Below are 58136 nucleotides of genomic sequence, written 5' to 3' on the forward strand. Positions count from 1 at the left end.
AAACTTTCATTCTTATAAAATAAAATAAAATAAATGTGAAAGTTATTGTAAGGACTGAAATTGGATTGGACCCAATATAGGATTGAGTTTTAGCCCAAGAAGCCCAAACAATAAATTTATAGAACATGGATGAAATAACTAGATCTACTACAGAAGAAAAATGATAAAATTTGCTAATTTAAGGCTATTAAATACAAGTAAGATGAGAAAGTCTATTCTCGGAGTGGCCTAAGGAGCATATATTATATTGTCTTGTTTATCAACAAAGTTACAAGAGTTCACAATTTTATCGTAAAAATTGCTTGATTACTTCTCCGATCCTTTTTTAGTACATCTTTCCATGCTATATACTACAATCTTAGTATCATCCCTACCATAAACGTGTAGGTTAAATTCTAGGAACTCATTCCTGTCTCATTTAACACTTCCCAGAACCATCAACTAGTAGCTGTAAGGCTGTTTGATCACTGTTCAGGCATCACCTTCACATTAATGCGGCCAGAGAGTTGGTTAGGAGGCATTTAATGCGGATGTAGCAGCTTTTTGAAGATATTTGTTACCCTTCTCCTTTCTTACCCCTTGTCCAATGTCCAACTTTTAGTTGTGATGTAATTTCGAAGAAAGTCCATGATGATATGGCACTCTTACTGACCTCGGACCCTTGTTGCCGAGATGGCTTTTCTCCTTGGACATTCGTAGGACTTATCTCATGTTATCTCTACTTTTCTCTTTATTCCGTTCCTTTTATAATCTTATCTGGACATCCTCGGATTAACTAATGTCCTCAGATTGGGCCACAGGCCCAATTAGTACAGCCTTAGTAGTACCTCTTGATTAACTGGCCCCTATCGTTATGTTTGATTTATTTATACTAAATATATAATTAAAAGTATATATTTATAAAAGAGAAATGCTGTTTGAGAGAGAGAGAGAGAGTGATGGTAATAAAAACGTGTACTACAAAAATTACCAAAAAAGCATGGATGCCATACCAATCAATCAATTATGAAACTATATCTTTCAAATTTTTTTATTTTTTGGTAAACAAATCTCTTTCAAATTTCAACTCCAAAACAAGCTAGGGTAAACTTACTACTCTGAATTTGGTGGAGCAATATTTTTCAAATTCAATCAAAAGAGAGAATAAAAAATTGAGTATATAGTTCTATTGATTCTACTTTTCACTAGGTAAAATGAGAAACTCATTATGCATATGACTATTTCCTCTATGTATGATCCAGCTAAAAACAAAGAGACAGAGCACATGGAACTCATTAGCAACAAGAGTTAACAACAACATTTTCTTAAATTATTATATTATACATAAGCACCTTTAAATAGTTGAAGTCAATTATGGTTCTATGTTACTGTTAGAATCCATGCAAAGAACATTGAAGATTATATAGTAATAACTGGTAAGGTGGCAATTTGTGTTCTCGTGTTGGGTTCGTGTCGTGTTGTGTCAATTCATGAATATTCGATTATATGAATAAATACTAACTCGACATGTTTATTAAACGAGTCAAGATTCCTCAATCTTAACACGATTCATTTATTAAACAGGTTTGTTGTGTCAACTTGTTTATCAAATTTTATCAAAATAAAAAAAATAAATATGAAATTACAAACAAATAAATATTTTTAATATAAAATTTAGAACTAACGAGTAACTGTATCATAAATAATCATTTAAAATTAAAGTATATCTCAATATCACAAATAATCAATCACAATATGTCAAAAAAAAAAAAAAAAAACTACAACAACAAATAATTGTATATACCTAGGATTTGAAGGGTATTGGTAAAATGTTATTTAATTAAATGTGTTAGATGGGTTAAAAGGATTCCATGGGTTGAACACTAACTTAACATGTTTATTAAATAAGTTAGTCGTGTCAACCCGAATATGACATGAACCCATTAAACCTCAATTCATAATCTGCTAATTTCGTGTCGTGTTGTATTAGGTTCATGGGTCGTGTCTAATTTTACCACCCCAAATAACAGGACAAAGTTTTCTTTAAACTAAACAATTGTGCAAAAATATTTATGAATTTTTATTAATTAGGAAAGGTGGACTATTGGAGTTTTTTATTTTATTATTATTATTTTTTGTTGGGTTAGTTTCTGAAGTAATTTTCTTTGTATGGCAACTCAAATATTTTAAACGATAATGTTTTTTTTATTATTATTAAAAGTGATAATTTAAGTTAATATTAATAAAATAATTTTTAGTTTCTCAAAAAAAAAGTTAATATTAATAATTCTTCTAATAATTTTTTTTTATTTTTAAAAGTGATCATTTAAGTTAATATTAATAGAATAATTTGTAGTTTCTAAAAAAAAAGTTAATATTTATAATTCTTCTAAAAAAAAGTTAATATTAATAATTTATAATATAGTAATAAAATGCCATACCAATCAATTAATTATGAAACTATATCTTTGAAATTTCAACTCCAAAACAAGCTAGGGTAAACTTACAACTCTAAAAATGGTGGAGCAATATTTTTCAAATTCAATCCAAAGAGAGAATAAAAATTTGATGATATAGTTCTATTGATTTTACTTTTCACAAGGTAAAATGAGAAACACATTATGCATATGACTATTTCCTGTGTGCATGATTGAGCTAAAAACAAAGAGACAGAACACATGGAAGTATGGAACTCGTTAGCAACAAGAGTTAACAACAACATTTTCTTAAATCATTATGTTATACATAAGCACCTTTTAAATAGTTGAAGTTGATTACAGTTCTCTGTTAGATTTCATGCAAAGAACGTTGAAGATTATATAGTAATAACGCGACAAAGTTCTCTTTGAACCAAACAATTGTGCAAAAATATTTATGAATATATATTAATTAGGAGAGGTGGACTATTGAAGTTTTTTTTTTTTTTTTTTGGGTTGGATCCTGGCATACATGTTGAGCTTTTGAAGTAATATTTTTTGAATGACAACTCAAATATTTGAAGCGATAATGTTTTTTTATTAATAATGATCATTTAAGTTAATATTAATAATTTCTTCAAAAAAAAAAGTTAATATTAACAGTATAATTTTTAGTTTCTCAAAAAAAAAAAATCATATTAATAATTATGCTCAAAAAGAGAAGTGAATATTAAAGGCTGTTTGGATGGCTTGTTTTCATAACTCAATTCTCAGTTTCCATAAGTCATAGTTCAAAAATGGTGGGACCCATAGTTAGAAGTCTGTTTGGCTGCACCATAACTCTGTTTCCATCACTCAATTTTCTAATTTTTGAGTTATGAGTTATGGAAGCTGAAAACACATTTTGGTTGTTTTCAGTTTCCATAACTCATAACTCAATGACATTTTTGTAATTAAACACATATGTGACCCATTAGTCATAACTTAGCCGCAACTTTTGACCAATCTACCTTTTTTTTTTTTTTTTTTTTTTTTTCATTGGGTTCGGTCTTCAGTTATGGGTTTCTTCTTCTTTTTTTCTTCTTCTTTCACTGGGTTCGGGTTTCTGGGTTTCCTTTTTTTTTTTTTTTTTTTTTTTTTTCATTGGGTTCAATGAGTTTGGGTACTTGAAAAAAAAAAAAAAAAAACTGCACCAAGTGACAGGTATGGAGCCCACAAATAGTGTGAAAAATATTGAGTGATGGTGCCAAACGGGTAGGCTATTTTAAGTGATGAGTGACAGAAATTGAGTGATGAAAAAAAGTGATCCAAACAGTCTCTTAATAATTTACTAATATAGTAATAAAATGACCTATAAGAAAAGAGTGAATATATAAAAAAATCGTGGACGGTAGGATTCGAACCTACGCGGGGAAACCCCACATGATTTCTAGTCATGCCCAATAACCACTCTGGCACGTCCACTTTGACGGCCTCGAAACTAAAAATACAAGTTAACTAAAATATTAAATGTGTGATATTGTAAAATTAAAATTAGAAAACACTAATTACACCAAAGAGTTGGCTTTTAGCAACAACAAAAAAAAAAAACAGCAAAGCGGTGGCACTAGAAAAGTGAAAGGAATAAAAAAAAAAACAAAGCTGAGAGCAAACGTGCAAGACCATTTTCTGTACGGACTCAAGAGTGAGAGCCCACAGTTATTCCCAGGCAAACAGAAACGAAGCCAAGAAGAGTTAGTTTTTCTTTTCATTACTCTCAACTTGTACTATTTTTTTTTGTTACACTCATAAGTATTTGCATGACATGTTCTTTTGGTACCCAATTCGGTCCCTTAGGTCCTTGATTTTTTTATTTTTATTTTTTTAATTTTATATTATGGGGTACAATCTGATAACATTGCCTATAGCTTTATTTGTTTCTGAACATAGATAGAATCATGGGTATGTTTTATATAAAATAAAAATTGATATTTCATTTTTTTTTTTTTTTTTTGGTTGATAAATTTTTACTTTTCATGCATTGTGCAATATTTTGTTTGGAAAAACTGGAAATTGCCTTTTGATATGGTTCTTGTTGGGCTTTTACAAAAATGATTTGTTAGCAGCTAGTTTTAACTAGAATTGTAACATTTTGTCAGTTATTTGTGCAGGTTGTAAAAACTTTTACTTGCACAGGTTTCTGGTATATTGTGTGAAATTGGGAGTCTGGGTCTGGGTCTGTGCCTGTGTGTTTCTATTGTCATCTTCAGTGTAGTTTTTGATTGGAATAGTTTGAGAGATTTTAGTGGTCTTTGATATGTCTGATACAAAGAAAAGTTTGGGAAGTGGTGGTAATAAGGGTGGGAAGAGAAATCTTCCTTCATGGATGAGTTCAAGAGAGAATGATTGTAAATCTGGTGGAAATGGGGATAGTGAGGCTGAAGAAAGTAATGAAGGTGAGAAGCCTAAGGAAGTGAAAGGGCGCGGTAAAGGAGGTAAGGGCAGTACGCCTTGTAAGGAAAGCGCCAAAAATGATTCTGTGTCGAGTTTGCCCACCACGAACTTCTCCAAACTTTTGGTAATTGATTGATATAAAAATGGGATTTGTCAATTTTTGTGGTTTAGTGTGTGTTGTTTGGTGTGTCAGGATTGAGCCAATGTGAGACCCTTTTGTGTGGGCAGGAAGGGGTAGTGTTTGTGTTGTCGGGATTTATTAATCCTGAGCGCAGCAATTTGCGATCACAAGCACTGGAAATGGGAGCAGAATACCAGCCTGACTGGAACCCAGATTGCACTCTCTTGGTTTGTGCATTTCCCAACACGCCAAAGTTTCGACAAGTTGAGGCAGATTGTGGGACCATTGTTTCCAAGGTGACTCTCTTTCTCTTTTTATAAATTTTTTGAGAATCGTTGAAAGTGAGATGGAACTCCATATAATTATTCGATATTGTCAAAAATTTAGTGCAAGCATTGGTCTGTAGGAGACTCTATGATGCTTCATGCTCTAGTTAATTTATGAATTATCTATTGCTTTATATTTATAAGCACTCTGCGATGGTCTAAACCTCCTTACTTGTTGTTTCCACTTGATGAAGCATTGCAATATGCTTTTGGGATCACTTTTCGAATTTTTGTTACTGTTTGGTTGGTTCATTCCTCTCTTGGGGTTGAGATTTTCAGTTGCTTTCTTAACTCTTTTTTTTTTTTTTATGATTTGTCATCTGGCCCAGGATGGAGTTAATTGGGATTCCATATTTTTTTTCACACCAATCATGATGATGCATTATTATTAGAGCTAGTTCCTCTTGATCTTTTTTATGAGGTTTCTTTGATAATGCTTTTGTATCTTTTGCAGTAAATGTCATTTTTCATATGAGTTTCTTAATTTCTTTGTACTGTCCATTTAAATCATCCCTGTAAATTTTCTCCTATTAAGCTCATCTAGCATTATATGATTGCCTTGTCTTGGATTGTCAACATAATGACATCTAATGCATGTGGCATGCTCGGAAAGAGTAGAAATTATAAGGAGAGTTATTCTTGTGATTATTGTTAAAAAACCTATTGACTCAGCACATCAACTCTTACTCCATTTTATGACTTTATTAAAATGGTATCCCATCTCTTACTTTCCTGTATTCGATGGTCTATTTCTGATGCTATATCATCTTTCTTCAATATGGGAGTTCAAAGTTTTTATGCTCATGGGGTTATCATTGACTGTCTCTAGATTGAATGTGGTTATGTAAAAGTAATGTCCTAGGTTCTTTCAGTTCATTATGTCTATGTAAGCACGAACTAATACAGGAAAGTGTTAAATTGGACTTGGTGGCAAGAGAGTACCAATATAAGTTAAAGTGCAACATTTCTTTCAATGTGGTTAGCAGTAGTCTTAATAAGCTTTTGGTCATTACTATTGGTTTCATATAAAGCTACACACTTGCATTGGTACTGTTTGAGTGGAGAAGAGGGTAAAGGATGATGGGGATTTCATATGTTGGTCTATAAAGGGACATAAGGTCTTACTTTCTGGCCTAGCAGGGTGGTATGGTGTGTTGACAATTTGAAATGTATCTTCCAGTCATCCAATGGTGTGCATTCCCAACTCCTTAATGTGAGATAAATGACACGGCTTGAGATTGATTGTTCTTTTGTGCTTTTTGTTTGCTTCTAGATTGGAAATAGAAGGTGGATCCTTAAGCTTGGGAAATCTTCCTCTTAGGGTTCTTTAGTGGTTCTATTGTCCCGTTTTGGAATCCTTGATTATGATTTTGAGAGCTTGAGATCACTTTTGTTTTTATTTTGGATGGTTTTGTTTGTGTCTATTTTCATTTGGCTCTAAAGGTAACCCTTGTTCTTTCCATGAGAATGTTTTTCCCCATTCCCACTGAAATGTACATCAATTTACAATGAGTAAAAAGTTTCTTCTAGGGTTCTTAAAGAAGTAAATAGTTGAGGAACACACAACAACTTCCTAGGGAAAACAAAAAAACAAAAAACCACCAAACAAGGAAAAGATAAAAGATAAGAATATACAAATGGGGGGGGGGGGAGGGGGGGGGGAATGATTACATATAAGTGATGGATATATATATATATATATATTTTTATGAATTAAGTGATGGATATTTTTGCCATTGACTAGGAGGCTTAGTTATTTGCCTTTCAGGTTGGATATTGCCTTGAGTACAGAGGTCTTTGATTAATAAGCTATATACCATTTAATGACTGGGGTACGCTGTATATGGCCATCTTAGTCTCATTGAATTGGAGCAATCTTTTTATAGTTTTACCGTGCTCAACTTTGTTGCTGCTGCATTTATTAAATCAATTTATGCACTGATAAGCTGATGATACCTAGCTTGTTTGCATAGGAGTGGATATCTGACTGTTATGCTCAGAAGAAGCTCGTTGACATTGAAAGTTTCCTTATGCATGCTGGAAAACCGTGGCGGAGAAGCAATATTTCCAATCAAAGCCAAGGTAATATTATTTGCTTACAATTCATCTGATGGATGTGTGTCTTCTTTTTCCTTCTATCCATTTTCCATTATTTTTTCAACATAATGCTCAAATTTCTTACTCTTGCCTTTTCCCCACTGCCCAGCTCCCAAAAAAAAGGAACTTTCCACTTTTTAGCACACTTGCTTTCATAAATTTTGGAGTTGACAGTTGATTGATCCATGTATACATATTACTGTGTAAGAAGAACTGCAGGAAGATCAGATATTGTTATACACCTAGTTGGATTTACCATAGATGGATCCGTTTTTTGGAAGGTAAATAAGAAACCTTTATTAAAGAATAAGACCCCCAGTACACAAGTAGCATGCTGGAGATGCAGAAAGTTACATATTACGAAGTACAAGAATCTAAAGAGTCTACAAAGTTAGAGCTCAAGTGTCCTGGGGTTTTAGGAAATCCATTCAAGCAAAGAATGCAATACAAGAATCTTAAGCTCCGTCGTTGATTGTTCCAAACCTTCAAAAGCACGGCTGCTCTGCTCACACCCAATGGCCCACGTGAGACACAAAGGAATAGCCTTCCAACTATTACCGCTTTGAAACTTGCCTAACCATCCCATCCAACACACCACCAAGTCCACCACCCACTGAGGCACAACCTAATGCACCCCAAATAAACTCAAAACCAAAGACCATAACTCTCTACTATACTCACTATGCCACAGTAGTTGATCAACAATCTCTGCCACTCTGTTTGCACTAGCCTTCCAACTATTATTGCTTTGAAACTTGCCTAACCATCCCATCCAACACACCACCAAGTCCACCACCCACTGAGGCACAACCTAATGCACCCCAAATAAACTCAAAACCAAAGACCATAACTCTCTACTATACTCACTATGCCACAGTAGTTGATCAGCAGTCTCTGCCACTCTGGTTGCACAAGAAACACCAATTAATTACCACAAGCCTATGCCTACAAAGATTATCTAGAGTAAGGTTTTTGCCTCATAGATGGATCCTTTAAATTGAGAAATTTGAATGTTACTCCGAATTACAGCTAGAGAGCGATATGTAGGTATCAAAAAGATAATGCAGATTGCTTTTCTGGATTTTATTAGCTTCAATTTCTTTGGGGTTACTTAGGTCTGTGATCTATTTATTATCTACATTGAATTGGGTCTAAGTTTTTAATGATTGGATTTTTATTCACGTTTAAATAATTATGTGGTGTTTCATTCAAATAAAAGAGTTGTATCGTTGTTGAAGTAAATATGGTGCTTTATTTCCTGAAGAATAACAAGTATACCAGCTGTTGTAATCTAACACTGAAATGAGATGCCAGTTTAATTCATACATAGCATGTGGTTCTAGGAGATCTTTTGGTCTTTAGATTTTTCATTCTTTAGTCTGCATAGTTAGTTTATGTTCTGAATTTATAAAGCTTTTTTTGCAGATAAAATAGTATCACCACCTGGAAAATCCGAGAAGCAGGTTGAAAGAGGATCACACTCAAAGCCAACTGCCCCCACTTCCTCGGAGGTTAGTTCTTATTCACTGCTCACTTGAGTAACTTGTTGTTGCTTTTGCCTATCATTAATACAGGGGTTATACTGATTCTGTTCACTTTTGCATATATTTTTATATTAACCCAAGTGTTGCTGTGTATTAAGCAGTGTCGAGCTTCTAATACCACCAAAGAGTGCTTTTCCCCTTCTAAAGTGAAAAGGTGGGCTGTTGATGATTTGAGTAAAACCATCACGTGGCTAGAGAGTCAAGATGAGAAGGTACAAGGCCTTTGTTGCTGTTATTGTTATTATTATAAATTTGGACGAAAAAAAAAAAAAAAACCCTACCCATTGACATGTTTATGTTAATATTGCTGTATTTAGAATGCTCTGGTGTTGTAAATGATTAAGCCTGACTTGTTGATTTTCATTCTTGGTTTAACAATCTGAATCCTATTTTTGACTTTTTGACTTAGCTTCCAGTTTTTGTTAAGTGTCTTTTACTTCTTTAACCTCCACTTTTCCCCAATGTTTTAAATATGTTGTAATTATTATATATAACTTTATATTTTATTACCATAGTAACATAGTCAGAATACCTTAAAATGGTGTAGTTCTTAAAATAAATAAAAATTTCCTGAGTTTAAACCAAACATTTGACTTTGTAGCTATTAGCAGTACTTTTTGGATTTGGAAACCATTTCTTCCTATTATCATTTGCATTAGAGGGCTGAAAGGTGTGTGGTCCCATATCTTGCCTACTTAATTGTTTACTTTCTTGCAATATGTTTTCAATAAATTTTAAATTGGTCTTATTTTTGCTTAACAACAGCCAGAGCCTAGCGAGATAAGTAAAATAGCTGCTGAAGGGATCTTAACTTGTCTACAAGACGCCATAGATTCTCTTGAACAAAAGCAGGTAATTGTTCTTATAGAAATGTATTTTGACCTTTAAATAGCATAGGTGGTTTTGTTTGATTTGGATTTAGATATCTTCCTGAAGAAAATACTTGGCACACTTTATTTCCATGTTTACTTGTCAAAAAAATAAAAATAAAAATAAAAAACTTGGCACACAACCAAATAGGGGCTTTTAACCGCAATTAAACCGAATTGATTGATTAGTACCAGTGATCTCACTTTCTCCAAGAAGACGAGGATAAGGATTGATCTTTTAATTTATAGACTCTTTTACTATGGATGAAAATTGTCATTATTAATATATGTGCTCATGACAAGGCATGCAAAGAGAGGTATTCTGCAATTACTTCACATGGTTGGTCTTTTTTCTTTTAAATCGTTTATGTTTAGTAACAGATTTATATATGTTGAGGGTTTTATCTATCAAAATAAACAATGTAGGAAAGAATAAACAAATTTATTACTAAACTAAAGGATAAGACAGTTCAATGTATAAAGCGAACAACCCCTATACTCAGAGAGAAACATCAGCTAAGTGGAAATTAAATTCTCATGGTAGAAAATACTCTTTATGTACATACACAAGTATCCAAGGAGTTCTTCATTACCAATATTTGTGAGCATAATGTCAGGGATGAAACTTTTTTTCTGACCTCTAGTTCATTCTTATTACTTAAGCCATTGGCATCTTCATTCCGTTATATACGTGTGCGAGTGTTTCTCTGACTCCTGATGGTAGACACCATAGTAGTCAAAGCCAGTATCTTACTATTGCCACTATAAATCTGTCCTTTGTCATTAAGAATCCAGGTTCTCTCACTATCCCAAGTCCCCACCATTCTTCTTTTGAAACATTTCTGCAAAACTACTCCCATATTCCATTTGTAAATTGGCAGTCAGAAAAAATAAATTTCTCAGGTTTGCAGTTGGACCCTCATAAAACTCAAAACATCTCACTAGTAATCCTGTATTACTACACTTTTTGTACTCAATCAGCTATTACATCATTGATATTTCATTGATCCTTGGCTTCATTTAGGCTGTCACAACATCTATGGATGGTTTCTCCACAATCCTTTTCAATATTTTCAGAGATTAATTTACTTTTTTTTAAAAAGGAGTATATTTTCAGAGGTTACTTTTAACTATACTAACAGATAATTCATAATCAAGTACCATGAAAAATGCAAGATTCCAGAGTCACTGCTGATTGCTGAAGAATTTTAACTCGAATTTGTACCTAGCAATTCATCCAAAACAAAAGATGTGTAGCTAGCAGTGGTTTACATACCTCCTAGAACACAAATCCCCTAAAGCAAACGGAAAATTAAAAAAAATGAAGAATGCCTTCTTATAATGAATATGTTCTCAGCTCCATTTGTATTCTGGGGACACGGGAAGTTTAACCTTTGTAGTTTGTACCTCTTCTTTGACAATACCTTACCATTTTTGCTAGTGAAAAGATAAGAATATTCTTCCTCTATGTGTTAACATCATTCTTGAACTTCTATTTTGTTATGTCTGATTTTTAGGATATTCAGCAAGCAACCGAGCAGTGGAACTTTGTCCCTCGTGTGGTTGAGGAGCTGGCAAAGCTTGAGGGCACTGGAAATGATTTAGCCTCAAACTCAAAGGAGGATCTTTGCAAACAGGCGAAGGCTTGTAAACGAATATATGAGCAGGAACTTAAAAATTTAGATGATAATCCTTCAACCAAGAAGAAAAAGCCAAAAACTGATGAAAAGAACCTCAGAACCAATGGCAAGAACAAGGATGTAACAGGATACGATAGTGATGAAACAATGGAGATGACAGAAGAGGAAATAGACATTGCCTTCAAAGCCGTGGCATCTAAGATCAGTCAATGATGAGCCTATTTTTGTGTTGATGACAAAGGTGATAATTTTGCTTGGCAGTACCTAACATTGGATAATGACATTTTGTTTTCTTCTTGTGTAAAGTTTCCAAGCAAAGTCAAGGAATCTCTTTCTCGCACTTGTTGTATACACATTAACATATAGAAAACTATATACACATGTATGCTCAGAGAGAAAGTGATGCCCTTAAAGACCACCATCCTAGAAACTCTCCCTTTAATAATCGTTCAACACGTTTAGGAAACTCACCTGTCATTTCAACGTCCACTTTCATAATGGGGTTGGGAAAGTATATGTAACAAGGAGATAGACATGCACAGACGAAATACAGAGATAGCATCTCTCACCACGTGCCATACTCCATGTGATTGTATGTAGTGTATGTAAATGATGCTCTTATATCATAAAGCAATTAGATATAGTGGGTTTCAGTTAAGTCAACTGGTAATAATTTTTGTTGTTAATTAAGAGATTTATAGGATTCGGTCTCCCCTTTCATTTAAAACAAATTGGTTTTAGCAATTATTATGGAAAGAAAGAAGGTCTGGTAATGAGCTATTGCCACTATGGCCAAACCTAAGCCTAGCGCTAGTGTGTTTAACTTGGCATATTTTTATGGTTTATTCGGGTTACATATATGTTTTACATCTTTTAAGGCTTTTTTATTTTATTTTTTTTTTTCAAAAATAAAATAAAACCCATCCGTAGAAATAAAACTCATCCAACAAACACATTCTTGGTAGACTCCCATCTCAGCAATGGCCTTAGCGGTGGGTTATTTTGACATTATGAATAAATTACTCAAATTTACACCAAATTTCACAATTTACTAAAGCGTTTGATTGTTAGTGATGGACGCTTTTTACCTACTACTTTTTATATGGAACCACCGCTTCTTTTTAGCTTTTTTGTTTTTAGTTTTACCACTTACAATCAATCACTTCAATAAGTTTTCAAATTGGGTGTGTTCATGGTACTGTTGTAACGTTATTTTTGTTTAGGATGGAGGGGATTTGGCATTGTAGGAGAAGGAAGCCTGCAATTCAGTACACTATTTTTTGGTGGAGGGAGAGGTTTTTAAAGAGAAAACTATTACTTTTATCTTCATTTTGTGCCTAAATATTCGTTTGAGATAGAGTTTATTTTCACTGATTTTTAAGGTTTAAAAAAATTAAGCTAGGCAAATATACACATCATAGATAATTACAACGAGAAATATCTTGAAGATAACCCCTAGATGTTTTTTTTTTTTGATAAAAAGGTAGTAACTTTATTAAGGCGAAGATAAAAGCAATACATCTTGAACTAGAGCAGACTCAATCATATTAGTTTTTTCCTCCATCCAAGTTACGTAACTAACAATATTATTGGTATATTGAGCCAAGATGTGTGTTGGATGGTTGTCTTACTTTCTGATATGGGAAAATTGTACTTGTCTAAATCCTACGGTTTATGACATATCCCTTCAATAATAGTACTTATCATGGTCGGTGGCTCACTCACACCTTTCAGAGCATCAACCACAATTTGGGAGTCACACTCTAAGATCATCTCTTGTATACCCCACGTCTCATTGTGAGAGACTACGCCCCCAGTCCGTTTTTTGGTGTTAGGCCAAACCCATATGAATGGGTAGAGTCGTGTTATTGCCTCTTAAAATGGGGATTCGACTGGTTATATTTTCTCCTTTAGATTAAGGGTTTTACAATTGAGTCACCACTTACTTAATTATTGGAATAAATAAGAAAACCAAAATTGAAAACATTCCTCATTTTATTGATTTGAGAATAAATGTACATTGATCATAGGAAATTACATGTCTTTGGTCTTTGATACAATCAAAGATGGAGTACATGACTTTGTTTCCTAATTACAATCTAGAAATTGAAAATTACAATGATAAACATTGATCTATCAACCCTTGATCTAAGCTTAGAGGCTATGTTACAAGGTGGGAAGGTGTTAGGCCCCCACCTTGCCCAGTGAAACTGGTTTTCTAGACTATGGTAGCCAACATTCATATCATATCATCCAATATGTTATCAATCAATTTTCATGTTGAATTTAATGTATGTGCATGTGGTAAACCCTAATTCAATTTATTAAGTATTACATTTAGATTGAAAAATAAATTCTAGTGAATGTGTGTGAATGATGATATCCTAGATTCAAGGATTTAAGAGAATTATGAAACAAACATGTTTTTCATATTTTTTTTATATGGATTTAAGATCAAAGCTAGTGTTATGTATGAACATGTGATGAATAATCAAGAACATGTAAAGAACACATATGAACATTAAGAACATTCAAACATATTCAAGGAATTTAGATAAAAACTAGCATGCTCTTATTCTCATCTCATCATAATAATATAAAAAACAAGTTAGGGAAAGATATTATACCTGCATGCAATATCCACACAGTGGAGAAGGAGACTCTTGATGGAGGTCCTAAGGGTGGAGTAGAAAAGAAGAACTAGGAGAGGGAAAGTGAGTCTCACTCAATATCTTGAGTCTCAAAAAGACCAAAATATGACAAGACAACTCTACTTCACTAGAACTCAAAAGAGGAGAATAAATGAGATTTTTTGTGTCTTTGAATGGAGGAGGGGGGGTTTATATAGTTGTAGTGGAAAAAATATGAATGGAATATTATTTAATGGGGGTTGACAAGGGATCAAAATGAATCATGAACCTAGACCCTATTTCAGACTTTGGAGAAAGCTGGTGCATTAAATGTAGAATTGGTGGGAGTGATGAGCAAGTAAAATTCGGTTTTTCCTGTAGCCATTGTATTAGCTTGAAGAACCAAATTCAAAAAATCATATCTTACTCAATTCTGGTAAAAATTGTCTCGTTCTTGTGCTCAAATTGAAGCCTCGAATGTCTAGTTTCTGAAAAAATTAACCTCACTCACAGATTCAAAATATTATGAGAGATATCAATGAAATTATGAGCAGAGGTCATTTGTTAGAAAATAATTTCAGCACAATTAACATTAATATGTCCCAAATTAGTTTCCAATTAACATTAATAGGCTCCAATCACATCCATTTCAGACTTAATTAGTTCTCAATCTACCCTAATTAAAAAAATAATTACATAAATTACTCATTGAATAATTAATGTTTGACTATCTAATTAATTAAGTGTGTGCAACCTTACTATAAGATATAGTCCTAGTCAATTATATTATGACACATCATTAATCTAAAATTAATTATAATTATAACTAATTGGAATCAATTGTTCATAATCACATATAGTCGAACTCAATTTGTGATAGTGCATATCGGCCATTAAAACTTGATTTGATGATAACTTTCAATTTAATAGTCCGATTAGGGCTTATGACCAGTCGATTTGATTGTTACGACATCAAGATCATTTTGATGAAATGAGATTAATGATCTAATGGCTAGAATTAAGATGTTTATTTCCAAGGTGAAATTGCCATTTTACCCTCCATGTGATGTTAAATACGGGTTGCAAAATGAGGTATCAACATCCATGCAAAGAAAACTCCCTCTTCTAGAGCCTTAGCTTTGGCTTCCAGTGGTTCTAAAGGCAGAGGTAAGTGTTCACTCAAAGCAACTGTGACTCTTCCCGCGTCATCCCTTATAACAGCCCCCACACTAGCCGACTAAGAATTAGAGAAGATCACTCCATCCACGTTGAGCTTAGACCAGGGAGACAGTGGAGCTTCCCAGTGAGCATTGTCTTGAGCCATGAATGGAGCCATGCTAAAGTTGGCAGTTTGGAATTCATCTAACAAAAATCTGGCCTTGTTCGGAATTGCCTTTTCCTCCCGTCTCATGTTACCTTGATGAACTTCATTCCAATTGTGCCAAATACCCCACGCCACTATGATCACAAGTTACATAATTTATTCTCACAACCTTTGTCCAAATTTCAGGTGCCACAAGAGATCGATGAATTCGGGAAACACCCTCCCCTTGGCATCAAACAATATCCAGTAAGCTTCCATACGACGAGCTTTTTCACAATCCCATAATGCATACCCACTGCTCTTAGGCTCACAACCACATACCACACACATTGGATCATTAGTAACCTGTCTATGGTATAGATTGGCCTTTGTTGGTAATATATTCTTACTTGCTCTCCCTATAAAGGATTTGACCTTGTTAGGAATATTAAGCCGCCATAAAGTTGTCCAAAAGCCCTTTTGATCTTGCACATTGGATGAACCCCCAGAAGCACTGTTATTCCCTAAGATCATAGCTAATTTATAAGCGCTCTTAACCATGAAGTTCCCTTTTGGTAAGTAAGCCCAATTTATCCGGTTGGCAGGTAGTCTTTCACTTAAAGGGATATTCTGTTAGGGTTTGTGCCCTAAAATCCAATTTATTGGCATGTTATAAATAATTAAATTATTTAATTATATGAGACTATTTATAAATGAACTAAGGAGATATTAGCATTGTCCTTGAGATGCATTGTATGTGATTTAGTTACAGAAGATATAAATCACAAGTTCATTGTAAACTCAAAATATAGTTTGTAGTCGGTGATAAAATTTGGCGTTTCATCTGCGAAGACTATAACACATCAACTAAGATAGTTTGTTTTGATCATGGAAGTGGAGACTTATAGTTGATGTGTTGATATATCTTAAATGTGTTAGACATATTGCATTGAACCGCTGTGAAGTTAATTATTCAATTAATAACTATCACATGAATAATTAATTTTACGACTCCTAATTTCATAGACTCTCAATCCTGAAAGGATAGTGAACTCGATCATGAAATGTAGGTTACTTTAATATATTAGGAGTGAGATCTAGTTTAACAGTCAAAATCTCAGTACGTTGGGTAACTGCACATAGTGTTGAGGGAACGCATATTCTCAAGATGGAATCTATAATCTCTTTCTATAGAAACACGAAATATCCCCTTGAGATAAGTTTAATGGGAACTGGTTATTCAGGGCCGGCCACTTTAGTAAGAGTTACTAAAGTTTATATTCAAGAAATAAAATATGAATAACTAAAAGATTAAACTGGATATTCAAGGAATAAAATAGTTGTTTACAAAGTGACAGTTCATTATGACTTTATTCACTATAGATATTTCTTGGAAGGATCAAATGATATCATATTAGAGTCTTGGGAAATAATTTATTAATAAGGCCTAGAGTGCAATTATATTTCTATAGTAGTACTTGTTATATAACTAATGATAACTTTGGGCTTGTCAAGAGTTGACAGATAAGTCTGAGGCCTATTGGAGCTAGAGCCTTATTAGTCTCTTTGGTCCCATCCCAATCCACATACTTAAACCCAATTGGGCTAGCACAAAAGGCTAACTCAATTAGATAATCAGTTTTTATTTAATAAGAGTTATTAAATAAAGTAATTGTCAAGGCAGTTAAAATGTACATATGATTAAAAGAAGAGAAAATAGTTTTTCTCTACAGAATCTTGGAAATACATTTTTTCAAAGGAAAATCAACGTACACAAGAACTGATTGAGAGACCACTCATCTTGGACACCATGTGAATTTGGGATGAAGATTGAAGATATTCTCAAGTTTTTTTTTTTTTTGAATGTCATTGCATCAAGGTGCGTTTTTTTTTTTTTTTTTTTTTTTTTTTTTTTTTTTTTGTTTGTTTGTTATAGAATTCAAGATTACATGTTATCTCTCATGAATGAAGTAGATTCTTGTATTGCTTCCACTGTAGGTTTTGTATGAGATGCAAAACTAGTTTTTCCAACATACTCAATATCATCTGCCAAAAATATTTCTTTGATCATTGCTGATTTCCAAGACCGTGTATAAGGATCAATAAGAAGAGACACCCTTGCATCTAGAGGTACAATCATGGGTTTGGAGATAACATTGAATGTAGTTGGTTTGTGCAGCCATTTATCCTTCAAGATATTAAGAGAAAGCCCATTACCCACCTGTCACCTATACCCTTGTTGAATATGAGATTGCATTGCCATAATACTTCTCCATGTGTAGGAAGGGTGGCTTCCCAATTTGGCTAACAAGAATTCCCCTTTTGGGAAGTAGCGAGCCTTGAACACCCTATAAACTAGAGAGTCTGTAGCAATTTGCAAGCCCCATCCTTGTTTGGCCAACATAATTAGAATGAAGGCTTTTAAATAGCGAAAACCCAAACTACCTTCCTCCTTGGGCATACACATCTTCTCCTAACTAAGCCATGTCATCTTATTCTTGTCATTAGCTTGACCCCACCAAAACCTACGCACTATGCTAGTCATTTCATCACAAAGGTTTTTTGGAAATAGGAAGTTTAAAGACAGTAATAGTATATGTTGGCACAGCCTAGGCAACTGTCTTGATTAAATTTTCCTTCCTTGCATTGGAGAGCAATTCTTCTTTTTACCTTAATAGTTTATTGTTCAACCTTTCAATTAATTGGTGAGAAGTATTTCGTTTATTTTTCCCCGCCAACGACGGCAAACCAAGGTACTTCTCATGCTCCTTTATGACAAATGAGCCCTAAAAGGAGGGGCATTGAGCAACTCGCAAGAGGTTTCAATACTTACAATCAAAAAGTCAATCAATAAGTCTAGAAACAATGAGTTTCACATATGTTTAAGGTGACAAATTAGTCTAGAGACATAAGAAATTTCACATATGTTTAAGGTGACAAATAATTAATGATAGATAACAAAGTCGAGTCAGTGATAGATCCATATAAGAATCAATAATAACATGGCAACTCAATAATTGTAAAATTTGTTACTACCCTTTGTTATGACATATGTGATTTACTTGTTAGGAACATATGTCACTATTTTATACAATTGGCTAATCCTTTGACAAAACGCACTTTACTTGTATTTGGGTAGATTTAGGATGTGTTTAATACTTTAAGAAACATTATTTCAAGTTCAAGTGTTAAAGGCATGCAAGTCTTTCCAAGATTCAAATGTGAAAAGTGATGTTCATTAAAGCTTGATAGCTAGCTCGACAACTAGCTATCTATCGAGACCTGTAGAGTTGTTAAAGCCCATGGCTCGACAACAGCTCGACAAACAGGGTATCTGTCGAGGTTTATGAAATTCAATTTTTCGGGACTGTTTTTCATTCAATCCGTGATTGCATGTTTGGGTTTTCTTTTCTCACAACCCTAAACGTATAAAATGATTATTTTAAGGGTCGTCAAAGGGGACACAAGTTGCATAAATGTTGAGCAAAGTTTGTTCAAGCAAATTGTGACCGGAGACAAAATTTGCCCCAGTTCATCTTTTTTGTGAAGAAACTGTTGTGTTTGTACACCGTAGGGTTTTGTGACCAAGCATCTTCTCGATTTTCATCGTGTGATGAACTTAAGAACTTTGCAGCTAACAACCTTCTCTAATTGGTAATTGAAGTTGCGTATTGGGATCCTCATAATTGGTTAGTCACGTATTGAGAGTCGTGCATTACAAGGAGAGATTGTCACTACAAAACAAGTCCAATTAGGTATTGGGGTAAGGGTTTAACTGTAGGTTGGTATAAGGTACTGAGATTCTTTTACTTGTAATCGCTTGTTGTGATAATAGTGGATTCTCGGGAGTGGTGACTTTAAAATCACCCGGTGAGGTTTTTGTTGTGTTGGTTTCCCCATTCGTAAACAAATCACCGTGTCAAATTTATTTTTCATTGCATATTTAGTTATTTGGTGATTTATTTGTGATACCACGCGCTTTGCATGTAATTAACTTAATTAATTTACTTTGCTAAATTAATTGGTTAATTTATCATAAGGAGTCAATATGTTTTTTGACTATCACCCTTTAATATGATAAATCTCTTTGTGGCAAAAGAGTAAATAGTCCACTTGTTACATTTTTATCTTTTGGACAAATTATAACTTACTCACCTGTGGTTTGGCTGAAATTTAAGTTGCTTACTTGTGATTTAAAATTTGGCACTTTACCCACTTGAAATTTGACCGAAATTTAAGTTACCTATCTGTGGTTTGAAATCTCATGATGCAAGTGTTTTGCTGGATTATTTTATATCTTGTTTTTTTAATTTTTTTTTTTTTGTGTTTTTAGATGAGAGAAACATAAAATTGAAGCAAAATCACATATTTAGCCACGTTTTTAACAGAAGTGGATTAAAGAAATCTAACAAAACTAACCTTAGGTGGGTAAAATGTCAAATTTCAAATTACGGACAGACAACTTAAATTTCGGCCAAACAACATATGTTTAAGTTGTAATTTACCATTCTTTTCTTTTTGGGATACCATAGGTTTTTTTTTTTTGAGAAACTTTGGATACCATAGTTAAGTACAACAATGGGAGAGTCCACTTGTTATTTAAGTCGTCCAACATTTGCTAGGATTGCCAATTATGTCTTTTACTAGATAGTTTGTACTTTTCTATCACAATGACTATGCAGTAGGTTGGATTTGATTTTTTTTTTTTTTTTTTTCCTTTATGGTGTTAAAAGTTACTTACAAGTTAAAACTTATCACAAAAAGTAGGGCTGTCCACGGGTCAGATTGGATCGGGTTTTAGATTAACCCGTACTCAACCAGATTGGATCGGGTGAACAAAAAGGGACCCGAGACCAACCGAATTTTAGGTTGGACCCGGTGGCTTGGGTCGTCAGTTGATCGGGTCGGAACCGTCGGGTAATTCGGGTCTGAAGTATAGCTAGAATAGAAATTCAAACCCAGACTCAAAGAACAGAAAAATAAAAACCCAGACCCATGAGAAATCAACCAAAGAACAGAGAAATCAAAACCAGCCCAGACCTATGAGAAATCAACCAAAGAATAGAGAAACCAAAACTAACCCATACCCATGAGGAATCAACCCAAAGAACAGAGAAATCAAAACCCAGACCCATCATATATCAACCCAAAGAACATAGAGAAATCAAAACCCAAAACACAAACCACAATCCAAACCTACAGAAATCAAATAGCACAAATAAGTCCACAAACCCCAGATTTATGAGACGAAAAGAGAGAACACTAAACCGGCACCACCACCACTCCATCTCCCACCATCACCATATCCATCACAAGGTCAGTAAGAAATTTAAAAAAAAAGCTTCAGATGGCAGATCATTAAGGGAGAGGGGTTTGGTCGAGAGAGGGACTACTTGAACTGAAGAACGGCAGGTCATTGATGACGGTGACTTAACAACGGCGGCGGTAAGAAGTGGCTAGGGTTAGGGATTTGGGAGAGAGAGATAGCGGAATGTGAAACTAAAAGTCGTGCCTGTGGGAGTGGAGTGTTGAGGCTTGAGAGTTAAGAGTCTTATGATTTGAGACTCTGATGAGAGTGGAGTGGAAGACTGAAACGTCTGAAACTTTGTTTTGATTTGATTTTGCATTTGCGTGTAAGTTTCAATTGTTCAGAACTCAGACTATAGAGTAGAGAGCAGAGGCTATACGGGTCTTATCACTTCAAAGACCCAAAAATATAATATATATTTTTTAAAAATTTGAAACTATCATTCGGGTTGGGTAATACGGGTTTTTAATACCTTAACCCGTTACTCGAACCGATAATTCGGTTTTTGTTAGAGGCAGACCTGAATTCGACCGACCATGAGTTTCGGGTCCACCTGCTGGGCTTCGGGTCGGTCGGTCCCGGTCGATTTGGGTGGGTTACTGAATCGTTGGACAACCTTAACAAAAAGGGAAAAAAGAAAAAAAGAAAAAAGGAAAACAAAACATTTGGAGACTGTTTGGTAATGTTGTTTTAGTAACATTGTTTGTATTTTTTGAAAATTCGTATGAGTAAAAAAATGTATAAAAATACGTGTGATATTATTTAAATACTGAAAACTGTTGCTCAAAATACCCTACCAAACAGCCCCTTACTTACATAGAGTCAGCCATGCCTTTTGAAACAAAACGTCAGCCAGCCAGGCCTGAATGGAAGGGTGATAACTGAATTAATAACTATAATCATAATATTCAAAACAAAAAAAGAAAGTCTTTAATAAAAAAATCAACGTGGCTTAATTTATCTTGTCTCAGTTATATTCAATTTTTATTAAAAAAAAAATTAGGAAGAAATTACTAAACTTTAATAACAATTTTTTAATAATAATGTTTTTTTTTTGGGGTCAAAACATCCCCGGTCCTTATTTGCAACAAGTAAGAATTCTTGGATTAATTCTTAATTCTACTAGTACGTGTACATAACTAGTTTTACATTTATATTTTTTATAATTTATAGTTTGAAAAATTTCCAAGACAAAATGAAAAAGGTTGGAAAAATAAAATTAATACTAATTTACCATATATTTTTGGCCTCTAAGAGTTCTATCACTTATATTTTAATCTTAAAATTTGAAATGTTTTTTGATTTTTTTTTTTAAATTGCAAACATATAATTAGTCATTCGAGCATCCGCAGCAGATGTGCCAAATGTGCCAAATACCAAATATTTGGCACATTTGGCACATCAAACACAAAAACAGAGTTTTATCAGATGTTCCAAATCTCAAAAATTATGCCACACGGCTACAGTACCGTCTCAAATATGAGACGGTACGAACAGAAATGGTATAAATTTTTATAGTTTTTTATTCTCTTTTTTCTCTCCTCACTCTTCACTTTTTCTTTTCTCTTCTCTCTCATCGGTTCCCTCTCTCTTCTCCCTATACCGGTTATTATCTTTGTACTCGTCTTTCAGGATCTTAAACCAGTCCGGGATGTTCACCGGTAGCGACGACGACAGCGCGTTCCGTGGGTGAGGGCTTGGAGGACAGCTTCTTGGAAACGCGTGAACTCGGAGTGGTTTGTTTGCAGAACTCACCGGTTCCCTCTCTCTTACCTCTGTTCCTCTCAATCTCTCTCACCCTCTGAAGTCGCCACTGCCGATCTCGCCCAGTCGCCGTCAATATTGCTCAGCCACACTCGATCTCACCGATTTCACTCATTGTCTCACCTTTTCCAGTCATGGCTGATCTCACCCCGAGGCCGTCGTCGATATTTCCCTCTTCCCTCTCCTTTATGTCCGCCTTTCACTCTGCCTCTCTCTGGTTGTGGGTTTTTTTTTTTTTTTTTTTTTTTTTGCAGCAATTTGGGTTGATCTGATATTGGTGAGTAATCGTGGTGGTTGGTTTGCAGTAGAGGTGGGTTGTAGTGGTGGTGATGGTGGATTCTGATATGATGGGTGAGCTGTGGGTGATGGTGGGCTGTGGGGGTGGTATGGGTTTTGTGTTTGTTTTTTAAATTGTAGGCGGCAGGTGGTTCAGTTGATCTAGGTGGTGGTAGGTTGTAGGGGTGATGGCCGGTGGTGGCTGTCGGTGTTGTTGCAGCAGTGGATATTAATGGCTGGTGGTTGTGTCGTTGATGTTGTTGTTGTTGATGATAATGGTGAGGAGATAATATATTATTTTAATGTGTAGTAAATATTATTTTAATATATAGAATTGAATTATAAAACATCTGATAAATGAGATATTGTAAAATGATGTGGTAAAATAATAAAGTAGGCTTTTGGTATGTCAAAATGACATATTTTTTGCAATATTTGCTACGGATACTCTTATATAATACCACTATTATTCTTGTTGTTTACATGACAAAATTCAACGGAACTTAGTGGTGTTCCCTTATAACGATAAAACTATGAAACAACTATTTTAATATATTTATTATAATTGACTATTTCAATTACAAAATAGAAGAGAAAAATATCATATTTTAAGTCTCTAAGGGCTCGTTTGGTAGTAGATCATCTTAAATACGCGTTTTCAGTTTTTAAATAATATTATACACATTTCCACACATTTTTTCACTCACACGTATTTCAAAAAAATACAAACAACATTACTCAAACTCCTCTATCAAACGGGTCCTAAAATTTTTACCATGCATAATTTAGAGTCTGTTTAGAATCTGCTTATTTTGCTGAAAATGAAAACTTTTTGCCAAAAGTACTATATATAAAAGTTAAAGTTAGCTAGAATAATACAGTGAGACCCATGAATAGTACTAAAAAGTGTAGTGAGGTTCATAAATAATAGTAAAAATAATCTGAATAGTAAAATAAGCTGGCAAAAAATAACTATCCAAACGGACACTTATAGAGTTTGCATCCAGCGTTTTTGTGTTTCACGCCTTTTTTATTTTTTATTGAGAAGTGCATTTCAGTGCTTTTTGGTGGGTCCTATGTACTGTTTATAGGACCCACAAACATTTTTTTTAAACAAAATTTATATTAAAAATAGGTCCCACGATACTATTTACACATTTAAAAATTATTTTATTATAATATTTTCAATAAAATACACTGTAGCTAAATATACTTTTAATTTTAAAATATTATCACCATGTATGTTTTGCAAAATTCAACCAGCGATCACTCATAAGAGTCCAAACGACAAGACTACGAAATGACTAATTCGACACATCTACAATTATTTTTGGAGAACTAAAAACGATTTTAAATTTTACAATTTTAGGACCAATTAAGTATTAAAAAAAGAAGAAAAGAAAATCCCTCAAAGAAAAAAAAAGAAAAAAAAAAGTGAAAAAAGGGCAAGTTGGAACTTGGAAGCAATGGATCTTAGTATTTTTAAATTTTTATTACAGTTTTATTATATATATAAAAAAAAAAATTGTCATAGTATTATTTTGCCAATCCTTTCCTCCTTGGTCGTATAGTAGGGTTGAGGTTGCAGCAGATAGACGCCACCACTCTTTTTCTGTCTCTCTCTCTCTCTCTCAATCTATCTCACACCGCAGCCCTTTACTAAGTTATAACTATTAAACAAGACAAAACCCCTACTCTTCCAATTCTCTCTGTCTCTGTCTCTCTCTGTGGTTCTTGCTCGCTTGCTGTGAGAAACAATGGGTGCTTCGCTGCCTCCAAAAGAGGCAAACCTCTTCAAGCTCATTGTTGTAAGCTTCCGATTCCCTTTACTCTATCTCTTTGTTTCAATCTCTTTCCTTTAATCTCGTTCTGTCTTATTCATCACAACACGATCGAACTTCATTCACTTTCTCTTTCCTTGTTTCCCCCTAAAACCCTAGATTCTCTTTTTTTATTTTTTATTTTTATTTTTGTATTTTAATTTTGTTTAGCTTTATTTATTTTTGCTCTGAATCTGAAAAGGAATACTGGGTTTTTTTTTTTTTTTGTGTTTATGCTTTGTTTTATTTATTTTCGGAGGAAAATGGATGATTTTGTTAACTGGGTTGGATTAAGAAGTTCAGTTTAGTAGTGGAAATACAAGGATGGAAATTTGGGTTTTTTGTTATTCCGCTGATTTTGCTCTTTGCTGGGAAATATGAGTGATTTGGTCAACTGGGTTTTCTGTGATTGTGAAAAAAATGATTTAATTCTGGTGGGATTGGATAGTTTTGAAATGAATACAAATTCTACGTGTTTGAGTTTCATTTTCTTTTCATATGCCATTGGATGTGTGGATAATGGCAATCAGTTTTTGAAGCTGTACAACTATGGCACTGCATACTTTGTAGACATGTATCTATGTAGGGCCATATGTATGTATTACTTAGGCAATTTTTTATTTTTATTTTTATTTTTATTGTCGTACGCATTTTAGAACGTAGATGTTTTGTGATTGTTAATTGAATCTTCATTTTGCTATGCAGAAATCATATGAAACTAAACAATATAAGAAGGGGCTGAAGGCAGCTGATGCCATATTGAAAAGGTTTCCAGAACATGGAGGTACGTCTCATTTAAGAGCACTAAAGCTATTTTTGGGAAAATGAATTGGGCACCTGTTAGCCTCACTGAAAAGAGATTTTGACCCCCATAAAGATGTTTTGTAGTTATTTATAAAAAAAGTTGAAATATTTGGATCTTTTAGGAAAAAAGCTCTACAATTCTTTGTTCATGCTTTATAAATCCAGAATTTTAAAGCACAACTCACTATTATTTGTCACGAACGGTCAAAATTCTGAAGCTCTTTTAAAGTTAAAAGCTCAGTTAAATCTCTTTATTGTGTAACCAAAGCTCTACTTCCTATGGTAATACCAAACGTGCACAAAGTATTTTTGTTGTCTATTTTCTTTATTGTCTGGACATATTCATTAGTTTTAGCCTTACCGTCTGAATTCACATGTCTTCTCTGTGGTGTCTTCTCTGTGGTATTTTCTCTGTGAAAATTCACAAAATGGGACAATCAGGCACAACATAGAAACACATTTCCTCAAGTGCAAATTATTATGAGAATTAAGGGTACTAAGAAAAACATCGAAAGTGAATAATGTATGAAGAGCCTGAAAAGCTATGCAATTTATTTAGTGGCTGTTGAATCAACCTCCTGAGGGAGCAAGCTGAGCATAAAAGAACACTTGACAAGTGCAAGTGAGAAAGGACATTAATTTTCTTTTTTAAAAATAATTTTAGATTTCATGATCTGTGTTGGAGAATGGAAGTGCTGATGAACTGCTCAAATGGCAACTCCATCCCTTGTAAGAGCATGGTGAAGGATGAGGTTGTAAGACCGTGGGTGTGTGTAATCACCTATAAGGAAATTTTTGGGTAATGGAAGTACCTGAACTTGTGTGAGGACAAACTCTTTTAGCAAACCAAATCCTTACTTCGCAAACTGCAGGAAACTAATTTCTTGGCTTACCAATGCTTCCTTGACCCGGTTTTCTCTTTGTTTTAAATTCAAACTTAAAATTAAAATTCAATTTATCAAGAAAAGAAGCACAAGTAGCATAAAATCCTGGTAATTTTACTACTAAAAAAGCAATGTAGTTAAAGATTTATGTGCACGGTTGCCAAATGTTCATTTACTATGTCGATCCTTTTTATTTGGGAGGGGGGTTTTTATCCCCATCCTTTCATACATTTATATTTTTTTCTTAATTTGTATTTTGATGTCTATACATTTATGTTTCCTGTTTCCCTCATGGTTTCCAGAAACTTTAGCTATGAAGGGTCTGACATTAAATTGCATGGACCGTAAAACCGAAGCGTATGAACTTGTCCGGCAAGGGTTAAAGGTAGGGGGATGTTGTCTCAGACTATTTTCTCACTAAACAACTTTAATTTCAGAAACCATTGTTGTATAATGTAATGTTGGGCTTAAATGCCTATATTGGTGCAGAATGACCTCAAAAGTCATGTTTGTTGGCATGTATATGGTCTCCTTTACCGGTCAGACAGAGAATACAGGGAGGCAATTAAATGCTACCGAAATGCACTGAGGATAGATCCGGAAAATATTGAGATACTTAGGGACCTGTCACTCTTACAGGTATTTGTTAAATGCTGATCTCTTCTTTGATGATTATGATTAGTGAATAATTATAATAATAACTATTAGTATTATTATTCTTAAATTGGTAAGTATGCAACTAGGAGCCCACGATCTCACTCTCCATCCTGTTCTTATGGGTGAAGGATAGCTTGCTGCAGATTAATTAAGAAAACATCTCAATGCTAGTCTTTTACTTTTAATGACCATACCAAGGACTGTGATGGCCATAAGTGTTTGGAACTGGCATAGGACATGACAGTCTTCAAATTGTATTAAATTTGTGGACGCTGCTTGATATCTGCAATAGAGTTGAAGGAAATTCTATTGGTAGTGACTTTTTTACTAGTCTTGTTACTAATGCTGGTGTTTGTGGTTTGCTTCTTTCAATCGTTGCATTTGGCTGTCAAAATATATTGTTGAGGCTCTGGGGCATATTCTCTGCCTGCACGGCTGTACCTCTCATGGTCCTTTTAAACTCAATATTATCATCATTTATTGCAAATTATTCTTAGAGTTAATCATAGTGAAAATACCTGTTAAAATTTAAAAATTCCTTAGCTGACATTAGGTGTGACAAAAACAATGCATCTCTAGTCTCCCTGAAGCACCTCTGAAGAATTGTTCTTAAATATTTCTCTGGCCTTTTAGATGCTTGATTTGATAAAGAAGAAACCCCAATTCAAGTAACCATATTATGTAACTAATAAGTCTTTCCATTTGAATCACAGATATAGCTTGCTTAAAAATTTTCTGGATACAAGTTGAACAATGTATGTGGAGCCACAGTGCTACACTCGCCTTGGGGGGGGGGGGGGGGTGGGGGGGATGACCTTTAGATTCATATTTGAGTTGGATGGTTGTTCATTATAGTTTGTTCTTATCATAGCAATGACCTTTAGATTTTGTCATTATTTTTTGGTGCCAATGAGCTCTAGCTCAAATGACACGTCCTCACTTTGTAAGAGCAAGGAGTGTGTGGTTGTAGGTTCAATACTTACAGTGTATATATAACTTACCAATAAAAAAAGCTTGTTTGTCTCTTCCTTTTTCTCTAGTCTTTTTGTGGTTTTTAGGATTTTCCATTTGGCTTTGTTTTTGCTAATGACGCTATTTACCTTTCATGTTACAGGCACAGATGCGGGATTTGGCAGGTTTTGTTGAGACAAGACAGAAACTTCTGTCTCTGAAACCAAATCATCGCATGAATTGGATTGGATTTTCTGTTGCCCATCATTTAAACTCAAAGTATGATTCGATCCTTGGATTTGCAATTTTCTGTTGCCCATCATTTTGTACAGTTTTTCATTCTTATGCCTGTTAATAGTATTACATTATGAATTCTTATTATCTTCTTCTACTGTTCCACCAAAATGGTGGTTACCGTAATTTAATGATAATTACGTAATATTAGTTAATTTGCGTGTGTTGAATATGATTTTTAATTCATTAAATCAGAATCAGCTTCCCTTCATTGTAGTAGCATCAATTTCATTGTATGTATCCTCATCTATTTACAGTATGGCGGATATCTATTCAAGTTGTTTAATGTCTTGAATTGGAATTTCTGTGACCACATATTTCTCTTCCGCTGCTTTCTCATGCTTTTCCTTTTAAAATTTGCTTTATCTGCTCAGTGTAACATAATCAGCTGTCGACAGAGGAGAGCGTACATATCCAATTTGTCATTAAATCCATGCAGACATGACATTTATCAATGTGATTTAAATGTAGTGAGAATGTAATTAAAGGATTGACTGCTTGAACTCACTCAAAAGAAATCTGAACAAATTTTTCCACATGTGGATGCCTGGATGATCTTGCTGCATGTGGCAAACTCTTCTCTGATAGGGTGCTCATTTATCTGGCACAAGAATCTTAAGGAGAATTTTATTAAGGAAAGCCAGCTTTTCTCTCCTTTCTTTTGTGATATTGATGGTTCCTTATTAACTTTCTTTTGATAGGTAAATGCAACATACATGCTACACGGGATTGAACCCGGAGAATTCTTTATTTATGGGGATGATTTCTTTTGGCAACTATGCTGATTAGATACCCAGTTGGGCTTGTTGTATTGTTGGTAGCTAATTTATCTTTATTTTTTTAAACCTTTGATAGAAGAAGTTTGATCAAGTTATTTCACCTTTGTAACTCCTGGATTTACACACCTGTGATCCATTAAATTTTTTTTTTTGTGCTCCAGTTCTATGAAGTGATATTTTAGGTCCTGGATTGATTGAATACCCTAAACAAACATTTTTTGTTTATGTATCAGTCCGTCAAAAGCAGTTGAAATTCTAGAAGCATATGAAGGGACGCTAGAAGACGATCATCCTCCAGACAATGAACGTTGTGAGCATGGGGAAATGCTCTTGTACAAGGTATGATTGCTTTTGACATACATTATTTATTGGTAACTACATAGGCACCTGGTGGTTCTTGAACCCTTCACCTTACTCTTACAAGAGAGAGGAGGTGCCATTTGATCTAGAGCTCATATGTTTAGATTTCCTTTTTCACTTGTTTGATGCCTGCTTCCTGATTTAGATTTGTACATATAGTGGTTTGATGTTATTTAATGATGATGATGATGATCATTATCTTTATTATTTCTTATTATTATTCTATTTTTTTTGATAAGTAAGAAGAGAATATTATTAATAAAAGAAAAGCAAGAGAAACACAAAGAGTTCACGGTAGTGAACAATGGAAAGAAAGAAACAACAAGACAAAAGCAACCCCTAATCTATTCTAATAGAAGAAATAAAATCTATTAGGGTAGAACAATCTGAGAAATAAAATTTATAAGGGTAGAACAAAAGCAACCCCTATGTTGAACACTCCTAGTGCCTAGTGCCTTTTGTTGAGAGGTAAGAATGTTTTCTTGAAAGTGTATGTCCAGTGACCTTGAAGCTGTTTCTTTGTGACATTATTTTCGAAAACATTGCAATCACAAATTCAGTTCATTGGTTTGACCTTTTATGTCTCATGTATATTTTTCATATACATTTTTAATAAGTAATGGTATTTTAATTAAATTAGTTTACTTCATGTTCACGATTATGAACACAAAGTAACTTAAAAAGTTACAAAGAATTTACACAAAAGTGAAGTGAATATTTGAACTTGAGAATGGAGTTTTCATGTGTAAAATCCCATGCACAAGACCAATTAAATAAAGTTTGAATCAACGAGGATTCCAACTGATCTTTGTATCTTCAAAAGTGTGGATATTACCTTCCCTCAATATCCACATCAAACATAGTAGAATAAGATTCCAAACATTGAAAAGTGACTTTCAAACCAAATCCTCCATCCAAATCACAGTTTTGCCATTGATTTTGGCAACACTCAATGATTCCCAAACACCTATGCCCCACAAAATATTGGCAACATCACAATGGAGTAGTAAATGGTCCGTTGTTTCCCCCTTACATTGGTACATACAGCACTAGCCAACTAAAGAGACCTCTTTTGGGAAGGCTCTGAAAGACACCCTCTTTAGGGCCTTAACACACTAAGTTCTCTTCCATGAGAATGGAATAACATTGGTACCTCAGACAACATTATAATAGGAATGAGCATCCTATCGCACCCCTCTGGCTAGACAAGGCTAAATATAACTGCGGCATCTTTGTCAACTGAGCACATTTACAAGTTAGGGTACAAATCCTCTCTTTTAGAGAATGGTGTTCACTCCATTTATCGTGCTAGATCCTTGCTTGTGTGTCATCCCCTTCATTGACGGTCCCATTTTGAAAGGAAAGAACCAGATTGGATACTACGCTGACACTGATGAGTCCCTCAGCTTGGTTTTGAAATCCAGCCAACAACCCCCCCCCTCTCCCCCTACATTAAAGCTATCACCCGCTGCCATAAGTGTGTATCTTCATTTGCAAAGAATCATGACCATTTCCCCATAAGGCATGATTAAAGCTCCCAATTTTCCTAACCCCAAGTGACCTTCAGCAATGGGTGAACAAACAAAATTCCATCCCACCAAAGAGCATTTGGACTACTCTTCTGAGGCACCCACAAGAAATATCTATGTATTCTCTCTATTGTATTTGCCACAAACATGAAAATAGTTAATAAAGATAGATAATATGTCGGTAAGCTTGAAAGTGTACTCTTCAACAATTTTAGCCTCCCTCCCTTTGGCAAAGTAGTCTCTTCCAACCAGGCAGTCTACGTTCCCTTCTCTAAGATAGGATTCAACACAGAATGTGCCTTAAAGGGGGGACGGGGACCCAATGGCATTACCAGGTAATTCATCAGCAGGTTCCCAATTTACAGCATAGTATATCTGCTAATTATGTTACCCACATTACCTATACCTATAGGGACCACTTCAGTCTTGCCTAGGCTAACTTTAAAATCTGTAACAGCTTCAAAGCAATTCATCACCATTCTGATATAAAGAATTTGTTTAATATTCACATCACAAAATAAAATGGTATCGTCAGCAAATAAGAGATGGGAGATACTTAGCCCCTTGACAGCAGGTCCTGCCTGGAATCCTGTAATAAAACCCCCTCCGCAGTTTTCTTCAGCATGACGCAACAAATACATAACTAGTATAAAGAGCAGTGGGGATAATGGGTCACCTTGTTGTAACCGTCAAGGGGTGCTAAAAAAGCTAGAAGGGGAACAGTTTTATAGAACTTAGAAATGGACTGTAGAAAACTAGAAATACATGCAGGAGACCAACTCCACTTCTCACCACCATTCTACACAATAGATAAAGTTTTGCATTCCAACTTCTCCACTTCTTGCTAAACCCCATTCTGTAAGTGTATGAGCACCACACCCAAATGTATGTTGCACTTCTAGTTTCTGTAATCTCTTTGCATGCATCCCTTTCTCCTTAACAAAATGGTTTATGTCCTTTTTTTTGAAATTTTAAGTAATTCAGATATCCATTATTCTTGAAGCAGTTTGTTCAAGATTAATTGATATTTTTTGGTAAAAAATAAGAAGCATAAATTCTACTGATAGTTGATAGGGTCTTCATTTTATTTTGAAAGCACGAGGTTCAATTTTTTGTTGACCTGCATAGTTACTTATATAGAAAACAGAACTTTGATTGACAATTCATTCTTAGTTTCTTTAGGAAGACTGATAGATTGCCATATAGCTTCTAAAATACAGTACGAATATTGGGCAAAAAAGTGGAAAATGGGGTGTGTAGGTTTAACTCACTTATTTCATATTGGCATACTAGTATCAGGAAAAAAAATTACAGAGCAACATGATATGTTTTCAAGCAGTAGAAAAAACAAAGGGAAAAACCCTGTCGGTGCAAGGTAATATTTTATTGTTATGTAATATAAATCTCTGTGAAGTACGGCTTCGTGACACTGATCGTGCCACAGCATATTCTCATATCTAGGGAACCATCTTGTCATCTGGACAGATGGGGCAATTGCCCAAGTCAGATACATATCAAGCAATATACAAGTTTTTATCAACTCTTTTTGCATAAAATCTTTGGTTGTTCTCTTACTTTTTCAGGCATGACTACTTAGCTTAATATGGATATGACTCTTTACATAAAAATGCTACATTATATGTTTGATGGTTATATTTATATAAATTGTTTGTCCAGATTTCTTTGTTAGAGGAATGTGGTTTTCTTGAGAGAGCACTTGAAGAGTTACACAAGAAAGAGTTTAAAATTGTGAGTATTGTTATATGTGTTGCTGGGATATTATTACATTATTAACTTTAATTGTTGAATATTTGGAGCATCAGATACCAAACATTAATCCTTGCACATGGCTTTCTAGGTTGATAAATTGGTTTATAAAGAGCAAGAGGTTTCTCTTCTGGTGAAGCTTGGTCGCCTGGAAGAAGCTGAAAAATTGTACCAAGCATTACTTTCCATGAATCCTGACAATTATAGGTACTTCTGTAGACACTTTAAATCTTAAAATTGAAAGCAGCATCTATCTGGTTGAGTTGATTTGATTGAAAAAAATCAATTTTCTTATCAGTTTCTTTTGATTGCCTGTTTGATAATGTGTAATGAAATTACACTTTTTTCAAAGTACATCTGTTTTAAACTTCACTTTTTTTTAAGGTAAAGCTTTTACAAACTACCTCATTTTCGAAAAGCTGAAAATTAGGTTGTACCAAACAGGACCAATAGTGGGATGAGCATTGAAAGTGGCTCATTATGTTGGTTGTTGTTTCTATTGTTAGTGAATTGTTGTTTTTGTAGCCTACATATGCCTACTTATGATCCATGTACATTTGACAATAATATTTTTTGATTAAGATGTTTTGTTTTCTATTTAGCCATCATGTTTCCTAGTCTCTCTCTCTCTCTCTCTCTCTCGTGTTTCTTAAATCTTATTAAGGGAATGAATTGTGGTCGTTGAAGATTTTCTTTAGTAGAAAACTGCGAAGTAATACTTCTCCTGAAAGACGCAATGTGCTCATTATGCAGTTCATTATTTTGGAGATTAAAATCTGTAGTTGGTATTAGTCCTGTGCCTTTTGATGCAATCCACATAGTTTGATGTAGAGAACAAGAGCTTGTGAAGGGATATTAATTAGCAAGAACACCCACTACTTTCCTAAAACAAAGGAGAAAAAAAGCCATACATTTGTTTGAAATTTCATTTTATACTTATTAAAAAAAAACTGCTGTTACAACTTTTGAAAGCCTTAAATTAGATATCAGAATGTTGCAGTGGCAAAGTCACAATTGCGATCACTAATTTAGAAATATAATGCATAGTTTTAAGAACTGGACCTGACCAGCTGGTCTGACTCCTCAGTTCAACTGTGAAATGGGACATATCCCATTCCAGTCCACATACAAAAACCAGAAAAGTTAAAAAACTGGTCAAAACTTGGAACAGGAACCAGTTGATTGATTTTGACATTTTTTTAATAATTGTTGAATTTTTTTTTAACTTACCCTTACATGCAGTTCTTCTTTAATAAAGGAGTAAATGGCCAAGCAACAAAAGAATGTTAAGCCCATTAAAAAACTTGCCCATACATTCAATGTTTACAATTCTTGATGGAGTGGTATTTATAGAGGAATACCAGTAAGACTTTCATTTCTCCAGTGTGGGACTTTCAATAAGACTTTCTCAGAGAAGAACAAGTTCCACATGGAAAAAGAAGTTGATATTATGAATGTCTTTGACTAATAAATGAGCCACTCTACCCCTTTGTCTTTCATTCTTTATGTGTAAAAATTCTTATATTGGAAAATTTATATGATAATTGACAAGAAGTAAGTCTTTATAGATATCTTTCCTAAGTGATTAAACTCCATACACCCCTGTACGTTCAGATTTACAATATCATCAACCCTGAATGTTCTTGCGTTCTAATTTTTGCATTTTAATTGAGGCTTTCATGATTGGGAGTTGGGTTCAGTGAATTCCTTTCTAGGCTTAATCTACTCCCAGATACCTGGGGGTGGGGGGTGATAGGTTGAGACGGTATTTGGTTGGGAGTGGTAAGTTTAATGTTCGGTCTTAAATATTAATATAAGGCTATTCATGGAACAGAGTGTGTCCTTTGTGTGGACAGTAGCTTGGGGTAAGATTCTTACTAATAATAATCTTCATATGAGGGGTTTCTTCTTTGTTTTCTGGTGCTGTATGTGTCGTTGTAATGGGGAAATGATGGATCACTTATTGCTTCATTGTGATGTTGCTTATGTTTTGTGGAGTGGAGTATTTAAGATATTTTGAGTTCTGTGGAAAATACCGTGAACAGTAGCAAATATAATTTGGATGAAGGAATTGGTTTGGGAAGCACTATTCAGATGTTTGGAATCCTACTCTGTTATGTTTGATGTAGATAGTGTGGAAGGAAAGGAATAGCCATACTTTTGAGGACAAGGAGTGACCCACCCCTTGATCAATTGCAGTTCTTGCTGTTTTGTACCTCGTTTAATTGGTCTTGTGCTTGGGGTTTTACTCGTTGTAATCCCATTTTGGAGTTCCAGGACTCCCTTTGTTTTCCAATATGATTTAATGAAGTAATCTTCTTTTTTTTTGAATAAATAATATTGCTTTTCAAAAAAATTCAAAGCCATAAGGTGTTAACTAGTTGTGTATATTTGCTAAAATAGAGTGGAAAACCATATGTAACAAAGTTTTTAGTATACATGTACCATCATGTCTGACAACTTGGATTCTTTCTAAACGTACTGAAACTCCTGTTTTCTGATAAGTAAAAATGTACTGAAACTCCTCCATACAAAGTTCTAAATTTTCGGGTGATATACCTAGGAAAGAAAAGAAAAGAAAAGAAAAGTAGAACCATATAAAATCTAAAGACTTGATTAACAGTATTGATTTAGGTATATGAATTCGCAATTTTTTTTAATTTTTTAATTTTTATAATCGAAAGAAGGGAGAAATATTGCAACTAGGATATACTTAAAAGGATTATTATTATTGTAATGTTAATTTATTTATTTCTACTTTGTTGTTTCTACTTTTTTACTATAAGGTGTTAAACATACTTTTTTTGTGTGGATATGTACAATGTGTGAAACATACTTGAAATTTTTTTGATTTCTTTTGGATATTTTTTCAATAAATATTTTTACTTTTTGACTTACTATGAACCTCTTCTATTTATTGTATTCATAAATAGTTATGAATAAAGTTATTTATTATCATTTATTATATTATGATATAATTATGAGTTAAATTATTTACGATGTCTCTCGTTCAACCATTGATTGGATACTTGGATCACAAATCAACGAAAGCACTCTCTATTCCTGTTCTTTGTCCAATCTGGTTTTTAAAATTATGATCTAGCGGCTCAAAATTTATCATACAGTGGTAATGTGATTATTACATATAAAACTTAAATCACAAACAGAAAACAATTTAAGCTTAAACATACAAAACAGCAACTAAAAGAAACCAAGATTGATCTCACAAGCTTATGGATGTCAAGGGTTCTATAACGTTAGTAAAAAGTCTTCTTCCACATGCTTTCTACCCCTAATAGAGTACCTTAGTGTTGTCAGATTGGTTATTGACCTTATGCATGTGGAAATTATACTTTCATCTATTAGAATAGATTAGGGGCTGCTTCTGTCTTTTTGTTCCTTTTTCCTTTGTTCACTACCGTGAACTCTCTGTGTTTCTCTTGCTATTCTTTCATTAATAATATTCTCTTCTTACTTATCAAAAAAAAAGTGTGGAAATTATATAGTAAGAGTGGTGGGTATACTTCATGGTCATTCTTAAATCTTAGACAAAACTATAGATCAATAACTTTCATATCCTGATTTACATAACAATTTTCATTGTGAACTTTGTTAGTTACCTGCAGAAGAAAAGAAACAAAAAAGGATGTTGAACACATATTTTTCACTTAGGTCATGTCTGTCAGAATCATAGTTTGTTTTGGGCTGTTTTATGAAGCTTTCTTGCATCATATCTCAATCGTTGCTACCTTTGACTTTTCACAAATACTTGTCCTTCAGTTAAAAAATGAGTAACTCTAGCATTTTTAGCAGGAGGAACTTGTCTTATGAGTTCTCTCTCTCTCTTCTACCTACTGTGTACATACACACTATATGTCTCTTTGCGATTTCTTGCGTTGTACTTCTAGTTTTTTGGTGTGGACTGATTTTTATTATTTTGCACTGTTAGATATTATGAAGGCCTACAAAAATGTGTTGGGCTATATTCAGAAAATGCCCAGTTTTCTGCTGATGAAATTGATCAATTAGAAGCCTTATACAAATCTCTTGGGCAGCAACAGAAGTGGTCGTCTGCTGTTAAGGTAGCATATTTCATCGATTTTTTTTTTTTCCATCTTCACCTTTTAGAATGAAAACATTATGTCTTGCTCGGTTTGCAGTTTTATTTACACTTTTTCTAGTTCTTGTCTTTCATTGCTATGCTGAAAATTCTTATCCACTAAGTTTTAAAACCATATATATTCTTTTGACTTTAGAGTGCATTGCCATTTCAGTGTATGGTGGTGGTTGTACATCTTCCTTAAAAGTAGCATGGATATCCTTGTATTGTTTAAACAATGACGGTGGATGCTTTGACTTTTGTAGGTTCAAATTCTGACGGTGTCTCAACATGCACACACATTTGTGTTTCTGTGTTTGTGTATTATATTGAATATGATAGATGCTTTGAAGGAATTTATGTTTTCAATACCTTTTCTGTTACAACGATTTCATGATTTTGTTTTTTCATTACCATAGTTATTGTTTGTTTTTAAGTCAAATGGTGTTTGATGGTGTTCCCAACAGAGACAACTTGTACTTTTCATTTTTTCTCATTAATAACACTTCTCTGATTACCTATCAAAAAAAAAAAAAAAAATAGACATCTAGGGTTTGAATTCCCCTTCCATCCACTTAAAATGTGTTAAATATTGTTATTGTTTGTTTTATTCTTCTTTTTGTTGTTGTTATCATCATCATCATCATCACTATGATTATTGATAAACTTCCATTTATTTTTTTTGATAAGTAAGAAGAGAATATTATTAATAAAAGAAGAGCAAGAGAAACACAAAGAGTTCACGGTAGTGAACAATGAAAAAACGAAACAGCAAGACAAAAAGCAGCCCCTAAACTATTCTAATAGAAGAAATAAAATCCGTAAGGGTAGAACAATCCGAGAAACCCCAACAACGAGACCAATCAAAGAGGGTCCTCTGGCAAAACTCTAATAACTGAACCACAGTTTTCTCCTCATCCTCAAAGGCCCGCCGATTCCGTTCAGACCAAATAGTCCACATTAAAGTTTATCTCAACAGTTTTAGCTGATAAGGAAATGTGAATTTAATTAATCACGTACAGTGTGTTTGGAGGAAGGGAGTACATGTTTAGGGGGAAGGTGAGGAGAGGGGAGGGGAATGGTCATATAAATTGACATTTATGACCCCCTTCCCTCTCTCCCTTTAAAGAAATGCAAACAAGGTCCATTAAATCCTCCCAAATTTTCATGCCCTTTACCTTCCCCTTCCCTGTACTCCCCTTCCATCCAAACACACTATTAATCATTATTCTAACACTCTTTATGTGTGGGCCTAAGCTTTCCCTCACTTAGTGGGGGTTCAACGTGTGGAATTTTTAATTTTTAATCAGAGTTGGAGTGGATGCGTGGTTTGAATTGAAGACCACCTGTTGTAATACCACGATAAACTTCAACTCATCCCAAAAGCTCAAGTTGATATGAAATGATGAACTTAATAGCTTCACCATTATTCTAACAACAATGATGTGCTGGTTCATTCTAATGTAAAATGATTTATATAAATATTCCTTTTGTTGATCCCTTCTTTTTTTCCCTGGCCTCAGAGAATACCACTTGACTTTCTACAAGGCAACAGGTTTCGAGAAGCAGCCGAAAATTATATTAGACCTCTCCTAACAAAGGTTTTTATGGTTCTTTCTTATGCCATTGTTATTGGTCTGCCTAATATTGGGTTTAAAGTTATGACTGTTCTTCTTGGTGTGTTTAGGGAGTTCCTTCATTGTTCTCTGATCTCTCTCCTTTGTACGATCACCCTGGAAAGGTTGGTATTTTTGCTCTTAAAGATCATCTAGTATAAGAATGATATTCTATTTAAATGTTGTAGAAAAATTTGATGCTCCAGTTGGACATTGTTTCAGCCAGTTTTTTTGCTTGTCACTCTTATCCAGGCAGATATTCTGGAGCAACTTATACTTGAGTTGGAGCATTCACTAAGGACAACTGGCCAATACCCTGGGAGGTAATATATGCTTTTCTTCACTCTCATGTTGTATTGTAATAGACACGTCAACAAATTTCTGTGGCACAGATGCCAAATTTCAAATATTGACACAATAAACAATATTCTGATGCTGTCCGCAATATTGTTGAACCCATTAACAGATTCTGCATTTTAGTGTATATTGGGCTTTTGATTCCTTTTCCCCCCCTTTTAGGGAAATAAGAGCTAATATTGGTAAAAGCATGCTTAAAGCGAAAAGCCCATGCTCTTTTCACCTCCAAAGCGAGGCGGCACGCTGTTGGGAGTTTTTCCAATTTGCTCAAACAGTGTTGTTTTTTAAATTCACCAAACGTGATTTGTAGCCATCTAAATTAATACTATATATATGTATGTATATTTGATAAGTATTAAGATTTAAGGAGTCACCCAAAGCCTCAAATTACAAATATCCATCAAAGTATTGGCTTTCGTCTGTTTTTTAGTTTGTTTCAATAATATTCTTATTACCTATAAAAAAAAAGAAGATATGGAAATACAGTCCCTGGTGGACATCCAATCCAACAGAGTTCTTAAAAAGATCAGTTTAAAATCCGGTATGTTTCTTTTGATGTCTCCAAAACTTCAAGCATTCCTCTCCCTCCAAATACACCAAATAATACAGTTTCTATGCTTTCCAAAGCGCCCTTGCCAACCAGCAAGCGAATCAACAACGGATTCTGGCATGACCAAATACAGTAGATTTATATAAAACTCAATTTCATGGTATGGTACTATAAACTGAAGCCCACCCCTCCACCTTTAATAATTCTAGAGCATACCATTTGAGACCCAAGCCACTCTGCACTACACAGCACACATACCTCTCTCTCACAGTCTCACCAAAGGAGCCTGAGTCAAAGATTAATCTTTCGTTTACCATGTATGCTTCTCTCTCTTCTCTCCAGTCTTCTGCTTAAAAGCATCCCCCCCCCCCCCCTTCTTTTCAACTGTTCCTATGAGTTCCCAAAACCCATGATCCCTCTCTCTCTCTCTCTCTCCCCCCCTTCCCCCCCCCATAGTTTCCCACAAGCACAACCTTTCCTTTTTTTTTTTTGGATAAGTTGTCCCGAAACTTGATCTCTGATCTGCTATGTCCTGAACCCACGCCCCATTCGTCCTCCTCTTCATCTTTTAAATTTTGTTTCTCTTAAATTTTTCTGCTTGTTACTGAAACCCATAAACACCACCACCCACTCCCCCCCCCCCCCCCCCCCCCCCCCAAGCCCCCTTTTTTTGGAGTTTTTCCTTGTCGAAACCACTTCAGCCCTTTAAAATCCTAGTGCTTTTTGACCTCTGCCTTATTGGGTATTATTTGATTCAATCATGTACTTCATGTCTTCATTATAGTCATGGCTATCAAGTACCCTGGTTGTATATCTATATTTTTTGTCAAATAGCATGGTTTTATATATTATGTAAAGCACAAGGGAATTATTTAAAACGTTATATTTCAATTTATATGATTATTTGATCACTTGATTTTTTATTGCCCATTAATAATTTTTTTCCTTCAAATTTATGACATTATTTTAAAAAAACTTGTGCTCTACTTTAATTAGGCATGCCCTTGCACTTTGTCCCTAGGATCCAGGAGGCCTTTGACTTTTATTGGCCCTGTGCTTTTATCAGCACTGATAAGAGCAGCCAATTATTCTCTCATGTAAAATAGTTCACTTGGGTTGGACCATTAATGTGGGAAAAGTGAATTTGGAATGTCAAACTAGTTAGAGAATCGGTTTGGTATCAAGTATAAATGATACAATGTCTAGTGTGCTCTTTTATTTTTGGTTTCATCATCATTGTGACATTATGTTGAATTATCTCTCTACTGATGTTTGTCTTACTACTTGCAGGACTGAAAAGGAGCCCCCTTCAACACTTATGTGGGCATTGTTTCTATTGGCTCAGGTTGTTGGCTCTCTTGGATGTTTAATTTGTTTTTTTCCTGTGTTTTACAGCCTTTTCTTTTACACCCTTATTTATTTTCTTTGGGAAATTTTCTGTTCATACAGCACTACGACAGACGGGGTCAATATGACATTTCTCTATCGAAAATTGATGAAGCTATCGAACACACTCCAACTGTGATTGATCTGTACTCTGTCAAGGTCTCTGTATATTTTAAACTCTCCTTCTTCAAACTTTTGATTTTATACATTCTTTGTGGGGGATTTTGTTGTCATTATGGTTTTCTTTGATTTGAAAAGGGAAAAACGTCAATTATAAACATTATTGCGGATTTTTGTTTTTGTTTAATTCTCTAAATATTTTAGTAACTTTGAGAAGTTTTTTGGAAGCTTGTAAGTTTGATGTTCTTGAAAAATACTAATTCTGCTTGTCTTTTGACCAGAGTCGAATATTGAAGCATGCGGGTGACTTAGCAGCAGCTGCTGCATTGGCTGATGAAGCTAGGTGTATGGATCTTGCTGATCGTTACATAAACAGTGATTGCGTCAAGCGTATGCTACAGGCTGATCAGGTTTGGAAGCTTCCTTTCATCTTCTGTTGATTCAATAAGCTTTGTATTTTTGCATTATTCTGCATTTGCTTTATTGAAACTGCTTTTTTGAAGGTGGCTTTGGCGGAAAAAACTGCTGTATTGTTCACAAAAGAAGGGGAACAACACAACAACCTTCATGACATGCAGTGCATGTGGTCTGCCTCTTTTTCTTGCTGAAATTGTTCATTGCGTAAAATAAATATCTTGGTTGTAGATGTTAAATGTGCTATATGATATTTTTCATCTTTGGAAGGTATGAACTTGCTTCTGGTGAAAGTTACTTCCGCCAAGGTGATCTTGGACGGGCCTTGAAGAAATTTTTATCTGTGGAGAAGCACTATGCTGATATTACAGAAGACCAATTTGACTTTCATTCTTATTGCTTGAGGAAAATGACTCTGCGCACTTATGTGGAAATGCTCAGATTTCAAGATCGTTTGCATTCACATGCATATTTCCATAAAGCTGCAGCTGGGGCTATCAGGTGAAACATTCTGTTGGTGTGAAAATCAGATTTTCGATGATTGACAATGAAATGCTAGTTTTAGAGACATGCTTTGCTGTTTGTCGCTTTGCATTTGAAACTTTTCTGGTGAAACTCATTACATTAATATGGTGCGTCTTTGAAGTTTATGGGAAAGTTGTCGATACCATACTAGAGGCTGTTTCAGTTTGGTTAGGGGAGCATAATATTTCTGTAACCGGTTAATACTGGTGTACTGTTTTAGGATTACAGTTATTTTTATGATTATGTATACATTTATATGTTAAAAAAATAGTTAAAAATCAACATATTTTATAAGCCCCATATATAAATAGCAAGCTATATAAACCCTTTTTACTTTTTCTTCTTCTTGTACTAGCCAAAACACCTGAAAGACCCTTGGTAAAGCCGGTTATATATCTGGAATATTTCAAGGTGGGGTGTTCGTATCGATTTAGTGGCCTGCATGGTATGGTATTGACCATGTTGGTTTTCTTGGGCAGATAAAATGCTGTTTAATGTTCATGTTTGTGTCAACTGTGTAATGTTTCATTGCTATACCCATTGCCTCTGAGATGGACTTCGTTGCCTTTCATTTTTTGTCTAAATTCTGACAACTTTTCTTTCTGTTTTGTGTGTGATTGCTTTGCTCATTGCCTTTGAGATGGTACTTTATCTCCTTTTGTATATTTAAATCCTGGCAACTTTTCTCTTTCAGTTTTGTCATGACTTTTGATGGTAGGAATGAGTTTTGTTGTTATTAATTGTTAAAAGATTGTAAATATTGTTGTATCAAATGACGCATTCTCTGGTTTTGTTTTGCTCTGTTTCACTTATTATTAATGTACTTTGTATAGGTTCTTCACCAAACATATGCATCAGTCATTTGTAAAACACGCTATGATGTTTATTTTTATGTTTGTCATCATTTACTTGCAGTGTAGTGCATCTAGTCTTTTAATTGTTGTCCTCATTTCATATTTTGAGTTTCTGAATTTTGAGGTGCAGGTGCTTTTATAATATAAAGTCTGTTCATGCGGATCTATAGCCCATCCCAAAGTTTTGGGACTAAGGCTTTGTTGTTGTGCTTTTGTTGTAGGTGCTATATAAAATTGTATGATACTCCTTCAAAGTCAACAGCGGATGAAGATGATGAAATGTCAAAGTTGCCTCCTTCTCAGAAAAAGAAAATGAGGCAAAAACAGAGAAAGGCAGAAGCACGAGCTAAGAAAGTATCGCTATTTATCTGTGCTTTCTGGTAATTATTCCTGCTTAAATGGTTTTCATACTAATGTTTTGCTTTCTTTTAGGAGGCAGAAGAAAAACATGAAGAATCAAGTGTTGGTGCCGCCTCTAAGTCCGGAAAACGACATGTCAAACCTGTAGATCCAGATCCTAATGGGGAAAAGTTGTTGCAGGTTCTTGCAATCCTACTGTTGGCTTATCTTTTTCTTTCCTTTTTAAATATTTCCGACTGCTAAGAAACATCTTTAGATTGCTGGACAAAGTGTTTTTCTTAAATCCTAAGATAAATATCAGCATATCTCATTTGAATATTGTTTTATTTAGGTTGAAGATCCACTACTGGAAGCTACAAAGTACTTAAAGCTGCTTCAGAAGAACTCGCCCAATTCCTTGGAGACACATTTGCTTTCTTTTGAATTAAATATGAGAAAGCAGAGAATTTTGCTGGCCTTTCAGGTTGTTTTATGTTGAAATTTGTAACTTAGAAACCCTTTTTCATTGTCATAATCTTCTTTGTTGGTTGTACAATGTTAACTAAGAGTTAGATTTAGATTAACACCCATAGGTTGTCTGCAAGTTACAATATGTAATTGAAAACTGAGTACCTTTCTACCTTTTTTGTCTTGACAAAAGGCAAGTTCTATATTAATGGGATTTCTCTCTTATTTGTCTATTTATTTATTATGGTTCACTAGAAAACTGAATAGTTTTTGTTACATACCTCGTAGCTCAATCACACTTATGCTTGCAGCTTCATTTTAATATATGATGGTAAAGTAATTTGTTGTTCTTTGTCCTGTAGGCTTTAAAGCAGTTGCTAAGGTTGGATGCTGAACACCCAGATTCACATCGCAGCTTGGTATTGTAGTTTTCTTTTACTATTAGTCAACTGACTTGTTCACAATCATCTTCTGCATTTCCTACCCTATGCCTCAGTGTTGGTGGTGGTGGTTTGTGGGTTTTTTCTGGGGGGATGGGTTGTGTTAAAAAAAAAAAAAAGTTTTAAATGACAGTTTGGCTATTTTGGCAATTTGTTATGCTGCAGATTAAATTCTTCCATAAAGTGGGATCGATGGCTGCTCCGGTGACTGATACTGAGAAACTCATTTGGAGTGTTTTAGAAGCAGAGCGTCCAACAATTAGGTACTCTTGTAAATTGTTTTTATTTTTAATATTTTAATGCTGCTCTATAATGTTGTTTATCTTTTAAAATTGCCTACTGAATGTCTATTTATTCTTTTCCTGTAGTCAATTGCATGAGAAATCTTTGATTGAGGGAAACAGGACTTTCCTTGAACAACATAAAGGTCATAGTCAACCTTTACCTAATGTGCAGTATGAGAACCTCAACATTTGCAGCATTGTAATGACACCTCCCCCCACACCTCTTTTTTTTTCTCCTTGCAGATTCTTTGATGCATAGAGCTGCTGTTGCAGAAATGCTTTATGTTTTGGAACCTGATAAAAAGCCAGAGGCGATCAAATTAATCGAAGAATCGACTAATAACACAGTACCCAAGTAATGCCCCTTAGTAATTTGTTTTTTTTTTGCTTAATATTTAATTCCTTTGCCTTTTGTGTCTTCAATAGTGATTACACATTGAACCTCTACATGTTTTATTATAATAGAGATGGAGCGCTTGGACCAGTCAGGGAATGGAAACTCAAAGACTGTATTGCGGTCCACAAGTTCCTAGGAACGGTCCTTGTTGACAATGAAGCTGCATTGAGTAAGTACCATGCTTCTTCATGTTGACTGTATATGAGAAATAATATTTTTTGAAGCAAATATGTAATATTGGTGATCATAGTGTATTTAGGTTCTCCAAAATTATGTTTACTTGGTTTGAATTTCCTAAATTGTCCATATTACTTTAGCATTCTTTGCATGTTCTGTTTTGCCAATATTTCAGCTTCAAGATCTGCCATCACTTATAAGGTCCACAACAGTAGGAAGATAAACCTCGTAATCCTTTGTTGTTTTTATGCTGTAATGCAATGCCATCGAATGTATGGTCGGTTCTTTTAGACTTGTTATAGGTTTCAGTCTTTAAGTCTTTAGTTAATGGTTGGTTATGGATAAAATTTTTTGGTCTTGTGTTTGAGTCCTAAAATGTGCCTTTATTTGCAGGTTAGTACCTTGTCAAAGTCTTGTATTTTCTCTTTAAATCACATGGTTGTTGCAGATCAATACACATTATTTATTATAGACATACACATTATTTTCTGCTACCTACTTGTATTTGGTCTTAATCTATTGTCTTTTGAAGAACAAAGGATGGTGTTTGGCATGGTACTAGCACTTAGTACAACAATAAACGGATAAAATTTCTATCATGTTCTTCTTGTTCAGATTGATAGGGGTCAGATACGGTAATTATGTCCATAGTACCATAATCTTCTTTTGTTGTAGGATGGAAGGTGCGTTGTGCGGAGTACTTCCCTTTCTCTACATACTTTGAGGGCAGCCTCAGCTCTGCCATACCTAACTCAGCATACAACCGGATAAGTAAACGGTCTGAAAATGGGAGTGCAAACCATTCAGGTGGTGAAACTGGAGATTCCCTTGCATCAAACGGAAAGCTAGAGACATTTAAGGACCTCACCATCTGACCTTCAATGTTGCTAGTGTGCCTCTGCCATTGTATTTCACTATTTTGCAAGTCACCATACAAATCCAAGCTTTGACTGAGAAATATCAAATATGTTGGAACTTGGAAGAGGAGGTTGCAGCTTGTGGATGAATTTGGGGCTCTTCTGCAAGTTATGGTGATTGCGAGTACTGATTGCTTTGGGATAGGATTCTTTTTATTTTACCAGTTATATATCTTGCCCAATTCAGAGATGTATTCCATTTGCAAATGTGTATAATGTTACTTCCATTGTGTATTAGGGTTGAATTTTTTATTTGCTTACTTTTTCATGAGATCCTGGACAAAGGTGCTCCCTGGCTTTGAGTATATGAGAATATTTTTATCTTCTTGGTGGAGGGGAGAGCGACATTTTCGTTTTTGGTAGTACATGGTCCTACGTCCAGCCAGCATAGGCCCATTTGATGGCTAATTTATTATGTATAAACATTAAATTATGTGAAAATTTTGCTGTGGAATTCATGTGTATTACTGCAATGATCAGCGATAGTTTTCTGCAAATTTTGAATTTGTACTAATATATAGATCAATAAACCTGATTTAGCCAATATTTTGCAAGCACATCTCATTTATTATACAAGAATGTACGGCTTTTTAATTTGAACTACAACGTAGAACAAGAAAGGCTAAAAAGAATTATGTTCTTATTACAGTTACGCCTAATGAAATGTCCACAATTTTTTATTGCCAGTATATTTTCCAAAGCTATTACCCAGGAATTATTGTCGCAGCCACAAATTGTTTTGATTTAGTAGTTGCTCTTTTGCAGCTGGTTAGTAACCTCTGGTCTCGGGATATTCATGGGTTCCCATGTCTGGCTTGTATCAAAAGCCCAAGAACTTGAAGGCTTATAATCAAAGAAATTTAACAAGGATCGGTCTGGGGGCTTATTACTCGGTACAGAAAACATAAGGAGAACCTGAGCTAAACCTAGACCAGTTTGGTCTAATGCAAAACCCAAACCAATCAGAGTTTTGCAGATCGAAAGAGAGAAAACTCAGTTCTTTATAGCCTTGAGCTATGTTGAAGAGAGCTTTATGAAGCAGAATTCTAGAAGCAATTGGCTAAACCTGGAACCTGGGTGATAACTGATAAGAATACTGCTTTCTTCCATAGGTCTGTTAATTTAGAACAGCGAAGGACCATGTTTTTTGGGTTCTATTGGCTTACGAGTCTCCCTGCTCATATTGATGTGGGCAGTCTATAAAGTGGTGGACAGTATAAATTCCCGTATTCCTTAAGCAAAAAAATGCCTAGCTTCAAGGTGAGATAATAGTGGAGGAGATAAAGAAAGACAATGTTTTCTATGGAAGGGGATAAAGCCCTTCCATGTATTTAGCTCCTTTTTTGGGGAATCTTGGAGTAGTGCAGGATGATGTCTCGGGGAATCTTGGAATAATGCAGGATGATGTCTTGAGGGCTATGCCTATAGGCTACTTTTTCACCTTAAGTATATTGTCAAGTAAAGTGAATTTTACGATTGTCACTCTTTGGCTCAAAAGTGTTAAATCTCTCTAAAATGGGCGCTTTTAGACTATCCTATTGTAACATTTTCATTATATACAAATGTATCACTAAGATCCTTAACAATAGGTTAATGCTCTCTTGTTGATGTGATGATCCTCAAATAAATTTGATAAGTATAACTGAGGATATACTATTGGCTTAGGAAGTGGTAAGTGACTACCATATGGAGAAAGAGGTGGCTAAGTTGATCTAATGAAAGCATATGACTTAGTAGATTGGAGATTCAAAATTAGATGTTTGGCAGCATGTGGTATCCCTGTTAAGTTCTTGCATTAAGTGGAGCTATGCATTAATTCAAGTATTCTGTTTCATTTAATGGTAATCCTGTAGGCCATTTTAGAAACTGCAGAGGCTTGAGGTGTAAGGTGATCCTTTGTGACCCTATCTCTTTGTTTTTTGCAATGGAGCTACGAAGAAGCATATGGTTTTAAGTTCCGCCAAGCTAAAATTTACTCACCTGTGCTTTACTGATAATTTGATGGTTTTTGCTATTACTGACTAAGCTTTTATAATGATTTGTTCAGGGTGTTATGGAAGAATTCAAGGCTCTATTAGATTTACGAGCCAGTTGCAGTAAGAGTGGAATCTTCTTTGGAGGGGTTCTAGTAGAGATAAAAGCTCAAGTCTCACATGTATTAGAGTTAGTTGAAGGACAGATTGTTAAATATTTAGACTTACCATTGATATCATGGAAGCTTCCAAGCAAGGGCTACAAGCGACAGATAAGATCTGAAGTAGAATTAACTCTTGTTCTGCCCAAAAATTACCATTTGCTGGTAGTCTTCAATTAATTCAACTAGTCTAATTTCTCATGATATGCAGAGTAACTCCTTATTCGTTCCCTCCAATATTTAATAATTTTCGCTGAAAATCTTGTAGCTCATGATGGTTGGTAACTCCTTGTGTTTTAAATCACCCCATCCCCAACCATCGATGTAAAAAAAAAAAAAAAAAAAATTTAGTGTTCTATTTTCTAGACAAAATAGAAAAACAAAATGAGTGATATAGTGATTTGATCATATGATAATATATGTGTGCATGTGTTTTTACAAATTTGAAAATTGTATGATATTGTGGCTAATATAAATAGAAAAACATTAAGAGTAGTGTAGTGATACATTTGTATCACCGAAAACATTTTCAGCCTGCTCAAAAAATATTTTATGGCGAAACAAACACAGCCTAAGTGAAATGATTAATTCTGACATTTTATAAGTGTTTTACTGTAGATTTTGATATTTTCCGTTTAGTAATGACGTGATAAATACAAAAGGTATTTATGATCGGATCACCTTATAAAGTGACGAGGAGCCAAGCCAAAGTTAAAAGTTTAAAACCCGTAAGGATTGCATCGAAGAACTAAATATTATATATACATTACTCATTGAACACCTTCAAGCAATGGGGTACAAGAGGGCTGTACCAGTGAAGGGGCAGATAATAGGAAAGTTTTGTCATTTTTTACAAAGCAACATTTCACAGATGATAGAACGCAGGATAAGGTAAATTTGCACTCTTTAAGTCCTCAATATAAATATAAGCATGTACATGCCTTATATGATGCTAGGGCCAAACCACCTTTGCTGGGACATTGGTCTCAGCTGCTATCAAATCACAAATGCATCATTCTTCAAAACAAATGGAATTTGCTAGAGGTTTTGCATGTGATGTGACTCCATGTTGGCAACAACAATAAGGGTATGAGACTCAAGGTGTCATAACACAGAACTCACCGGATAGGTCACACCAATGGCTGACCTGTGTAGTGTCTTCTTCACTCTAGTGCTGGCTGGTGTCTCTCTCTAAAGATGAGTTGACGTTGCACTCGCTGACCTCACTTTTACAAAGGGGACATAATGCATTGATCTTCAACCATTTGTCAACACAATCCACGTGAAAGACATGAAAGCAGGGCAGCTCCCTCAGTTCATCATCGTCTGCATATTTTGCCAGGCAGATACAACAAACCTGCACCAGGTTGACACAGAAGGTGAGCATAGTAGATGCAGTAGGCAACAGGTAACAGAGACAATTTTCTTTTTAGGTGGGGGGACAAGGACTAAAAAAATGCACGTATGCTAACTAAACTATAACAAATTGATAGTAATTACTAAGTACATAATCCATACCTCTCCAGTAGCCCCTTATTCTTATTCTTATTCCCATGCCCCCTCTTTTTCTTTTTGTGTGGGTTCAAATACGAAGTACCCTAGATAATTTTGTGAGTTAAGGGGCACAACTACAGAATCAATACCACTTTGTCCCATTTGAATAGGAACTTATGGATAAAGTTAACATGCATGACAAGCATATTCAGCAACTAAGGCTAAAGAGAGGCAACTGATATGCAAATTCAACTAGTTGCACAAAAGGAGCTCAAATTTCTAGATGTTTTAAGGAAAATTTGGCAGAGTTCTCCAAAGTTTCACCCAATTTGATTGTGGCAGCTTCTGTCAATCCAAATTCAGTTAGCCGGTAGCTCAGTTTGAAGACCATGAAATAAGATGACACAAGAACTTAGTATCAAACTCACCGCATCTTCTCCTGATATGGAACGTTCCTTTTCTGTTCCTGCAGCCAAAAGCCCACCTTCACTCACTCCATTGATTTCCTCATCCTCAATGTTTCCATTTTTCTTCAACTTGAACTTGTAGGTTGGCAGAGCATTGATAGATTCTGTGGTCGCTCCTCTAGCCTGAGAAAGATCCTCACGAAGGCCCAAAACAGAAATTATGCAAGGTAAGCAGCAACAAATTGTTGCACATAGTATGAAAGGCATGGCATATCCAATACAGCTGAAGGTAAGAAACACTATACATAACCTGCAGGGAAGGAAACAAACAATTAGGTATCTTGATTAAAGGAAAACCCTAGGCAAACAAATCACTAGTATGTTATTAACTGGTACCTATACAACTTGGGTGCAGCAGAGGGTGAAGAGTGACCTCCAAATATCCACACATTGCCCACAACAAACCAGACCGCAAAGAAGCAATCTAAGGCCATCTTGAAATGGTCAACTAATCCATTGAGTCTGAAAATGAATAAACAAATCCATCAGTCATTGGCACCATCTATTGAGCATGAAAACAGTTGGGAAGAGCTCCAACTTTTTTACAGTAAACTTTGGATTAGTGTCTACTTGGTTGTACACATCACAATAACCTCCATTAATTTACACAAGTTTCTGATTTTGCTCTTCAGACTACTTTTACATTTTAAAGAGTGCTCCTGATATTAGCTTTTTCCATGTGCAGCAACAATCACACTTAAGAAAGCCAGCTTTGCCAATATAATCCAAGAAGAATGAAGGGTTTACACAAAGGACACAATACTGACAAGTTAAATATTGACTAGTCCATTCAATAATCATGAAGGTACCACAATTGGCTTATTCTCCTCTCTGAAAGGATTACAAGCCCAAAGCAGATTCTAAGCCAAATTTGACTTATTTAAGAAACTAGTATTATTAGGGAAAAATAAATTTTATTCAATTTTGAATGCTACAGAGTAGGCCATTTAGGAATAATTTATTTTCATAAGACATTCAAACTGTACCACAGAGTTCAACATTTCTTTTGAAACACATTTTGAGTGACTCCAATTGATTGTCAATACAAAATATATGCAAATTCAGGTCATACATGAATTCTTATTTTAGAAGCTTCCAAAGGACAAAAATGGAAGATCTTACTCCCATTGGTCACTTGATACTTGATAAAACTGTATCTATGTTTCTTTATGTATTACCAAAGCTCCAGAAATATTACTGTTAATTTTTTAATTTTATCAGTAAGAAAAGAACTTTATTGAAATAAATAAGAAAAAGGTCGAGGCCAAAGTACATAGGGAGTATACTAAGGATACTCAAAAGCAAAAAAAGAAGAGAAAAGGTACATCAAAACACAGATAGCATGAAGCATCAAGCCACAGAAAAACAGTCCCAAAAAGCCATAAAGTCTATGCCGGACCCAGAATCAGAGCAATACACCTGCTGCCACTCTGAAACTGAGCCCAAAATCGGAGATTTAAGATGAATTATTTAACTTTCCATCCCATCATATAACATTAGAATTCCTTTCCCTCCAAATATTCCATAATAGACGTGGGAATTGCACCCCAAATTGTAGAACAAGTCTTCTTACCACGCAGACCAGACTAGGAAGTAAGCAATTCTGGAACCCACTTAGGCATTACCCAACTGAGGCCCAGGAGAGAGAAATGAAATCCCAAAGCTCACCCGCAACCACACAATGCAAAAATAAATTATCAATGCTCTCCCTGTCAGATTTGCACATTATATACCAATCTGAATGACAAAACCCCTTTCCACAGATTATCAGTAGTTAAAATCTCTCCCCAAATATTCAGCTACAAGAACATCTCTATGTCTGGCAATTTCAAAAAGATCTGGGAAACTTTCTGAAAAAGACCCATCACCCCTCCAATTATCAAGCCAAAAACGGATACTGTGACCTGTTCCCACTTCAGAAGAAATGTTCTCTGAAAACCAACCCTTGCTTATGTATCTCCACAAACTAACACCATAAATCCCCCCCACCGTGCTTGTGCACCAGCCCCTCCTTGACACACCATATTTTGTCTCAATTACTTGCCCCCAAGGAGAATCTGTTTCCACCCCAAACTGCCACAACCATCTACCTAATAAGGCTTGGTTGAACACCATAAGGCTTTTAATCCCCAAACCACCCTGGTTAATAGGATGACATATTGACTCCCAATGTTACTGTTATTTCTTAAAGAATATAATAAAAATTCCAAAAGAAATTCAATTATTCTAGTGCATAAACAATTCTGTTGTATGATATGTAATTGGAATTTGATCTATTTCAAGCAGACTGTAATGATTGCAACCCACACTGCTATCACCGTCTCAATTCTTACAATAGAACCACTACCAACTACCAATTCATGAACACTGAGATGATATCACATGACCATCACTCCAGTTACATCTCTAACACCAATGTCACAATTGCCTTACTACACCATCTGCTGCCAAGTTAGAACATCACTTTTTTATACATGTGCTTGGTGTTTGCTTATTTTCTAGTACTAATGGCCAAGGAAGAAGGATAGAAAGTTTAAAACATATATCCAACTGCCGCTTAATGTAATAGTCTAGAGTCTAGACAAATTTGGCAAACTCAGCATACTTGTAAATTTGGTTTAATACTACTCAATAATGCCAGCAGAATTAGTCAATATACAGATAAAACATTCCGCTGAACAAAAAAAACAGCATTGTATATTATCTTCTGATATTAAACAAGTTGCAATAATTTCAAAAAAGAAAAAGAAAAAGAACGTTTTAAAATTCAATAAAAGACAAATTTAACATGTTAAAACTCATTAACTTTCCAATATGTTCATTGAATCAATCTATTGCATCCATTCCCAACCAATAACTAACAAGGAAAATTATTTAACGGATGAAAAGAGATCGAGGTCTTGTGGATATAGGATTGAACTTTGTGGGGACCATACATCAGCATGATAAACCTCAACTTCAGTAACTAAAATGTATTCATATTCTTTTGTTGCCAAGTATGTGATAGGGAAGCAGCATCAGTATGACTACAATGAATCCTTAGGGACAATACATCACAACACAAACTAAACAACAGCAAGTGATAGATAGAACATTAATATCTATTTTCATAATAAAAGGCACAACCAGAGATTTGATTAGAGAATGAACAAAGTCAAATGCAAAAATACCGTGTACTAAAGGTTCCAATTTGATTGTTCCTTGAGAGAGATTCTGAGGTCTGAAGATTTTCCTCTTCTGAAGATTGAGCAACAGAGATAGCAGTATAAGATGTAGGTTCAGGAGGATTGTTTAAAGAAGAGCCTTGACGTGATTGAGGAGAATCTTGCTCGGTTCCCTGGTTGCGGTTACGATAACGCCAGTAAAGAATAGGAAGTGTTGCAACACAACCAGATGCATAACCCACGACCCATGCAAACAATGGGGTTTGCGGAGTCTCATTTCTTGACAATGACAAAACAACAATAGATGCTATAATTTGACTCACAGTGACAATTAGCTCAACAGAGATCCATAGCCCAGAGTTCAATGGGCTCCTACGGCGACGACCATAGCCATCACCTCTTCTCCTCAATGAGGAGTTCCTAGAGTTTAATCTATTTGATGAAGACAAAAAATTTTGATAAGAGCTGGCTTGTGTGCTACTTGATGGTTGATCTTCATGCTGATTTGAATCCATTCTAACTGAATGATCATCACGAGAAGAACTTGATGAAGCATCATCATTTCTAGATATATCAAGTATGTGCTCATGATTGTTATCGCTTTCTATCCGCTCCATAAGCAAAGGGTATTGGTCAGTTCGAGCGTTGCTATTTGTTTCAAGAGAAAGATCATCCATCTAAGTCAGCCAATGGACTTCTAAGGCAAGAATGCATAGATCCGTGGTAATGAAATTTCCGACTTTTTGCACTTTTTCCCAAATTCTCCTTATGAACAAAAAACTTGTCTAATACGGTGAATTTGCAACAAGATCCCCGCAGCACTTGGCACTAAATATCCAAAAACATTCAATTTTCATTAAGATTCATATGCAAGCTGCCACAGAATCAGAACTAGAATAAATTTCTTTACTTTAATGTTACAGAACCCAATTTCGGATATATTATCAAATCCGAAATGCAACATCCCATAATCAGTAAAATGTGCAATACCAACTTGCCAAAAAGCTGACCAATGGTATAATAAGATATAACTGGCACTTACATGATTCATGTGACATTTTTGACATTTAAACATTCATAGTATATACTTTCTAAATATCTTGTGAACATCACTACGAGAAAAATCAAGTATTAACTCTTATATGATCGAATGATAGCAATGTAGATGGTCAAATGATAGCAAGATTACATGAATAGGTAAAAGCAGACAGGTTAAAAACATATCAATTGATAAAAATTAAAAAATTACACCAAAGTCTTAGCTTTATTTTTCCTAAACAAAACCAAAAAAAAAAAAAAAACCTTATATATAAACAATTACGTACATAAACATCAAGATTAAATCCATGAAAAAACATGACTACTATCCTTCTAAAATGAAATTAATTTTGCAGAATTCAAAAAATGGAACATATGTACTGCACAACAACATCACATTTCACCAAAATCTTAATCCTTGCTCAACAAACAACATAACAAGCACAGAAAAGTCTCAAAGCACAGAGACCCACTAAATAAAAATCCAAACCCAACCCAAATTCACAGAATCAAGTACTAATATCAAGCTCAGAAACAAAACCCACAAACCAAATTTTCCATATACATATAAATCATCAAAAATCACAAACATTTGACCATCTTAAACCAATCAAATCCACCCAGAACTTAAACCCCACAAACACTTATCTAAATTAAAAAAAAAAAAAAATGAAATCATCATAAATTTCAAGGTAAAAATAGAACCCAAACCAAAAAAAAAAAAAAAAAACTTTACCAGAATTGAATAACAGAGAATATCAGATAAACCTTTTCTTGTCTTTTATAAAGAGACTTCTCAATTTTCTCGAGAAATTAGAGCGTCAGCTAGATTTTTGCTCCATTGCTTACGCAAACACTTTCACAAACACAGAGAGAGAGAGAGAGAGAGAGAGAGAGAGAGAGTAAACGTTGATATCAAATAAAGACGGTGGTGTCTCAAACAGTGTTTCTCTGGATGGTAGGGAGGAGAATGTTTGGCGAAGAGTATTTAGACCGTCGGATTTTCAAATGATTAACTTTATGAATTAATTTTTTATAAAAAAAAAAACTTTTATGAATTAATTTTTTATTAAAAAAAAACTTTTATGAATTAATTTTTTATTAAAAAAAAACTTTTATGAATTATTATTATTATTTATTTTTTGGTACTATTTGTTTTTCATTATTATTATTTTTTATATTGGCAGATATTCAGGGTCACTTGTCAATTTCGTTCTTAAATTTCTTCATTTGTTTTGACTCAAAATATTTTCTGGTTTTTTATCAGAAATATATATATTTTTCTGATTCAAAAAATTTTTTAGTCAAAATTTTATAAGTAAATTGTAAATTACACCCTTAAAATTTGGAGGCATTTAGATTTTACATCCTTAAAGTTTCACAATTTGGAATTTATCTCTTAAAGTTTGGAGTGTTTGAATTTTATATTGACGTTTCAGAATTTAGATTCTACCCCCTAAAGTTTGGGAGTTTTTGGATTTTATACCCTAAAGTTTTAAAATTTAGGGATGTAAATTCTAAACACTCCTAAAATTTAGGTGGAAAAATCAAAATTCTAAAACCTTTTGGTGTAAAATCTAAACATCCCTAAATTTCAGGGGATAAAATCCAAAATTTGAAATTTTAGGGTGTAATATCTAAAAAGCTCTAGACTTTATTTTCAACTGTTTGTTTGCAACTTTTAGGAAAAAGTTTCTCTCTAAACTAGTTTGAAAAAAAAAAAAACCATTTAAACTCCTCGTACTTCTTTTTATTGGATATGAATTTTAAAAATCTAACAATTAGAGTACATTTTCTTTTTATATACTCCATACTTGCAAAATTTCGAGAAGATTAAAGATTAATAACTATGTCATTCCATAAATAAATAAATAAAAGTTATGTCATTAATCAAATGTTTAAATTTCAAGTTTTTGTGATATAAATTATGCATATAAAATAAGTTTATTGATCAAATAGTAAATAACATTCAATTTGAACGAAATTTGACATGGATGTTAAGAGTATAAAGAACATGCAATCCAACAGTTAGATTTTCAAATTCATATCTTATAAAAAGATATATAAAAAATTTGAAGGACTTCTCTCAAAATTAGTTTGAAGAGAAATATTGTCCCAGTTTTTATACGTTTGTCTCTACAAAAAATTATACATGCCTAAGTATAGAATTCAATATTCATTAAGTACAAAACATAACAAAAACATATCATAGAAATTTGTAGATCTTAAAAAACTTTAACAAACTAAAAAATGACAGAGAGAGATTTATAGACCTCAATAGAAGATTTCAATAGATATTTTGGGGGTGGTAGTAGTCGCAAAACACAAATCAGTCGGGGATAGTGGTGGTTGCAAAATGGAGGTCAAGATTGGGGTGCTGGTGGCCGTGAAACATAGATTAGTTAGACGTGGTTGTGAAGAGAAATAGAGGTCGATTTTGGCGGTTGTGGTCATTGCAAAACATAGATTGGTTAGGGTGGTGGTGCTTGTGAAATGGAGGTCAAGGTTAGGGATGATGGTGGTCGCAAAACACAATAATGAGAGAGAGAGAGAGAGAGAGAGAGAGAGATTTCCTTTGCAATTGGGGATGATGGTGGAAAGTGGTAACACACTGGCTCACGATCAAAATTGAGTAAGTCCTCACTCGATCTGCTACTTCGAGTAAATGAGACATCAAATATTTTGACTAAAAATAGAAGTGTAAATCATTTTGTGCCAAAATGTTCAAACTTTTATGGTCAACTTGAAAATATTTGCTGCTTGACCCGCAGTTTTAGTCGTACCAAACACCTAAAATTGATGAAAATATTTTTTTTGAAAAATATTTTCATCAAATGGAACAAAAGCAGCCTTTCATATTATCATGGTTATATTTATCACCAACGTTGATCCTTTCGTCCATAAACCACGGTTAGCCATTAAGAAAAAAAAATGTATTTTCAATACTAAAAAACTATTAAATTTTCTTTTAATACCATTGAGCTTGGTGATCGTTAATGAAATTCCTTCTTCTCAATCACCATATACATCACTAAAATTATCATACTTGAAAGCTTGATATTCTAAATGCTAGAGCTTGTTTAGACCCCCAATTTTAATTGCAGCTTGATTAATTTTAATCTAAACACGCTTAATGTAGAATATACGTGATTAACAAATTAATTAATCAAAACATTCAACGATTGCATGGATGAACAAATTAATGCAAGGCAAATATGTAAAGGGTAGTAGGGAAACGAGATTCAAACCCAAGATAACATGACGATGTGTTATTGAAGAGGAAAACTGAAGAACTCAACGTAAAAACCTCTTCTCGACCCTCCAAGCCGAAATGATCCACTAGTGAATAAGTTGGAGTACAAGGATAACCAAAAAGACCCTCGAAGTTTAATCTACCCAAAGCACTTGAGCTCTACAAGCTTTAGTTACCAACGGACTTCTCAGAGTTTTGTCTTCACTATCATTAGCTTCCCAAATTCCGCAATACCGCCTGATTGCACCGCCAAGCCTTACCGGTTTATTTTGGCAAAGACCCAATGATTCTCAAGCTCCAAAACACTCTCTACACTCTGAATTGGTGTGAGTTATGTTTGGGCACAATCTCCTTTCAATGTATGACAATGGGAGAGAGGAAGTAGAAGAGACTATAAAGAAATTTTCACTTAAGGATGAGTAGCTCTTTCTATAATGGTGGGTGTTGTAGAAACCTCTCTAGGGTTTTCTTCTGAATAGTCTCCTTACAATTTTGTGTGTAATTAGGGTGTATATATAGTGTGGGTGAAGGGTAGGAAAGTCACACTTAAAATCCAGATAGTCAGAGTATCTCGCGAGTTGGCCAAGTTGCGAGATACACTGACTTTTCAGCTTTCAGCATGTGCCCTTCAACTGTCTTGATAAATCTTCACTACTTAAGACTAAATCCATTACAATTAAATCCCACAAAATACAAGAAAATAAATTAATAAAATTACAAAACTTTTTATCTTGAAATATATCCAACTTAAATGTTATGTAAAAACCATAACTTTACAACTAAGGTTCCTTGATAGTCATCAAGCTTTGATATCAAATCAAGGAAGAGGATACCATACTGTACCGTATCGATATTGAAACTCTAACGTTTCGTACCAGTTTAAATATTGGCTGTACCGGCCATGTATTGACCGATTTTGGGCGTTTCGACCGGTACCGGTGTACCGGTTGGTATATAAAAAGCCTTTTTTATTTTTATTTTTAAAATTTTAAAGTTTTGTAATTTTCTAATTTTTGTAAGAGTAGAATGGTAACTTATTTGTATTAACTTATTTGTTTTCTTAGTATGCAATGAACAATTAAGCTTTCTGT

The 58136-nt window shown here is 34.5% G+C and overlaps 3 protein-coding genes and 1 non-coding gene across 7 annotated transcripts; 2 read left to right on the forward strand and 2 right to left on the reverse strand.

Moving 5' to 3' along the window:
* Positions 1-3778: 3778 nt before the first annotated feature.
* TRNAS-AGA (transfer RNA serine (anticodon AGA)) lies at positions 3779-3860 on the reverse strand. The gene has a single exon. It is a non-coding gene; the product is annotated as a tRNA-Ser (tRNA).
* A 124-nt stretch (positions 3861-3984) lies between these two features.
* On the forward strand, positions 3985-11766 carry LOC126725562 (DNA-repair protein XRCC1). 2 transcript variants are annotated; one of them, XM_050430355.1, is made up of 8 exons: positions 3985-4129; positions 4547-4953; positions 5058-5246; positions 7250-7358; positions 8799-8884; positions 9019-9129; positions 9683-9769; positions 11304-11766. In XM_050430355.1, the coding sequence occupies exons 2-8, from the start codon at positions 4693-4695 to the stop codon at positions 11637-11639; spliced, it is 1179 nt and encodes a 392-aa protein (XP_050286312.1). In that variant the 5' UTR covers positions 3985-4129; positions 4547-4692; the 3' UTR covers positions 11640-11766. The 2 variants fall into 2 exon arrangements, with proteins under 2 accessions (XP_050286312.1, XP_050286313.1); XM_050430356.1 differs by having other exon boundaries at positions 4547-4870; positions 5023-5246.
* A 12524-nt stretch (positions 11767-24290) lies between these two features.
* Positions 24291-45992, forward strand: LOC126725563 (N-terminal acetyltransferase A complex auxiliary subunit NAA15). Its single transcript, XM_050430357.1, has 26 exons — positions 24291-24515; positions 25233-25311; positions 26518-26600; positions 26705-26854; positions 27987-28102; positions 29130-29235; positions 32463-32534; positions 32644-32759; positions 36502-36634; positions 38175-38252; positions 38339-38392; positions 38520-38590; positions 40465-40519; positions 40624-40719; positions 40962-41090; positions 41184-41266; positions 41365-41595; positions 42695-42827; positions 42906-43013; positions 43165-43296; positions 43643-43699; positions 43886-43983; positions 44089-44147; positions 44248-44359; positions 44470-44570; positions 45254-45992. The coding sequence occupies exons 1-26, from the start codon at positions 24465-24467 to the stop codon at positions 45451-45453; spliced, it is 2703 nt and encodes a 900-aa protein (XP_050286314.1). The 5' UTR covers positions 24291-24464; the 3' UTR covers positions 45454-45992.
* Positions 45993-48364: 2372 nt separating this feature from the next.
* LOC126725564 (E3 ubiquitin-protein ligase At1g63170) lies at positions 48365-54733 on the reverse strand. Of its 3 annotated transcripts, none has more exons than XM_050430360.1 (5): positions 54561-54733; positions 52761-53628; positions 49927-50052; positions 49552-49840; positions 48365-48986 (listed from the first exon to the last, which is right to left on the reverse strand). In XM_050430360.1, the coding sequence occupies exons 2-5, from the start codon at positions 53429-53431 to the stop codon at positions 48798-48800; spliced, it is 1275 nt and encodes a 424-aa protein (XP_050286317.1). In that variant the 5' UTR covers positions 53432-53628; positions 54561-54733; the 3' UTR covers positions 48365-48797. The 3 variants fall into 3 exon arrangements, with proteins under 3 accessions (XP_050286317.1, XP_050286315.1, XP_050286316.1); XM_050430358.1 differs by having other exon boundaries at positions 52761-53582; positions 54529-54733; XM_050430359.1 differs by having other exon boundaries at positions 52761-53582; positions 54561-54732.
* Positions 54734-58136: the final 3403 nt, after the last annotated feature.

The sequence above is a fragment of the Quercus robur genome, chromosome 5 (genome assembly GCF_932294415.1).
Source record: "Quercus robur chromosome 5, dhQueRobu3.1, whole genome shotgun sequence".
NCBI lineage: Eukaryota > Viridiplantae > Streptophyta > Magnoliopsida > Fagales > Fagaceae > Quercus > Quercus robur.

Excerpts from the sequence above, each read along its gene's own strand:
- LOC126725562 (XM_050430355.1), top strand. The coding sequence starts at position 4,693 with ATGTCTGATACAAAGAAAAGTTTGGGAAGTGGTGGTAATAAGGGTGGG. Across the intron at positions 4,954-5,057 it reads CGAACTTCTCCAAACTTTTG|GAAGGGGTAGTGTTTGTGTT; the intron begins GTAATTGATTGA and ends TTGTGTGGGCAG. Across the intron at positions 9,130-9,682 it reads TAGAGAGTCAAGATGAGAAG|CCAGAGCCTAGCGAGATAAG; the intron begins GTACAAGGCCTT and ends GCTTAACAACAG.
- LOC126725563 (XM_050430357.1), top strand. The coding sequence starts at position 24,465 with ATGGGTGCTTCGCTGCCTCCAAAAGAGGCAAACCTCTTCAAGCTCATT. Across the intron at positions 41,596-42,694 it reads GCTGCAGCTGGGGCTATCAG|GTGCTATATAAAATTGTATG; the intron begins GTGAAACATTCT and ends CTTTTGTTGTAG. Across the intron at positions 42,828-42,905 it reads CAGAAGCACGAGCTAAGAAA|GAGGCAGAAGAAAAACATGA; the intron begins GTATCGCTATTT and ends GCTTTCTTTTAG.
- LOC126725564 (XM_050430360.1), bottom strand. The coding sequence starts at position 53,431 with ATGGATGATCTTTCTCTTGAAACAAATAGCAACGCTCGAACTGACCAA. Across the intron at positions 50,053-52,760 it reads ATTGGAACCTTTAGTACACG|ACTCAATGGATTAGTTGACC; the intron begins GTATTTTTGCAT and ends ATTCATTTTCAG. Across the intron at positions 48,987-49,551 it reads CCATATCAGGAGAAGATGCG|GTTTGTTGTATCTGCCTGGC; the intron begins GTGAGTTTGATA and ends AACCTGGTGCAG.